Genomic DNA, 72,089 nt, shown 5'->3' on the forward strand with positions numbered 1-72,089 from the left:
TCTTATATTAAATATAAATTAAAATAATAATAATAATAATAATAATAATAATAATTTTATTTTTAGATTGAAAGCCATATTGTCATTCTTAGGATAATAATATTAATATTTTAAAGCATGATACTAAAAGAGAGATATAAAAAATTTATACAAAGAGTGATAAAAAAAATTTAAAAATTAATCAAATAAAATCATATATATATATATATATATATATATATATATGAAAAATTAAGATGGTTTTTGGATGCTTTTAGACTTAAAGCCCACTTTTAAGGTCTCTGGTTTTAAATCCTTATAAAAGTTTTATAATTTTTAAAATAAAATAAATAAATAAATAAATAATTGAGAGCCTCAACCTTTGGAAATAGAATAAGAGGTTATTAAATCATTCTTTTATGACGATTGTAAAAGCAACGCCTTATATTGTGATTTTATTAATCACGAAAAAAATATTAATTCTAATTATATTTTTTATTATTCACATAGAAAAAATTATTAAATTTTTATTTTTTTATAAATACCAACCATTAAATAATTAGCTGATTTAAATATCATGTCAGCTAATAGAAGCTTTTCAATTTCAAGCAATTACAAGTTTTAAAAGTTTAGACTCTTGCCTTCTCTCATAAGAGGCACTTAATACTAAGATTTAATGTTAAAATTGATTGACATTAAAATCAACTATATCAATCCTTTATTATAAGTCAAATATATCTATTCATATTTAATTTCAAAAGGGCACTTTGTAATTAAGAAATCCACTTTTCTAATTGGCTTTTCTTCACAAAGCAAAGGAGCTTAAGATTTGCTAAATACAAAGATTAATATTAAAATCAACTAAATCATTCCGTTATTATAAGTCAAGTATATTTATTCATATCTTCATTCAAATAATTATGAAAATTATTTAAAATATATATATACTATTTTTAAAGATTATTTTAAGCATTTTTTACACAACTTCTTAATTTTTTTAAAAAATCACCTCTTTTACATGGATCGAATCAAAATTTTAAAGAACAATATTATTCATATTAGGTAGGTAAAAAAATAGATAATACCTTATTTTTTCCTCTTAAAATTTTTGGACTTACTCTTATAAACATAAAGCCAACTTGAAGAGACTTCTTGATTTCAACCAATCAAAACATACAAAAATCAAGACGGCTCACATTGTCCCCTAAATATAAAATGTGCCTAAGTATAAAATCATTTCTACACGCTTTTTCCAACTCAACACCGAGAGTAATTGGAGCTTTGCTAAATACAAAGATGCAGCGCAAGGGAAGGGCTCCAACTGAAATTGTAAAGCAAGGACCAAATAGAACTGAAACATCTTCGGCAGTTTCTGCTCCAGCTCAAAAAAATCCAAGAGGAGAATCCAGTCTACTAACAATGCATCACATTTTGTGGAGCCGTCGAGGCGCTTTTCTAAAACTTACTCAAACTCGCCCCCTTATCCTTCAACTTAACCCATCAATCACTTACAATTGATGGACTGTTATCAAAAATAAAATTAAGCCTCCTGTTGGTGCACTTGTGGAACGTCATCGGTGCCCTCATGTGCAAGAACATATTTCATAAGAGGTTCAATTACTAACAAACTGTTACCAAACTGCTATCAATCAAAAGATGCCGAGAGCGGAACAACCCAGCTCGAGATTACTATTCGTTGTTGGGGGTGAGGGTATCACCCTTGGATTGTAAGTTTGGTTGCAGCGTGCACATGTGATGATCGGATCAGTCTAACCCAGCAAGCTGAATTGCATTCCGAGGTCTTGTATGATTATATGCTTGAGTTCTAACTCCAGCAGAGCGACAAAGATGATGTTTAACGGTTGACAGTGTAAAATCATCAGGTGTCTAGACAAGAATCGATCCAATTTTTCAAGGGGAGATCGTCACCTCAGCGGCGTTTCTGGATTCTTTCAGAAATGCATGGAGTTCATAAAAGCTCTTTGGTGCTCTCTATCCTTCATTTGTGCACGTACATCTCTTCCAAAACATCCAGCGTTGGGGAGTAAGGCGCCGTTACCACTAATGACTTCTCTTCAACTTCATGCATCGAAGGCCGCACGTCGGTGTCAACTTGCATGCACCACAGAGCCACGTAATTCATGTCATTGAGCACTGTCTGATGAGTTGCAGGCAGATGCCTGACATCGAGGGCGGGATCAAAGAGGTCGGAAATAGCATCAGAATTGCCATCGCCGTCAGGATAACGGATCAGACAAAATCCTGAGGTAGACAGGAAACACCGGTCCAGACTGGAACCGTATTTCGAGAAACGACTGCCACTGACAAGCTCCAGGGTGACTGCAACAAGGCTGTAAAACGTCCACCATTGTCATGGGAGGAGGTTTCACCCACTCCGGTGCCATGCAGCCTTTACAAGTTACGGATGATGGCCGCGTGCAAGCCTCCGGTTGCGGTTGATCAGGCCCACAGAACCAAAGCCCAGCGGTGGAATGTGCATTTACGTATCAACCATAGTATTCTCCAATTCCATGGTACTCTGGAAAACACCAATGGAGATGCAATATTAGTGCAAGTTAGCAGGGACACAAGAGGTTCCTAACTCAATCAAGAGGCGTGTCTACGAAATCGTGGTTGGAATTGAGTTCGTCATGTTTGAGAGGAACCAGTTTAAAAGGTAGGCCTTCGTTCACAATCTTGTCGACCAGGGAATTGGTGCTGATCTTCCTTGCTGAATTCCCGAGAGAACATCAGGTTCGGATGAAAATCAATCCGTGAATTTGCCGCCACTGGTAGCCAAATCCCCTTTTCTTCCTGCTGGGATAGTACGGCCTCTTATCCGCAATCTCGGTGTTGTCGAGCACCATACTGACCCCAGAAGGAGGAGAATAGCAAAAGCTCCAGCACCGTCTGCTAACACATCATCCGTCTTCTGAAAGAATTGCGTTCCTCCTCCAGCACCATCCTCAGGTTCCCTGTCAGGAACGTTAGATCAATTCACAATTCGCAAGTGATTGTTAAAACCAGAAAGACATCTGCACGAGTTATTTCCCAAGTGGCATAAACCGTAGGGTCTACAGTGGCGAGGAAGTGAGAAACATGAATCAAGAAAGCCACAAGCGAAAACCGAGGCTTACCGCTGTCTGATTATGATCTGCAGTTTGACACTCAATCAAGTTGCTTTAGATGTTGGAGACGCGCATGGTAATATTCAAGGGAACACGTCTCACCACAGCCATACACGAAGACTCTGATCGATCTTTGAGGGTGATCATAAAAAGAAAAAAATTGGTTTTTAAAGAGCAGCTTACGAATCTCGGGTTCCGAGAGAGATAGAGGACATGTTTCGTTTCAGTTCACAACGAAATATCCTTGCATCATAATAGCTGCCAGTGATGATAGTGGTGTGCCAGAAGTGGAAGAATCAGTTCTCTGCGCCGCACCATGTATTGCTGACACCCAAACCTCCAGCAGCAGCAACAGCAGGTCAAAACCATTTTGAACTCTAACCAAACAAAATTGGTGAAAAACTAGTCTTTTCTCATGAGCTGAAAAATCTCACAGCTTGAAAGTGCAATACCCACATTGCTTCGAACGGCGTGCACAACCTGAATGTGATCGCTGCTCGCTTCTCTTCGATGTACGAATCTAATCCAGATTTACGATAGCCTTCAAACCTCCCCTTCCGAGCCAAACAAAACAGAACAGACAGAGTAGATCTCCGGAAATGCCGACACCCAAGGAAATCCAGACACCCAACATACGTCAGGCCCCAAAACTCTTACATGAAAGTGCGCTCTATGTTCCCCTTAGTTTTTTTGTGCGATTCTATGATGTCGCACAGAAACCCTCCCCCCATTACAAGCCATCTAAGTATCTGATCCACAGAAATGTAATCAAAATTACGACAACCTGATCGCTGTAAATCCTTTGCAAGGAAAACCTTGAACACTAAGGCTGTGCTCGAAAATTCTCCCAATCCAGAAATATCGAACCATTAGCATTGGTTTTTTTTTGTGTTTTGTTTTGTTTTTTTTTTTATCACCGCACCGTCGTCCTCCCACCGTTCGCTCTGGTCTTTCTGCAACATCTACTGACTCGATCGGCATCGCCGACGTATTCTGGTCTTCGCAGAATGGATGTCGGTAGAGGAACCTTCCGACCAAGTGTCACCGACGTTGAATGTTGAAGCTTCGTGGAAACTGCCACCAGTCCTTCAAAAAACATCGGTGTCAGCTCAGCCTGAGAACCTTCCTCGAATTATCTTTTTTGTTTCTAATTTTTTTTGTGGCTAGTTTTCCTGCAATTCACAATAATTTGACGACAATAATAAGAAGACGCTTTGGAGTTCTTGTACTTGTAAGTCCACTTTCAAAGGTTGTCCAAAAGTGAACTGGTAAGTTAAATTTTTGGCAGCATAAATATTGGGAGTTGATATACAATTAAAAGGAAGCCATAAATTGGCACAATATTAGGTGAATGTTAAATAGACCCAAGTTTTTATTAAATCAACCCATCCATCCTAACATGGAAGGGAGAAGGGAAGGAAATTCTAGATTCATTTCTCTACTATTGGATTTACAACCATTGAAAATTAACCACATTCATCATGATTACCATATTCTTCATCAAAGGTGGGTCAATTTTATAAATTGATGGATTTATTTAACACCCCCTATTTTTAAGGGATCTTTATATAATAGAAAAAAGGTGATAGATTGCAATTTTTAAAACTTGTGATTGATAAAAATTGAGGTTTTTTTTAATTGGCTTTATACTTAGAATAGTAACCAAAAAAATAAAGAAATAACTATAAAAAGAAAAAACTATAGTTTATTTTATATGATATAAATAGTATATTTTTAAATATATTTGTACTCATTTTATTTTATTAGATTTTTTTTAGTATTTTAATGAAAAGCTATATAACAAGACTTTCCAAGGGAACAATTGTCTTTTAAAAACTAAGACTTTTGAATATAATACAATGTAACAAAAGACCATTAGATGGACCAATTTAAACTTTCGTTGACTTAAATTCTTAATATGATACTTCTTATTGATTTAAAAAAATTGCAAAAATTTGAAGAAATTATGCTTGCTTCCAAAATCTTTATCAAATAACTCACACCTCAATGTTTTGGAATAAATAATTCTAAAAATAAAATCACATTGTTTTGGAGTTTATAAAATATAAAATTGCTTAGAATTGAACATTGTTAAACAAATTACATGACTAACAAGTGTAAGATGCTTATATAAAAGATTGTCTATGTTTATATTAAGAATCAATTAAGATATTTTTTGGTTGCTTGTATTTGTACTGTTTTTTTAGTAATATTTTTTTAATTTTTTTTCTTATATATTTTTGTTCTAATTAAATATCTTTCAACAATGTGATTTTCTTTTGTTTCACTTACATGTACTTTTACATCATACTTGCATGTAATTTTTAGCCTTTATAAATTATTATATTACAAAAAATTCTTTAATTAGAAATAAATTATGTCAGATCTATAAATTATAACTTAAGTTAAAAACAAAGATATTAAGTTCCAAACAAGAGCTTATAGTATTGTCAATTTTTTTTTGTTTATTTATAAATTAGTATGTGGTTTACATGTCTAATGAAAGTTTGGCCAATGACTTGATATTTGAAGAAATACTTATTATAAATGCCAATATAAATTTTTTTAGAAAATGACATGAATTTTTATGGTACTTTTTTGGGGTTTATAATGACATCTTTCTTTAAGTAGATACATGATATTTGTTTTAGATAACATGATTGTTCTATTCTAGATAATATTAGTCTAGTCATACATAATCAAAATCAATCAAGTAATTAAATAAGATAAAATATTTATATTAGTAAAAATGTAATTATAAAAAAAAAAAAAAAACTTAATACAAGTAAATAAATAAGAAAGATTTTAAAATTTTATGGGAATAAATAATTAAATTGGAATAAAAATAAATAAACTAAAGAAATAGATCAAGTGTATGGCAGATTGTGGTGGCAATAACAAAAATTGTAGTGACATAAAAAATATCCTATTTTTATTGACTTTTGTCAAATTCCAAAATGAAAATGTAGTTGGATGTCTCTTTTTTGGAACCATGACATCAAAAAATCTGAAATGCAACGCCGTGCAATGTGACCACTGTTTTTTTAATCCCTTGAATTATTTACTTTCTAGTTGTCAAATATGACCACACAAAGGAGCGATAGAAATCATCACCTCAGTCTCACTCACACACACGCACTTCCATGACCAAATTGAAGGAAGCCAAATCACACCCAAATAGGAATCACAAATAGGTAAAAACGTGGGTAGTAGTATTCTTCGAAACCTAAGTTGCTAGTGAAGATTTAGGGTTTGGGGCATTCTTTGCAACGCGGAGTAGGCTCCCTTCCCCTGTTTTCTCTTACTGGAGGCTTCTGCTGAACGTTGCAAGATAGAATTGTACTGCTCCGCCATAGCCAGCTGCTTAGCAGTCAGCCATGCTTGGGCTGGTCGCGCGGAGGGGCCGCCAAAAATCCTCTCTCGCACGCGCCCTAATCGAACATGGCGGTGCTGTGCCGCGGCTGGTGTCGAATTCGTTCGAAGAAGCTCCAAGAGCTGGTCGACATTGGACGAGCCTCGCGGGGCTGTACGAGATTGTGAAATTGCGAGGGGCTGCGGGCTTTTTGGACGCGCGGAAGGTGAGGGATGGCGCTCGCGAGTTCGTTCATGAGGCGAGGTGCGGTGGACGGAGAACTTTCACAGAGTCTCGCAAGGCTAATGTTGCCGTGGAGGCTGCGGCTGTCCCTGGTGCTTCATCATCGAAGCTGAATTTTGTGGCGTGGTACTTGCGGAACCTTGACCGGCGACCGCTCTTGACCAAGAGCTTGACGGCTGGAACTATCTACACCACCTCTGATCTTTGCTCGCAGGTTTGAGTTCTTGTCCTTTGTTTACGGGGGGAAAATTGTGTGTGGGAATTTTATACTGGTGTTCGATGATACATATTCTCTGAGTATCGCTTTGTTCTTCGTGCATTTCACGTGATAGTGATCAGTGATTGGACTTAAAGTTTCGATGATATCGATTTTTGCTTTTATTTTATTTTACTTTCGTGGGGGGGGGGGGGGTGTCCTTTTCTTCTTGTCATCTTTAAACCTCTGATCCTCAGGTTTCACCATGCGGCGTCTTTAGCCAGCAGTGCCATGGCTTCTTCACCTTCTCGTTTTCTCTTGTCCTCTTTTTAATCAAGATCATTTCTGTCTAGTTGTTTTTGCTAGGAGGTTTTGAGATTTCATTGTTATCGGTGATCTTTGATTAATCCCTTAATTTCTTTAAAAATCTGGTGAATTAAACCACTCGCTTTACTGGAGGTATGTTTGATACATGGCTACTATAGAGATTATTCGAAGACGTTATGAGAAATTTGAGATTTTCATTCGCATTTAGTTTGACGTGGATTTCGTGCAGGGTATCTCTGCACTTACTGCAGGCGATGGAGAGCCAGTAGCTTGGGATGCTATCAGGAGTGCACGAATGCTCGCCGTAGGCTTATTCATGTCTGGGCCTTTGTTGCACTTGTGGTTTGGTCGTATTGGCAAGGTGATTCCTGGTCGCGACATAATTAGCACGCTGAAAAAGCTTGTGCTAGGACAAGTGTTTTTTGGACCTGCTTTCTGTGCTGCATTTTTTGTTATCAACTCATACGCTCAAGGTGATTTACTTCTTTCAAATCTATGCCGTAATGTCATCCATTTCTCTAGCTTTAAGCGCCATGTTTCGTATTGCTACGCACCTCCTTTTTTCTTAGTATTCTGATGGAACTCTATTTTGTGTGATCGAGTAGTATCAGTTGTCTGAATTTGGAGTCATGTCAATTTATGATTAAATTGTCGGTAGTGGCATTTGTGGTGACTATCGTTTTTGCATGCCTTGCTTGTGAGCTCTACTGCACACCGATTCTATGAGAACCTCGTTTTTTCATGTTTCTCCTGCATATCGGTGATATTATCTGCCCTCACTTGTTTTGTTGCTCTCGGTCCTTTCAATTGATTTAATGCCAGGCGAGAGAGGGGCACAAATAACTACTCGGTTGCAGCGAGATTTGATACCCTGTTTAAAAAACGGGTTGATATACTGGCCTGCATGTGACTTCATCACTTATCGATATGTTCCCATCCCTCTTCAGGTGTGTCTCTGTACTGCGTCCTGCCTTTCGCGACTTGTACGATGCTTTAGGTCTTTACATTTGGTGCTGTGTCCATGTCACTGACGAGCTGGATGTAACTTGCTATTCCTGTCTGCTTACTTGCTGTGGAGTTTTCCTCAGTCTTAACTGGTTAGATGTTTTATACTCGGCGCTGTTCATAGGCGCCCGAGATACGCATTTGATTTCTCTGCTCGATATGTAACGCTTGGTGACGGTATTCTGTGCTTATCCGCAGCCACTAGTAAGCAACTCTTTCTCTTTCTTGTGGACCATCTACCTGACCTTCATGGCGGGCAAAAAGGCTGCTAAGGTGCCACTATCAACGACTGAATCGGAAACGAGCGCTATTGTGCCATTATGATGAGGACTATTATTTATATTTTCAGCAACCTTAGTCGATTGACATAAGAATCATAATCTGTTCTCGTAGCTTACATAATCCACCTCAGTGGTGCCTCACAGGAGCCTTCGTGTGCTCGTAGAGACACGAGTATGCAACCATTTTTTTGATTTGTTTTGATTAGTTAGTAAAGCAGAATCAATACAGAGCTGTCCAATGACGACATGAGAGGCAGTAGAATGACTCGAGCAGTCCTGAAGTATTTTACTACTACTGCTCGATTTGCCCCCTCTTGTATTATAGCACAGTTGCATTTTATGTCTATCCGGCTTTCATTGCGACGATTCTCTTAAACCACGTCAGTGATTACCGCCTGTTTTGTTTAACCAGATTTCCTTTCGATGAGCTTGCGGCTGCTCATAACGTGATGTTATGCTCCGATTGTAACATTACGGATTACAATCATTGTCCTCTGCTTGTTCACCCTATTACATCCGGGGCACTCGAGGGTTAAAATGTCATGCATGAAATGTCAGAGGTAAATCTCTTATCGGTCTCATTCTCTTGTTCATTACCGTGAAATTCCGGCCATTGTCAATTCTGTTCACTGTACTGGTGCGAAAAGTCTCGGAATTATTGTACTTCTGCTTCTTCAGCGAAGATTATTGGCATTGTGAATCCTCTTGTTTCAATCTTTGCAACCGCAACTATCGGGATGCTTGGGTTGCCTGACTGACATCTGTATCCCTCCATGTCAACAGTAATAACGTGTACACTATGTCTTACCGAGACGAAAGGCAGACGACGATTGTCGCGAATTACAGATTGCATTAAAGTCGTATGATGGATACGCCTCCTTGCTCTCGAAGTCGCGACTGTTCATAGCTGGCGCTGGTAGCAGTTAGCGACGTGATCCTCGTTCGTCGCGATTTCCGCGCCGCTTGTGATGATCGTATTGGCGATCTCGATGTGACCTTTGCTGGAGGAGGGGGGGTTAATGCTACGGTGTTTGCTCCCCCCCTTCATTTTTCGCTGCTCCTACATCTATGCTGAGTGTCACGAAGACCACATCTGTCTCACGTCCAGTCACAGCAGGAAAGGGCGGCGTCCCGTCTTCCTGGTCACGCACATTAACACCACTTTCTTCGAGTCAATCTTAGTCTGTACGAACCTTCATTACGCCGACGTGCCCTTCCGCAGCAACACTGCCTAACAGCTGATCCATTGCTCTCGTTTCGAAATCCTCCGCGAATCTTCCTATGACAAATTTTCGACTACTAACGTCCTTTGTATTTCTGGACACAGTGCTGCAAATAAAGCGTACGCATTACGAGATCCAGAAACTATGCTTTAATCCTAAAATGGTCGACAACGGCCGTCAGCTACCATGGTCGATGAATGGAAATTATGTATATCTACATCAATTCTTTTACTTATTCATCCATCTATTTCCCCCCTCTAATATGCCTCTTTGGGTGGGTTTCTTGTCCAGTGGGTGTGATGAGGTCTGAAATAGAGCCGAGGAAATGGATGAATGATTTAATGGATGAGATTTGTGGGGTTAATTAGGCTGCATGGAAAATAGTGTGACCGGTCCCATGGATGGGAACTTCGTTGCACACGTTACACGAATAGTTGACGGGCCTCGGCTATCAATAATGTGGTCATTGCTTTTGAATTGATATTTATGTTTGTAATATATATATATATATATATGTATATATATGCCTACGTGTATGTGACTGTAATTAATATTTGATTCATAATTGAAACCACTGTTTTTGTCTTTGAATTTGTTTTTCAAAGTAACATGGATGGACAATAATGGATAGTGTGAACCATAGACTTGAAAAAGTGTTAAATAATAAATCAGTTGTATTTTAGTTATTTGTTTCTTTCAAAGCTATTTTGGATTTGCATTGATTAAAACTTTAATCTTGTTCGTGTTTACAATTATTTTCAATTCATCACTTTCATGTCAAAGTATTGTCTAATTTGTCTAATTTGTCTAAGTAGACACAATGTTAATGTTCAAAATCCATGAAAAAAAAAGGTATGAACTGGGTCTAATTATAAAAGAATAAACACTCAAAAAATGTTAACTATGTTGAGTTACTATGGAATTATATATTCCTCAACATAACAGAATTATAAACGAGTTATCAACTAAAACAAATTGATGCACGAGTGATGCTTGAAACTACAATGATTAATCAAGAAAAATCTTATGAAACCATCATCATTGTTATTATCATTATTAATTTACTACTTTAATTTAGCTTGATTCACGTTCAAAAAGAACCACTTGTGATTTAATGATCAAGATGAAAACAAGCGAGAAAATATGTTGAAGTTGTTTATAAGATGTTTGATATTTAACTATTACAATCAATAATAAAATATAAATAAAAATATAATGTCACAATAAAAACAGAAGATACACATCTATTTTACATGAAAAATAGAAGAAAAAAAAATGGTGTCTATCCTAGACTTTTGCTGATTGGCTAAATGTTTTGTCTGTCCTTGAAGTTCATTAACTATTGATTGATGAAAATTAAATAGTTTGAAAATTTTAAGCAACTTTTTTTTATGGAATTCTTGAAAGGAAGTTTATTCTGAAATGTGTATATTAAGTTTGAATGTGCAAATGCTTGGAGTAATTTTGAATATTAATTTACCAAAAATTGCAAAACTAACTTTCTAAAATAAAGAAAAACAAATATTTTATTCATTACATTAAAATATTTATTTATTTATTGATATTAAAATATCAATATCAAAAGTTCAATACTACCAACTTCTAAAAAAAACATTATATGTTCAAAACCAATATTAATTATACTTCATTAATTTCTAAATAAATAACTGGAAAAAAAAATACATGATGTTTATAGCTGAAGCGTAATGACACTTTGTGTGATTGATTTTTTGAAGTATGAGAAATATTCGATACTTAATAATTTAAACATATAAATCTTTAGTTATGCTTAATCCAAACTACAATATAACAAATAAGTTTGGATTGTATTGGGCAATATCAGATTGCTCGGAAAAGTTTCAAAACTAGGTAGTAATAAGTTTGAATTAGAAATTATTAGATCAATGCCTTATAAATTTAATTTAAAAATAAATAAAGAAAAGGAAAATTGATGAATTGAAGGTTAAGATAAAGAATTTGTATAAAGAATAACTAGCCAAGCCTTGGTAAGCCAAGAATGTTCCCTAAAAGAATATACAAAACTTTAGTTTGATATATTACATGAAACACATTCAAATGAAAAATTTGCACAAACATAAAGCGTATTAAAAGAGTGAAGATTCATTAAAAAAAACAAATATCAAATAAAAGACAAAATTAATCAAACGAAATAAAAAATTATGGCAATTGGGTGGAGGATTACCAGAAATATATAAAATTAAATTAAAAATTAATAAATTATAATAAAATAGAATGATGGCGGCAGTGATGTAAAGGAGAGACAGCAATACTACTGAAAAAGTCTCATATATTAGATTCTTAAGATTTGATTTGTTTGTTGTACAATAACAAAGATAATAAATACTACAGCATGCGAAAATTTTAAATTATATTTATTTCCTTTAGAAGTTTTGCCTAGCTTGTTCTATATTTTAGAATAATTGTAAAGCTACATTCTACTCAGACATTTGTTTGTTTATTTATTTATCTCTCTCTCTATGTATATCCTCACACACCCATTTGAAGCCCACTTTCAATTCTTTACAAGTGGCAGATTTTATTTAAAGATTTACTCATAATTTAATGTTAAAGATGATTTCTGGGGCATGTGAATATGCAATCAATTATAATTGTTTCAAGTCATTATTGTCGTTATCAATCACTCACAGGGTGTCAAAATTTGTTACCGATTAAATATTAATATTTGTGTATGATATCGTAGGATCTTAACCACTTTCTATTTTTTTTGTAGAATGCATGTATTTATTTGGAAGATATCACATCGTTGTAGTTTAAAATACGACGGCATGAAAAAAAAAAAATTATACGATCCTTCAGTTGATAGTTAGTTAGTTAGTTAGTTAGTTAGTTAGTTAGTTTTTTTTTTTTTTTTTTTTTTAATTATCTTTTTTAAAAAAATCTTTTCCAAACACTAAACAATTTTCCTCAATTGTCCGCCTAATATGTAACCTCAAATTGCACTGTACATGTGAACCCAAAAGCATGGATGGTTTTAGAAAGCAGTAGATCCTCACCCACATGCACAAACTATTTCCAAAACCCTCGATTTCTCATACAACCTCATTTTTAAGCACCGAGGAGAATAAAAAAGGGTGATTTCGAGAGCCCACTTGTGCATTGAAGATGGATATTGCTAATACTAAATAACTCCATTGCCACCCAGAAATGACTAAACATGGAGTTGGATAAAATAAAATAGAGGGTGTTCAGCTGACAAATCGAATGATAAACGGTGAAACGGATGACACAGTTTCACACTACTGATGAATGATCCATTACAGATGAACAGTTACCATCATCCGACGACAATGGATGAATGAAGTGAGGACGAATGAAGATGAATGTGAAGAACGCTTCTTGAATGATAGTTGACAAACAGAAACATTGCAGCAAGGACAGTCGAGCAATGGAAGGAGACTGGGCGTTCGTTAGTTCGTTAGTTCGTTCGTTCACCAACGGCACTGGAAAGAGGTGCCAGTTTCTTTTCTTCTGCTTTTGGTGTTTGTGCGAAATGGTTGCGCGCTCGCTCGCTCACCAGGATGCCAAAGAAATGCCGGAGGAGGCACATCCGTGGGGCAGTATCGGCGGCAGCAAGCTAACATGGAAGGCTCCCCGCTCTCTCGCCTTCTTCGCTCAGCGTCTTAGCGAGCGCTGCAAGTGGTGCTTGAAGTGCTTGAAGCGCTGGAACCGACGCGGAAACAGTTAACGAACCTTGAGAGGGCCATGTCATCGCGGAGGAAGGAAATAACGGTAGCGCACGCGGCTGAACGAGATCGAATCGTAATAATGCTAGCTCGTTGAGAAGGCTTGGAAAATCTAAGATGCCGTGGAGGAGGCAGCAGCGTGGAGGACAACCATGGTTGAAGTTTGGAACCGAACCTTTGGTGCGAGTTGCCGGGATTTGAATTAGCGGTTTGGTTACGGTGGTTGGAGTAACAGGGAGTCGTCATCGACGGGAAGGAGTGGCAGAGTGATGATGAGCAGTGTGCGATTCGCTTCGCACTTCGGGACCACTCCCCTCACCTTGTTGCTGCCCGTTCTTTCCTTGTTATTTTTAAGACGACGCGAAGGAGGAGCTTGGTCTTGCCTCGCCTGACCTCACCGTCTTGGCTTGGAAAGGGAGGAACGGTACTGCCAGAGTTTTTCGCTGAGGTGTTGTCGGTTTGTGTCTTTTAGTTCGGTGCTGGCGGAGGTGGTCGAACTTGGCGGAGGTTTGTTGCGTAGTAGGGTTTGGCTTTGTGACACGCATGCGCTGGTGGCCTTGTTTAGCGTTGGTACTGACCTTGGAAGCTGAGTGGTGGAGTCTTGCCGAGGTTATCTTTAAGATTTAAAGATTAAGAGGCTACAAGAGCAGAGTTTAAGCGATACGAGCATTTTGGAAATCGTGGTGCGTAGGTGTTTATTTTCATGCCTCGGAGCTATGTGCGGAATTTGGCTGCGCGATTATTGGTGCCAAAATGGCGAGTGAAGAGAAACAGACATTGATGCCGAAATTGTAGGTTCAACAAGTAGTGAGTTCTTGACGTGGCTGGGCACCGCCGAGTTAAGGAGCAACCGTGCTGATGTGCGTCCGGAAGTCTGGAGGAGGTAGGGCCAGCGTTATGGACATTGTCGTGTCGGTGATAGTGTGCACTTGTTTGTTTTCGTGAGGTTTTACCCGGTGTCAGAACGTACGGTCAGAGCGAAGGGGAATAGACAGATAGACTGAATTAAAGTGCTGGGCTTGTGGAATTGGTCAGTGCATGTGTCCTGAGAGTGTGTTCTATAACAATATTATTCACCTTCTTGTCACGGTTTTTGTCGTGGTTTCTTGGAAGATGCGAGGCTTATGCGAGCGCATCGGATTCCGTTTTTGCTTTTGATTTTGTTTTTTGTTTTTATAATTCGTTATCCGTATTTGTAATTTGATCGCTGGCATGATGGTAGGTGGGAGGTAAAACTTACATGACACCAAACGGGGTTTTGAACGATGATTCGGGTTTTGGAGCAGGCGATTCTTTGCTGAGAGGGCTGGATCATCCAGTAGTTGCGAATTTAGGGAAGGGGGGTTCGGTAGAGGTTAGCGGTGAAGGGACCAAAATTAGCGGGGTTGACGACCATTTGGACACTCGCAAGATTTGCGACGGTGAAGATCGGGAAGCGGAGAATGGTGGCATCAATGTTGGAAATGGGCACGGCATGCAACCGGACGAGAAAAAGCTTGTTGTGCGTAAGCAGACGAGTCTTTTTGGCGTCTTGGAATCCTTGATGAGGTACTAGATCCCTTTTACTGAGCTGTGGTTGATTGTGCTGTCAGTGCTGAATGAGTGCGATGTCGTCGCAGTCTTTCGATCTATTTGGGAGTGCAGATAAAGCATTACGTGCATCGGGCGTTGTTATTGATCAGGGAGTGAGTGTCGACCTTTTCTTGAAGGTTCCTGTGGAATTCGTTTAGATTCGGTGCGGCAAACACCTGAAATGTCCTCCCGGGTTAGTATGTCTTCAGCAGCTGAGTAGTATCGTTAGTTTTGTATCCGTGTGTTGTCTCAATGTGGAAACGCGGCCTGTTAGTCTTTGATTGTTAGTTGTAAGTGGACGCGAATGTGCAACAGAGTTGGTTTATTTACCTTTAAGTCCGATATGGATATGCTGCACGCTTCTTGCATTGAATTCATGTCCGCCTACAGGGCTCTCTTTGGATACTGAAGTATTGTCTACGACGATCTGTTTTGATTTTCCTTTTTTTCTTTTTTTCTTCTTGGCTCGTGAAACTGGTGCTAATCAGGATTTGGCAAGACGATTCTGATATCTTCGTGTGTGGTTGTTTGTAGAGCAGTTTGGATTCTAAAGGAGATTTTATGGGTCCTTTGGATGGGTACTCTGCATCGAATCACTCGAAGGTCATCGAATCCCCGATGTGCTTTGCAATGATGCAAGAGAAGATCCGAACGCACAAGTATTCTACGTGGCGCATGTTCGTGGTATGTTGAGTGAAGGCTGTGTCGTGAAGCAGGATGTCGTCATTGCGGTCTTGGATGTCGTGTTGGAAGTTGGCGGTGGTCACATAGACCCTTTTGTTAGAGTTGTCGATTTGATATGGGAATTGTGAGAATATCAAATATGTCAAGTCGTTTTCAATGCAGGAGTGTTCACCGTTGAATATCTGTGGTCTCTTTAACTTGGCCGGAGGAAATTTGTTGTAGGCTATCCACTTGGATATGTTGGAAGTCCTGGTTAAAACGAGAAACGGTTCATGCGAGCGTGGGCTTGTGTGGGTGTATGTGCCTGTGAACGTGATTTAGAATATCCGTTGCTATGGGGGGTTTTTTCTCGGGTGAGAGGATGATGTGGTTCATTCATGTGTACAGGAAGATTTTGAACGGATATGTTGCAACGCTCTGAAGTGCAATCAGAAGCGGAGCATCATATGGGCTGCTGCCGATGATCTTCTACGACGGGGTAAGAAACGGTTGGAGCAATACGAGGGATACGGGGAGAGCTTAGTGGCATGGAGCCAGATTGACTCTAAAATCGGTGTGTCCGTGAAAGCGAAGTCGGAGAATGTGAAGGCTATGGTCTGCCAGCCCGAGAAGTCTTTGACGTCCAAAGGAGTGAGAATGACCATATCTGGCGCCGCTACTAGGTCTGCTGAAAGTAAATCACCATCTATGTGCAGGAATACCCCAGTTGGGAAGGGGAGTTGTTTGATCCAGCACCTGAAGACAGAGAAACGGGTGGATCAGACGACTGAGAGCACGGAACCTTTCCCAGGTCCAGCGGTGGGTGGTGTTTTTGAAGAGACTTCAATGCAAAAGGATGGTATAAAAGCAGATGTTAGCAGGGTAGTGCGGAACATGGAAAGCAGTGGCAGGGTTTCAGAAGGGGAACCTGGTAACGGTTCATCTGCAGTGGGTCAAACAGACCAAGACGTAGATGTAGAGGGGGGGAGAGACGTGGATTCGGCGGAGCGGCGGTCGGATTCGGTGGGCGAAGCAACGGAATCTTCAAGTTCATATGGGTCAAGTGGCAGTTCGTTGGAAGGTGAAGGGAGCCCCGACAGGGCGCTGTGGATATTCGAGGCCGAGTCAAGTTTACGCGATGGTAACGGAGCAGTCGGGTTGATGGAAGATGATGGTGTTATCACTGGCGAAAGGTACAATTTGACTTCGTGACTGGTGTAAAGTAAGTGAAAGTCTGTTGTTGCAACTTTGATGATCGGATGGTTGTGGTATCGAAATGTAAGCAAAGGAGCAATGTGGTACTGTGAACAGGGGGAAGAAAGCGCTGGACGCAGAGTGGAAGCAGACCAGGCGTGGCATTGAGTGGAGGTGTCATTGGTTGGAGCTGAAAACGCTGGCGATCCAAGCGAAACTAGCCCAATACGAGAATGTGCTGAAGAAAGCACAGAGCGAGAAGGTCTGGAAATGGGACGGAGAGGTCGGTGAAGGGTCATGCTCTCGGACGGTGCCGGTGAAGATTTTGCGAAACCATCCAATCGTTCACCGCAAACATCGGAGGAGGGCCGAGGGTGGACAAGACGTGGATCTGGGAAAGCATCCTGTGTTCTCACGATATGGTACTGGGGAGAGGCTGAGAGTGCATTTACAGTTGGATTGTGTGATTTTGTGAGTGGGCACAGAGGTTAAGCAAGTGTGTCTAGTGTGAGCGTTGTTCATGCTCAGCATGCTGATTTTGTACCATCACAACGAAGAGTTATGAAATACATTTGGACAAGTTCCGGTGCATGTGAAAATTTGTTTCGCTTCACGGGGTGTGGTGTTTGGGTAGTAGTGACACTGCGTCGATGAGGGGATGCGTTTAATTTCATGGCCGGTCCCTGAGCTCACAGCACACGTAGTGCTTGCGGAAGCTAGGGAATTTGAATGTTAGGTTTTGTAGGTGTTGCAGCTCAGTCTTTGTGTGAAGAAGCATTAAGAACTTGATTGTGGTGGGCATGAAAATAAGGTTCGAACTTAATGTAGTTACGTTTACGTTTAAGGCTGAATATTATGAGAGCTAGGAGCGGTTAGCGCATGCACTCATATATTGTGGGATCTTTTGGTGCAGAGAAAAGGAAGACCCAACGAAAATCGGACGATGGCTCAGGTCAAAAAATGGTGCATAGGGATCTAGCACAGCAGACAGACTTTGAGGGTGTGTATCTACCTCCACTTTGCATGCATTTCACATTACACTAGCCTCGTCTAGTTTATGGATATGGGACGTTAATATGATTACAATGGTTTATGCTGAAGTGTTCCATGCTGATGTGCTGCTGTATTCCGAAAGAGTAATAGCCGATAGTCTACATGAATGGCATTTAGGCAGTTGTCGTGTGAAGGTCACTGTTGGAATCTCGTCGGTGATGTTTTTGAGTGGTTTGTGGTGATTGGTGTATTTTGTTCACTGACTTATCTCTAACCTATTACGACGATGAACATGCAGCGTTACTTTGCTGGAATAGTTGGTCGATAGTTGGCTACCCTGAACTGATTTGATGTAGTTTGTTGCACACTGTCTGAACCAGAATCCACGTACGAGAGGGAGGACGTGGAATTGCAACCGGCTGCAGAAAATGCATTTGTGGGGCATGATTCCATGGAGCAGCTTCTGTGGCAAGTGGAAGCTTTGCAGGTACGCGTGAAGAAGCAAAAGCATTTACTGAGGAAAGAAGTAGCTGCACGGAAGAATAGTGCAGTTGATTGTAAGGGAGGTGGTGCCTCGAGCCTCTCACTGCGTGTGCCTCCTCCAGCCACTCAGAAAGGTAATTCGTCTGCTCAAGGACTGCCCGGTCCAAGAGGTGTGACACGTGTAGGGCCCCCATCGTCCTCTAGTGGCAGTTTGGGAAGATCTGGTTCAGGGGCTGGGCTGGCACGACGCAAGGCGGCAGACTATGACATCAGCAACATGGTGATGCCCGTGAACGTGGGTGCTACCTTTGCAGAGCAAGTACGTCACGTGGACATTGAAATACCGTTGTGGAGGGTGGTCGAAGATGCAAACCCAGCAGTGCAGCGCCTAGAAGATTCATCCAGCGATGAGGTAGGTAACGCGCGGAGGTGTTGGTTTGCTCCTACATTTATGAGGATTGTTTGGTGTGTGAACACGCTGTCACCTCTGATAGAATTTGCTGCGCACGGGATGTGTTGATTGGTTCCTTGGGGGGTTCCATGTTTTGCTTTTAGTTGTTTGGGGATGCTATGAGGTGGTGGGTAGAGTAGTGTTGAGTTTTCAGCACGTCGTCTCGTAAGTTTAGCCTTCCCCTAGTCCCATCATAGTTGGGGTAGGCTTTCGCGTGCAGACTGGACCACAGTAGCTTGGGTAAACCATGGAAGGAGTGTGTACAAGTGAATTGGTTCGAGCTCGTGGGTCTTGTGTCACATTTGATGGAAAGAATTGTGGGGATGAGGCAATGTGTAATGTATCGGTAATTTTGGGGCTAGAGTGGTTCCACACCTGTGCTGCCATGGGAGCGGGGCTTCTTGTGATTGTAAATTTGATTTATGTGTAGGTTTTGGAGGTAGAGAGTGACTGTTTGACGACTGTCGGGTTTCATTCTGAACAGGAGACGGAAGACGAGCACTATCAAAGTCGACATGCTGTGATGGAGACGCTGGAAAAGCTGCAACGGTACATGCCCCGTCTGAAGCGAAGCAGTGGCGACATTCATACTGTTGGGAAAGGGAAGTTGAAGGTGGGAAGCGGGAAGAGTGCGGTCCAGCTGGGTGGCGAAGGCGGCTGTGCGGGCTCAGCTCTTCCCATTGGTCCAGGTGGCTTATTAGCACGGTCGGCAGACAATGTCCCCAAAAGGCAGCGTTCGAATCGGAGCGTTGTTCGGAGACCACTGGCATCGTTAGCGAGATCTTCAGCTACGCAGACCAGGTCTCCAGAGAGTATGACTATGAAATCTGAAACTGTTAAGAGTGAGGTTTCAGTGAAGGTTAAGGATGCGGATCCTTCACCGGTTGGTAGTGGGAACGGAACTGTTGGCGCGGAAAGTGCCTGCACCGTGGATCGCATGGAAGAGGATTTGCAGGGAGCGTGATGCTGTGTTAGCGTGTGCTTTATCTGTGACAGAACGAGAGGTTCATCAATTTTTTGGTCAAGTAGGCCATATCACGTTTAGTTGGAGATGGTGGAGGTCGATCACCTGTATCTGTTGAAGCTTTATCTCCCCCGGAGTTTCGGCGTAGTGTACCGTGCACTTCGATACAAATGGTTCTATGCTGGTCTCGGTGCGACAAACTTGGTCGATGATGTACATACCTGTGCTAAGTTTTAGCTGGCATGTGTTGTTCTGAAATTCTTTGGCCACATCTTGCAGGACATGAGGGGCGTGATCTATTCGTAGCTTAATCTTGCATAGTGTGTTAGGATCCTGATTGATTATGTTGTAATATTGCAGCGTTGTTTCGTGGGTCTAATATTTAACCCGTACTCCTTCAGTGGTCTTGGTTTCACGTGGTGGATCTATGACTGCGATGCATCATGATGCGGCTTGTTTGTCACTGATTATATCTCACGATTGAGGAGCGGTGCTTTATGTGAGACATTGGTTCTAGTGACTGTTTCGCCTGTGTATGTAAGTTTGCCTGGAGATAGTACGATGTCGAATTGAATTTCTTCTTGGTCTGCAGCAGAGTTGGATGTGTATAGGCGCTGCCGCACCGCTTCTTGCCATTGCAAGTTATTCAGAACTAGTTCTGAACGACAATCACGTCTTCAGGGTGCAGGTTCCTATAATTGAGTGCAGCTAAAAGGTTTATCGACTTCTGTGTGCAACAGTACACTTCAATTTTGACGTATTTAACGGTACCAGCAACTATTGCATCCACGTGGGTTGCAGCACTGTGATTTTTATTTATATATTTTTTATAGTTTTACAGGTGTCACTATCACATAATTGCATCAAGTGTGATTTGGTTTCATTGCGAGAATGTTGTCAAGTCTTCCATTGCTCTTGCTAACACAAATTAATTTGCGTGTATCTCATTAATGTTAGTTCAGGAGCATCTACAACTATTTTTTTAATTGTTGTATTTCATAAACCTTTGGATGTAAATATGTTCAGTCCTATTGCCAAAAACACTAAGTGTTTTTATCATGAACAAAAAGAATTTCATGCAAAAAATGTAGAAATAATAGTAATGGGAAGTCATATTTTTATATCTAAATGGTTGTTGCTATGGGAAAGCGTTAAACTTTTGGTCTTAGCATCTAGTGCATTTCTATTGAAGAATTTAAGAATGCTTTTTAGAGAAACATTCTAGTTAGACTTTTTAACCAAGTTAGTAAAGAAGTTTCTTAAATCACTCGCAGATGTCTCTAGATTCTATCCGTTGACTTTTAGGTACTATTGTAGATTGTTATATTTTAAAGTCGTATGCATATGTTGATCAAGTCTCAATTAAATTCCCATCAGTTATAGCTTTGTTTAGATTTGGACAATTTCAGTCAATTGTCTTGTGCTAGTCAAATTCAAAATTCTTTGGTATTGTTACAGAAATTATTTTATGCTACTACAAATAAGATTATATTTGTATTGTTTTATACAAACAGTATGATTGTGGCAACGTACTGTAGAATATTCAAAATATCACTTTTAAGTCTGAATTAAAAAATTGTATGCATATTCTATGTGTTCTGAGGGGTAGGAATCCACAGTTGAGAGACAGTGAACGGTATTTTGACTCTGATCTCGAAATGCAAGGATCATGTCCCCACTCAGCAATTACGAAATACGCAAGTGGAGCGATTGTTTTGACTGTATACGATGAAATGATTCTTCATTTCAATTCATACTTCTTTTGCAAAAAAAAAAAGAAAAAATACGAAAAAAGAAAAAAGAAAATGGGACTAAGCACACACTTTTTCCCCTCTCAGCCTTGATTTTGTGACAGTTCTGATGTGGGCGAAGAGAATGTCACGAGCTACACAACTTTAAAAAGTCACAAGCGACACAACTTTACAACCTAGCAGAGTTTGCCGGAAGCAGTCATCTTACCTTTTTACTCACAGAGTACTGAAAAACACAGTGATTTCACCGTGATTTTTGTACAGATAATCAGCGTGGAATCTTAGAACACGAGCTGTGAATAGATTTCGCAAAGTCAACCGCCGATCTATAATCACTTCTTTTCAGTAACAAGACGCGGTGAAAATCGTATAACATTTCTCGCGAGATAACTCAAATTCCTAGCGTTAAGTTTTGTAGAATAGAGGTTGCAAAATGTTGCTAGGGTACAGAAGGGAGCAGTGACATGAACGATAACTCCGGTGAGATACTGCGGGGGTTAAGACATTGAAGTAACATCAGTCTCCACGCAACCAAATTTAGGGGTGATTCATCGAAAGAGGAAGCAATTGGCAGTCCTCACACAGTGATGGCAGACGGGTTCAGAAGTCGGAGCAGGAAAAAAGGGAGCATCCGAATCGAAGAGGATGGCAGAATACACGTCTATGATGGGATGAAGAGGGGAGAGAACGACAGTGCAAGAGTCATGAAGCTGGGAAGGGATCGGAATAAAAACAGACATAGTCCGTCTCCTCGGCGCTCACGGAAAAGGAAGAGAGGCTGCGAGACCCACGCAGGGATAGAGAGGGAGGGGACCGGGAGAGAAGAAAGGGGACCTGGACACACGCAGTCTGAAGGGCAATGAGATCTGGATGAGCCAATGAGAAGCTTTTTGTGTGTGTATAGACATTATGGGTGTGTGCACAGCAACTTGAGGTGTGCTTGTAGCCTCAACCATATGTGTGTATATACATATGGTGTTGGTATATAGATCTATGCAACTTGGTGAGGATTATCTTTAAAAAAGAAACTTTTTCTTTAATTTCTATTATCATATCCAATTATATAAATATTATATATACATATTGTATAAATTATTTTATCAACAACAAAAATGTTATTAGCAAATATTATACTTCTATTGTCCTCAATCTCTATTAGATGTTATAAGAATTTATAAATATTAAGAGCAAAGAATATTATTATCAAAATTTACAAAGATTAAACTTAAACATCACATATTTATTTATTTATTTATTTATTTATTTATGTTATAAAATTGTGCAAGATTTATGAATTCCAATGATAATATGTTATAGGAAGTAAGTGAAAGTACATAAGAATAAATTAAGTAAATAATTTATTTCTTAAAAATTATTTTAAAAAACTTATGAGTAGAATAATTTTTTAGGAGTTATTAGGTATGAAATTTGACTATGAAAATTTCTCTAATTGCATCTAAGGCACTACTTAAGAAACATTCTACAACTTTGATACTTGACTTGCAAGTTTTGTGGTCCATGAGGAGCTACTAAATGGCTTTTTTGATAGCTAGTAATTGTAGAGGTAAAGATAAAAACCGTTCTCAATCTTTTTGACTCTTTTCTTGTATTCTATTCATTATTCTAGACTCTACGACTCTTTGTACTTGATAAAAATGAGGTTTAGGATTTTAAAATTTCTATAAAAATAAATTTATCAAAATAAATATAATTATAAATATATTTTTAATATTATTTTAAAGTTATATATAAATATAGTTTTGTTAAAGAATATTATGTAAATTCATGTCCATGATACAACATAAGAAAAATAACATGCATATTATATATTAAATGAAGTTCTTTTGTATTTTATCAAGTATATTATTATATTAGAATAAATCTTTGAATAATAGTGCTAATACAATCATGAGTCCAAACAATTAATAAAATATAGATAATATTATAATTATTACATTACAACAATAAAACATTCAAAGAAGGAAAGAGGAAAAAAACATATAAACATGAAAATTTAAATTTAATAATCTTATAATATTATAATAATATTCTAAAATTAATTAACTTTTATGATAGTATTATTTATTTTTTATTATTCATTTTTAGTATATATTTATTTTTCTTACACATATTATTATTTATTTTTGTAATATTACAAAAATAATATATGATACATATTTTTTATGTAGAAATTTATGTCTAAAAAATCTTGTAAAAAATTAATATGTATAATATTTGATTCTTGTACAAAATACTTAAAATGTATAGTATTAAATATTGTAAGATGAATTTTAATTGATAATTTCACTTACTAATTATATTTTATGTAAAATACATATGTACATATATTAATTCTAGTGCATACATACATACATACATACATACATACATACATACATATATATATATATATATATATATATATGTGTGTGTGTGTGTATGTGTGTGTCTTATTTTACAACATATACAATAAAAATAATAATTTATTTTTGTTTGAAAATATTTTTTTAAAGTTAAATAAAAAAAAATAATACATACTCTTATTTAATTTTTTGTATAAGATTTTTAATAAAAATAAGTGCATAGGCACTTTTTAGTCTATTTATTATGCATTTAGTTATTTACTTTATGATGGTAAAAACTTCTTCACTACAATCATGAGCTAATATATATTCAAAAATAAATATGAATCATATTTATTATTTTAAAGTATTCATACATAAATAACAAGTAAAAATTATATATATAAATATATGTATATTTATGCTAATTATATTATATTATATTATATTTATACTAATTATATTATATTATATTATATTTATACTAATTATATTATATTATATTATATTTATACTAATTATATTATATTATATTATATTTATACTAATTATATTATATTATATTATATTTATACTAATTATATTATATTATATTATATTTATACTAATTATATTATGTATATATATGTATATTTATACATTATTATATATAAATACTAATTGAATGTGTGCAACTATCACAAAAAATATACGAAAAATTAATTAATTTTTACCAAGATTGAAGAAAAACCAAGAATTGTCAATATTATTAACTTCAAGGAGAAATGTTGGAGTTTTTTTTACATAAGAATAATATCAAGTATTATTATTCTTATTCTTAATAAGTATTAATATTAAGTTTTAATGATACTGTTAATGCTTAATATTAAGTATTGATTAAAAAATATTAAGTATCCGACCCCACCCCACCCGGTCTCGACCCCGCCATCCCATCCCCACCCCATAACCACCCCACCCCACCCGGTCCCCATTCCCACTCCACCCGGTCCCCACCCCATAACCACCCCACCCGGTCCCCATTCCCACTCCACCCGGTCCCCAACCCCCCCCCCCCCGTCCCCACCATCCATAGCATGTCACATTGAATGCATATATAGAAAATGAAAATCTCATGCTTGTACTTTTGAGTGATTTTAAATACATATAATAATCTACATAGTCTATTTAAATAGTACATAATTTTTATTTTTTTTATTTTTTCATTTTGCAATTAACTATACAAAGTATTTTGTGATATATATATATATATATATATATATATAGTTTTTTTCATATATTATTGAAGACCTTCAGATTTAATGTGCATTCTCGTTTAAATATTATACATGTTGCCATTCATAATAAACACACATTTTAAACCTTGAGCTTTTCCATATAATGTATTACTTACCCTAAATCACTCAAATATATGAACTTCATGGATTTATTCTTTATTTATTACTTTATATATTTCAATGAAACAACTAAATTTTCAGATGTATTCTTGTCTTGTAACATGTTGCATAATCAAGAAATTTTAAGAATAATTTGTAAAAAAAATACCATAGAAATTAAACATTACTGTTTAAAATTTTAATGATAATAACTAGTTCTTTTCATAATTACTTGATGAAAGGTTTCATAATGAAAATTAAGTATTGATTGCTTATATTTTTCTAAATTCATATGCTTAATTAAACATAGTAGATGGACAGAATTTCATTTACTTCTTTACCCTAATTTGCTCAAAGGACGCCTCAATTCCAAAATATTGACAATCCTTGTCACTGACAAGCTCTGTCATTGATATCAACACACCTGTGAGAATTGGCGGTGGCCATTGTCGTTTCGGAAAAAGCCCCAGTTCACATGGAGATATATACACTGGCAGGACGGATTGATTCACGCTTGTCTCTCGGGATCCGCCTCGAAGGCAAAGTTGGTCAGAAACTGGATCTGTTGATGCTCTGGTTTCTAGAGAAGTCGATGCAGATGGGGTTGTGTGATGTGGGTTTCACTGTGCTGTGTTCTCAAAGCTCTGAGTTTCACACCCTCCTTGCAGGTCTGAACATGGGGAGTCTCTCCCATCTTGAGACACTAATGTTCGTTTTTGCAGGTGGGTTTGATCAGGACTTGAGGCTGCTGCAGAGTGAGCTGCAGGACTGAAATGGATTGTGTTCTGCTCGGGTACCAGTAAACGGCAACATGCAGCAGGGCTTGATGCGTTTTGAGATCAACATTTCTGTCTGCCCCAAGGGGTCGAAAAATAGTTTGGTACCCAGATGTTTTTCTACGACCCCTGCCCCCGCCCCCGTGTTATGTCTCTTGCTGTTGTGCAGTTCAAGTATCGGTAGGGTTTATGATTGGCTTTAGGTCGGTCTTTCGTGAAGTGCTTATGAAAAGCAACTCGGTTATTCGCAGATCCGAGTGTCAATTTTAAGTAGGGCTAGTGTTTTACACAAGTAGAAATTGACAGCATGAATTCGTCCTCGGTGTTGCAGAATGCCATTGGATTTTAATATGACTCCCAAATTGCTCGCTTGAAGGAAGGTGACTAAATGAAGAAAGAATCGAGGCTTTAGGAAGTTTGTTCTCAGGTCTCCTCTCAATTGCTTTGTCGTTTTTTCGCCGATTTTCTGTTACACATTCTCGCTTGAATATATGGTGAAGTCTACATTATAGGTTACTTAGTTTGAGTGGGGGCTTCATTGTTTCATGCAAGGGTTTATCCTTTTCTTTTTCTTTATTTCTTTTCCTCTTTTCTTTTCTTTTCTTTTCTGTTCTTTTCGTGAATCGAGATGAGAAACAGGAGGAATAAACTACGTCAGTTTTTAGTTTACAAGGCGTTGTTACTAATTTATGTTAATGTGATCCAGAGAGGCTTCGGTATGCATACTGAAGATTACAGAAACTTTCCAAAACCAGTGATTATCTTTTCTCAGAGGTATATGGACACAACTAAGGACAACTCATCCGAGCTTCCTGTCGGGAAACGCCAGCGCTATGAGACCTTGGGCCACTCTTTGCAAGGCAAACTTGTGCTTGCCAACGACGTTGATGTAATTATTTATGAATTTAATAACTCATGCTATTCAAATTCCAAAGTACAGCAGAGGTCATTTTCGATAACCCACCATTTCTGAAATCCGTCATGCCGAAAATAGAATAGATACATAACTTACTCTTCGTCATCCGTGTAGGAAAATAATGTAGGTTTTTAAATGGAATAAAATCTTCTTCAGGTTCTTTACAAGTTTTGGTTTTGGTTTACTGTTCTATACAATATTAATGAACTTCAGATTCTTTTTGATCTCATTTAAGCTATTATTAATCTCGCAGATTACTGTAGTTTGAGCTTCACGACAAGTACTGAAAGCAGCGGCTACCCCGAGAGCGACTCTACGCCACAAGGCTCCGGACAATTCCAGACACGTCATCTTCAAAATGGTACTCTCTTGGGATTCGAGCTACATCGCCACTTCGATTGAGTTACTATGATATGTTGATGTAGAATATTGTGCTTAGTGGAGTGGGAACCACGAGTCGAGTACTAGATATAATCTCTTTGGACTCATTACGTCGTCTCAGCATTTCACAACACAATAGACTGGAAATAAGCCAGGCTGGTAATGCCGAACGCAGCTAAAATCCGCAGTCTTGGCGATAGGAACAGTGGCGGTTTTATGCTGTGGTTGCACTGAGATTGCAAAGTTGTAATTAAGAAGAACGTGGTTCTATTAATACATAATGTACCCAATGTAATACTAGTATTAAAAATAAAATACAAGTAAAATAAAAGAATAAAAAACTAAAAAGATCAAAACTCTTAAGTATATTTGAGAAGGGAGCTAGGAGCTGTGCAACAATCTGTTTTGTAATGGGAGGTACTGGTTAATGCTGAAAAGAAGCCTATCAGATGATGTTAAACTGAGAAATTCATCCTCCTGAATGGATACCAACTGATATTTCTATGTCTAATTGTACAGAACCATTGCGTTCTCTACCATTCTACAAAATTGCCAATCAACCTGCTGTACCTCTAAGATTGCTGAGAATAACATATTGATGCTTGTGAATTAAAATGGACACATGTACTTTCACTGGTCAAGCCGTGTTCTATCCTATGTGGGATACTCCTGCTAGAGTGTATGCATGCATGTGAATCATCGGAAGAAACACAAGACATTGATTAATGGCTAGAGTGAATCATTCGACCACACTCACCCTAAATAATCCAACAACCACCTAGACGAGGGCATTTCAACACTGTAACAGTTGCCGCATCTCATGGTCCGCATTCTCTGTTCCCATTCTTGATAGTATTTATCATTGAAAACAATTCTTTATTCTCAATCAAATTCGAAAATCCAACATCCTGAATCAAAAATAGATCATATTGACCCACATCAAGTTAAATATTGCAATATACTCTTTAGCAGCAGCCATCTAAATTAAAACCAGCATCAAATTCTTTCAGGGAAGTTAATGAGGAGAATAATGAAACTAGTTGTTTATTGCACTAAGCTAAGTTTAGAAATGAATGAGGGCATGCAGCTTTAATTGTTGGCCGACAGAAACACACAAATCAAGCTGAAAAGCGAGCACACTATTTTAAGTCCAGGGAATTCTGCGCCGCTCAAAACCGAGGACATGTAATTTGGGAGTAAAAAAATAGAAGCAGACTCCTTCTGTGAAGTGATGATGATGAGGAGGAGAGCAACTGTAAGTTCTCCTGGTGTTGCTCTATACGTGCACGGGGATCTGCTCAAGCCATGCCGAAAAGCTACAACTTCGAGGCCTTCCTCGATCCCTGGTGAAAGTCAATTCTAACGAGCTGACTGATTTTGGTCGGATACAACCGAATGCAAAGATTGGGAGTGTGTTTATGTAGTGCCGTAGCTCGACTGCCCCGCAACGGATGAGTGGACATGCATATACACTGCAGCAGCAGCTAACCTAGGGACTTTTTTTTTGGTTTTGCCTCATGGGGAGGTCATGACCGATGTGGTGTCCAGTTCATCCCTACGAGAATCTAGAATTCTGAAGAAATTCTGCACCCCAGCACTTGGAAAATCTACACAACCTTTTTCTTCCTGGGGATGCGTCAGAACCTCCTTGTGGTCTGGGAATAAAAAATCTCGTTGAATGAAGCTGCAGAACGATCAGGGAAAGAGTTCTGTTGTCAGCCTGCCTTGACTGCTAAGGGACGAAACGGAAAGTCTGCGAAAGGGTGGATCTCAGGTCGAATTTTGAGAGGGTGAAGCGTTTAGAAGTAGTCGGCTACAAACTGCATTTTGAAGACTCCGGGGAAAGTTTCTTGTGGGGGCAAAAGAAAATCCAAGTTGACTTAGTTTCTTGGCGAGCTACACAGGGCTGGGCAATCCAACCTTCGATTCATTCTGATCGGAGGCTCAAGAAGGCGATCGAGTGCAGATCGCCGAGCGTTAACGGATACGTGTGACTGTATTTTGCAGCACTTCAAGGGGAATTTTTATTACATGAAAGTTGCGGTACGGGACAAAAAAAAAAAAAAAAAAAAAAAAAAAAAAAATCTGCTCGCCGTCGACCGCATCAAACGGCGTCCAGCCTCCGTCTAATGATGTTGTCAACGACGCCAACTATCACACCTGACGCCTCAACCTTTGCGTCAGAGCCTGCGTCAGAGCTTGTCTCTGTCTTTCGCTCTGGAGGCTTATAGTCTCCCCATAGTTTTCCCGTTTAGGCAGAACAGTAGGACGTGAATGCAGGATTTCGAATGAGCCACAATATCTGATGAAAGGAAGGAGCCCCACAATGGCGGTTATGGAGGTTAGTGCCCGTTCAAGTTCTCATCTTCACACTCTGGCTGGCAGCTTTTCGCCAAAGCTTTTCCAGGGTCAGAATCATGTGGTTCCATCGACGCTGACAACCGCACCAAGCGGCAACGTTCTCATTCATCAACATCCGAGCCCAATCGATGGATGGACAAGAGAGAGTGTTGGATCGTTCACCGTAGGTTCAGCTCCTAGTCGGATGCATGAAACGTTGCAAGTGGATAGTTGCACAGATAACCTCGCTGACCTGCAACAGCAGTTAAACAATCCTCTTCCACGCTGTATTTCATTTTACCCCACCAACATGGTTTCGATATTTTCAGCAACCTAGCTAGTGTTGGTTAGCCAATTTGACCTCGCATCAGCGAAGCAGGTAAACAGAAAAAAACCTCAGGAAATGAAAAGACGTCGAACAAGGTGTGTGTGGAGAGGGGCACCTTTACAATGGTGTACAACCTTTGGGGGGGGGGATACTCTATTTTTTTTTCTTTTTCTGATGTCATGGAAGATCGTCTCGATTGCAGTAAAGTATCAGATTCTCGTCGTTCTACAGATCGTTTACTACCATTTGACCGAATCTGATCTCGCGAAGACCTGAACGTAGCATCCTACGAGCCCCCCCCCCTCTTTCGAATTGCATCACTGTGCAGTATTTCCACTGTTGATTCGCAAGGGGGGCTCTAGATCATGTCAGAGGCCTTCAATCTCAGAAGTAAACCAGCTTCCTTGCCGCTTGTTCTTCATCATCGATTGTCCGTCCCCGAGGCCCTTGTGTCACATGGGCTGCTCCAGCTCAGACCTGGTTTAGGGGGATTAATTAGCAGTATCTGATGTTAATCCTTCCAAAAAAACACTGCAATCTTTGGTACAAGTTATGGGGTGTGAAAGGCTGTGGCAGGATCTGAACTACTTGCAGGTGACACCAAACAATCTTTGTTTGGAACTGATTTTTTTCCAGAAAAGTGAGCGTTGTATTCTGCCAACACGGCAGTGAATTGAAGGCCTTATGGGTTTCCATTCGGGGTAATCTCCACTTAGGGAAGCACAACCAGAACCCAAAAAAGAAAAAGAGAAAAAGAAGAAAAAAAAAACCCCAAATCCGTGGACATGTTGGTCAAAAGCAAAGTGGCATTTATACATACATATATATATATATATATATATAATTAGGCTCTTGTTAGTTAAATATGCAATGCGTAGGAAAGGAAACAATATCGGTGAGTTTTTGTGTGTCTAGAGCGCTTTTCTCATGAAGTAATGGGCGGCTTTGAAATCCCTTTCTGTTAATGCTCATGTGTGCCGATTAGCAATAAGTGAAGACATAGAATAAGACTGTGATTAAATGCTTGGATAAAATCAGGAAATGGCAGTCAATATTAGTGTGGTACCAGAACCTAATAACCAACCACTTGTTCTTTTCTGCAACAAATGTGACAAATATTGCCTCTTCAAATGATTATCACTATTATTCATGTTTCAGTGCTGTCGTTTATTTTACTTTTCCTTCATTACTCCTCTTCTTACCGTCTGTGTTTTGGTTCCTACTTTACTTTTTATTGCAATATAACAATTTTAATTGTTTCTTTTAAAATTTTGATTAGTAACAACTTGTTAGAAATAAGAAAGAAATGAAAATCATTGTTTTGAATCTTCATTGACATTTTTATTCATGATTTGGGGGTCGTTGTACTCACGAGTGAAAAGTTACAAGTTTTTAATCTTTCAGTTGGCTAAAATTAAAGGCATTTCAATTTCATCAAATTAAAGGGTTTTAAAAGTTGTGACCTCTTACTTTGTTCATGTTTCCTTAAGCACAAAGATCCTACGGTTGCATGCAAAATATTTCTCTGCTTGTTGTTGTGATATATATTATTCCCTTTTTCAATTCTTTATTTAATGAGTCAAAAAATAAGTTTTTATGAGAAAATAATTGAAAACGATCGTTTCTCTGTGCAATACAGTGAAGCAAATGTATCAGAAAATGCATTAAATGTCAAGCTTTCATTGCAACAATATGTATATATATACATGCATACATATATCGAAGGATGAATTTAATGAAATTCTCATAAATTCAGTAAACGAATTGTATTAGGAAACATATAAGCAACTGCCTCCTGCTTTAAATACCCAGATCTGCATTGTTTAGAGTATTCATTCATTCATCCATTCACGAAATCATTCACAATAATTTAAGACTGCATATATTGCGGCTAAGTGGTGCTTTGATCATTCCTCTCATTTTTTATTCATTCTTCTGTAATATTAAAGTATTTTTAATCTGCTCAAGAATTTTCCTCTGGAATTGTGCCCTATATAGTAGAATTTGTGGGGTTGGGCACCAAAATCTAGTGAATTCCCAAAAGAGATTGCCCTCCTTTTCTCATAGATATATATATATATATATATATATCTATATATATCTACATACGTATATATAGAAAAGTATCACAACAACTCCTGCTCAAATCTCTCCACCAACTCATGCTCGTTGTTTCATGAATTTATCAACACTAATTCAAATAATGATTAAAAAAAATGGAACCCACTTGATACTATACTTTTTGTAGGCAAAAAGCTTTCATTTCTCACATTATCCGGAAACATCACTTCATCAAAAACATCAGATGTCATCATCACCATATTTTTTATATTTTTATATTTTATTCTTCTTCTTCAGATGCTGATGTTAAAAGCCCTTTTGTTTTCAATTCATTCCTATTATTAATAATATTATTATTATTTTAATCCTGTTTATAATTCTACATGATGTACTGATTTAAAAACCACAAGATAAAATTTTGGTAAAATACAAATAGAAATTTTTGCCTTTATTATATATATATATATATATATATATACATATATATACACACACACACACACAAAAGATACTAGATACATATCTTAACTTGTGATTTTATTTTTTTATTTTTATTTCAAAAATAAACTTATTGGTACAGTGCCCATTGTTGGAACAAGATTCTCAGGTCTCTCATACTCTAAAAGATCCCAGGTGAGCAGAAATAGCTTGAAGTTGAGGTGTTACTACAAAGTATTTTGTGCATTATAAGACTTAGTTAAGCCGATTTGAGTACTCAGCAGAGAACAAAGGGATGTAAATCTTCATTTAGATGATAAATGAATATCAATTTATTGTGGTTCTTGTGCACAAAAAGATTGCACAATGTACTTGATTTTGAAGTCATGTCAATGATTTTAAACATGTAAGGCACAGATACAATTGAAGATATTTTGGTCAAATAGACTAAGAAAGACTGTTGCAGGTGAATATGCCTTAAGCATGATCATTGACTCCATTCAGAGTTTAAAAATAAGAAAGACTTGTTTGACAAACCATTACAGTAACAATAATAATGAAATACTTGACACTAGTTTTATTTATTTTTTTAATTCTAAAGAACCATGTTAATTCATATATAGACCCAGCAAGTCATTGGATTGATGCCAGTCCTTTCTGAACAATAAGATTAACACACTCTTCCCCATTCATGCAATGTCCATTATTGTACATGCCTTTTCCTTTAAAGTTGTTTACATATATATATATCTCTCTCTCTATATATATAGAGAGATATACACACACATTGATAATCATTCTCTTGTTCTTGTTCACATAAAATCTCTTGGAGTAGTAATGGGCATTTGAGAGCCAAAATTCCCAATACATGACTAAATCCTGCCATTTCACTTCAATAGGGAAATCCACTAGATTGCAATGCATGCACATTCCACATCATAATGTGGAGCCATGCTGCAAATGATGAATGAGTGGATAGATGGAATGGGTAATGGATGGATGGATGGAATGATGGATGGTACTCAAAAGAGTATGTTTTATTTAATTTTAAATTTTAAATTTAATTTGATAGAAGGCGTGGTTCATCGAATGATGTCATTAAAACCCTGCATTTCTCTCTCTTTTTTCTCTCTCTAACTCCCTTTGTACCAACCCATTGGCCCCAATCATTTGGCCACCACTCCCCAAGCACTAGATCCATTCTGAAGGTGAGGGCAAACAGAAAATTTTAATTTAATTTAATTTTTAAAAAACAATCATGTGGAGTTGTGGGCCATACAATAAAAAACGATTATAGGTATTAAAAAAACGAAAAACACACACACATACACATATAGAACCCCACACACAACAGTGTTTACATATTCATTTTTTGATCTTCTAGTGCACAAGGCAACACTGAAACATCAACATAAGTCACTTACCAAATCACACCAAGGGTCAATGGATGCCATTCATGTAATAAAAACACAAACAAACCAACATAGTAGTAGTGGGTGCCAAAAATAATGACAATTCCTGGACCAGACCCAAAAGTACAAAACAAAACAAATCAAAAAGAGAGAAAAGGGTGGTTAAGGTTAAATCCCACGTTACATGCCAGATTCCCATAAGCCTGTGCCTATGTTCTACTTCCCCCCGAAACCCTAATTCCCAACCATCGTTGTAAAACAAACCCACAGACACGAAACTCGCCAGTGGGAATGGGAGTATGTAACTTTCTTTTTCATTTATTTATATTTTTTATACATGAAGTGGGGGATGGGCAGTGTGGTTAATATCTGCTGTGGTGGATTGTAGTAGCAGTAGCAATGGAGCTAAAACCTCGGTGATTGTAAAGGAAAGAGGGCTGGTTGTTTTTGTTGGAGTGGGGTGGGGGAATATATGTGGGCCATTACCGCTTGTCCGACATTATTCTCTGGCAGGGACCGGAGGAGCAGGTCACAGACCAATTCTCATCTTCGTCTGCTTCTACTGCGTCTGCTTCGTGTCAGACCCCGAATTTAAGTCTCCGTTTTCCCGATTGAGGAGGATGAGGAGGGTCTCTCTCACTTTGCCGCACAGAACAGAATCTTCTGTTCTCTTCCCAAAGTCGCTCTATTGCGGGTGGTGAGGGGGGGAGGACCCGGGGTGGGGGAGAAACGCGCCTTCGACTTCCATCGCATGTTGTCTCCCACATAAATGCTCGGGGGGCATCATTTCTGATTACACGTCTTCTCGCATGCACGTGTTGTATGGGCTTGTTGCACAGCTCCAAAGCAGCTCACCCTGTTCGGCAATCAGTTCCAAGTGCCTTCACTTCACTTCACTTCGCTGCTGGGAATCGGGTCGCGTTTGGGGCGGTTACAGAAACAGGGTCTCTGATCATCGATCGATCTCCTGTAAGGCTGTGGTGGTTGTTTTGGGTTCGGTTGAAGGCTGGGTGGGTGGGTCTCCGAGCTTTGTGTCAAGTCATGTGCTGCGAGCTTCGATTGATCGCTGATAAGGGGAAGGTTCTGCGGTTGAAGAATTGAAGCGCTCGGTTTCGCGTGGTCGTGAGTGCACCTCCCGTGTCTGCGCCTGGAAATTACCCTTTCTCCTTATCGAGGTTTACATTCGGCGAACACACACACACACACTTGAGCCCACAAGTTGGAGATACCTGCTGCGATGTGGTTACCCGTGCATCACTGACAAACAGACGGGTTTCCTTTTTCTTTTCCTTTTTTCGCTGTGGAGGTTGGTGAGGCTTGGTAGCTGAGTTAGTGTTTTTATTTGAGTTGGAGTGATGGGTGTGCGAGCGCTGGAGCGGAAGGGCGGGTCGAAGAAGGTTAAAAAACCGCAAGAGGGGAAGTACAGGGGAGTCAGGAGAAGGCCCTGGGGTCGGTATGCTGCGGAGATCAGAGACCCGCATACGAGGGAGAGGAGATGGCTGGGGACGTTCGACACTGCCGAGCAAGCTGCAGTGGCATACGATTTGGCCGCCAGATCCATGCGCGGGTTGAAAGCAAGGACCAACTTTGTGTACCCAACGCACCAGACCTGTTTGATGTCAGCCGCGCTCGCAGCTTCGCGAGCCTCCGGGCAATCGAAGGGAGAAGGTTTCTTCGGGGGTGTGCATGGTGGTAAATCAGGTCGGAATTTGGACTGGAGCATGACCTTGATGCCTGATGGGAAAAATGACGGTGCTGCTCTCTCCAGCCGCAACTTCATGCTGGGTTCGATGGATACGTTGCTGGACCCTTCCAGTGAACCAGCTTTCAGGCACATGTATGAAACAGTGGAGAGGCTAGCGAGCGCCATCAGTGATCCTCGACCAAGGAAATCGTTGCATGAGGATGGCGATCTGCTGAACCAACATGCCTGCGGCAAGGTGACGGATGTCCGAAGAAGCTCTGGGAGAAGAGACCAGTGGGCGGTTCTCGATGTCAGAGAATCTGCCCTCAGTCAAAGCTTGGAGCAGAATACTGGTGGAAAATCTGTGTTGTGTGAAGGACGTGAATGTGCCATAGTTGAAGTATCACATCCCGAGGTAATCACCTGGTCCCTTAAGCCAATTCGATCATTGTGGAACTGTACCTTGGGGCGAGAATTACTAGGAACTCGATTAGCCACCGAGGTCGATGTCCGCGAATTGGTTGACATAGTTGCACGCTCTTGGTTTTCGATCCCTAATTCCCTGCTCGTGCTTGCAGGTTACTTGCATCGGAAGCCAACCAAGTTTTTATCACGAGATATCGGCATCCAATGAGTCATCCTTGACTGAGAGCGGTGGTCCTCTGCGTAGCCGCGAGAGTGGTCAAATCTCCCGAGCCTCCAGCTCGTCGAAGTTTTATGAGCATGGGCCGGGTACCCTCTCTCAAGTGGTCTCAAAATACGTCACAGTTGATAAGGAAACTCTCACAGTTAGTTCAAGTTCCCCGGACAACCGCCTCGTTGACTCGAGCCAGTGTTTCTTATCAACCCAAGTCTCCTACTCCGAAGACTCATCCAGTAATTTGGTAGTGTCCTCCTACATTGACACTGCCACTTCACCAGACTCCGCACGCTTCATCCCCTCCTCAGTCGAGTCTTCAGAGCCAGGCTCTGCAGCTGGAGTGACATTTTGCAACACCTCCAGCTCCAATCGAAACCCGGATAATTTGCAGAGCATCTTACCACCCAATGTCAGCTCTGCGATGCACAACGCTCCGCGACCAGTATATGCACAGCCGTGCTTGGATGAACCCCGGCCTGGCTTGACACAGAACGCTACATGGAGCGACGTCACTCATGATCGAGCGGAAAGCTGGAGGAATCTGTGCGAGCCTCCAGCCGCATGGCAATACTACACTGATCCAGGGATGGTAGCGAATGATATGGAGGATGAACTGGTGGACGTGACGCGTGAGCTTGCCATGAGGACGTCAACTGCCTGCCAAGGCACCCAAGATGGTGGGTGTGGTGAGTGCTTCATGAGCGGAGATTGGCTGTTTCCTCATTGCGACGCTGCTGATTCCTCCTTCTCATGTATGTCTGATATCAGTGGCGACGAGTATCTATGCAACGATGGGTATTCCAGTGCTGGGGTTCACGTTAGTTCTCTACTTCATCATGCATTTTATGATGCACATCAGTCCCTTCCGGTTCTGTTGGAGGCGTCGATGGACTACAACGCTCTGGGGATGTGATCTTGAATCAAGCCAGGCCTTAGCTTCCGACATCACTGAACAGGCCTTCCCTTTCCGCTACGGTAACAATTCGAGCTCCAGTATCTCCGTAGATTTGTTGAAGCTCTTCACGGATACGTCAGTGTACACATGAGATTAGGAAGAGCATCCAGAGAAGCTGTTGTGACATTGTCATTGTGCATAATGTATATAACTATATCCTTCCGTCACTTTCTCTTGTAAGCAATCAAATATGTTTCAGACGATCGAAATCGTTGAAAGACAAAAACTCAATAGTGCAAGGGGCGTTTTCGACAGAGTAGAATCGAGAGCAAATAGTATCATTTTTTTTGCTCTCCTGTTGCAGTATTACGCTACACACAACCTTTGTACAAAGCTTTGATCAGTCACCATTTTTGCTAAGCCGAGATTGAACTCTGAATATGCACATAGTGCTGAACTCGTGGACATCGTCGTAACTGCGTGAATGTTATCGGTATCCAAGCCTGAAAACTTGCAAGTTCATGCGTTGACTAGGGTCCTGGAGCGACCACCAGGATGTCAACTGGAGTCGGATTAGGTTTCAATCTTTTGAGCTCTCGAAAGTTAATTATCGACGTTTGTATAAGTCTGCACATAAGTGGGAAGGGCAGTCGGTAAGGAATATAATTCATGAATCGATGACTTGATGGAATTAGGAGTTGTCTCCAGCGCATGATTGTGATAAGTGGAGTGTATCAAGTTTTGTGAAGTCAAGGGCCTTGAAAATGTTGCATTCTTTGGCGAGGATTAAAAGCAAGATGAATGTCGAACTGTTCAAACTATAGCATACTGGCATCGGTGCAAGCTGCTCTTACAAAAGCAAACTCAACATGTCATGTGTGGCTCTCCTCATAGAAAGAGAAGTCTATCATGTATAACCATAATCAACAATACATGTCACAACTGCGTGTTCACTGTATCGTTTAAAACGGTAACTAATTTTTTAGTATTCCGAAGTGTAGGTTTCGATCACTTTAAATCTAAAAGGAAATTACTGTATGAATTAGTTTTTTGAATGGCCCAAAAATTCCACATGCATGAATATATTTGGCAATTGGCAAATATATGGGTATGAGGGAAAACCAGTAAAACAAAGCATGGAATGTGGATTCCATAAATTAATTTTCTGCCATTTGTATGCAAAAGAATTGTCATAGTTGCACCAAAGAAATCGTTTAAAAAATTGCAAGTATTGTATGTACACATAGAATGACAATACACTAATATTGAATTTTATATTTAACTTTGTGTTGTTAAATTTGAATGACAACGTGGCCTTTGAGTATATGATCATTATGAAAACCTTTTTTTTCCTTGAGAAAATTACTACAACAGAAACATCTTTTTGGTACAAAGACTTTATATCTCTCTATATATATGAATATATACTTTTTACTGCTGATGTAATCTTTTTCAGTTTCCAAAGTGATGACTTAAAAATCCAATGCATTGTGATATATTTTTATGGCGTAAATGGTTTATTATCATATAAATTTTAATGTTACTTGAATATGTTCAGATTAAAATACATGTTGCATGTTTTGAAAAAAATTGATTCATATCTGATCAAACTAAGAATAAATGGAGAGTTGATTGCAAATTGTTAAATTAACCTATGCATAAATGCTTTTTTTTACAACATTTATTTATTTATTTTTAAATACGTATATATATATACACACACACACACACACACACACACACATATATATATATATATATATAAGCACATTAGCATTCAAACCCTTTGTCTTAGGAATAACATGTTAAAACATATTATTAATGTAATAAAATAAAATAAAATAGTCTTATCAAAATTTAAATACTGTATTAAAAGTTTTAAATATAAAGTATATTGTTATATTAAGAAATATTAAAAAATTGGTAAATTTAAAATTCTGGTTTTTCTATCAAAGTGGAGCCAAGTACAATTTTTATTTGCAATTGGTACCTCATGAGGTTATTTTATTCAATTATATGAAGGCATGTGAAATAGTCAGGAACTGTAAATTTCCTAGAAAATTTTAACTGTATGACACAACCCAACATACCATATTGAAGAAGAACTTAAATTAATTTGACTTATTTTTATATATTTAGAAGAAATAAAACTGTAAACACTTTCTGTATGTATATATGTATGTAAGTATGTGTATCTATGATTTTCATACATTAAAATACTACTTAATTATCAAAAAACTTTACTCAATTTGATTTAAAAAAAAATTCACCTGAAAATAATGAATTTTTTTCTATTGTTACCTTTTGGTAAGTGTAACTTCATTGTGTAATATATTGTGTAATATATTGTGTAATTTTTATATACACCAATGGTATACAAATGGTTTTGATTTTATAAATATTTTTTTTCAAATAATTTTATGGTTTCTAGAGACATAGATATTTTAAGAAAATAAGTTGAAGTGATAGGATTTTTTATACACATACATACATACATACATACATACATACATACATACATAATCAAACTAAAAAACACTAAAGAATTAAAAATAAATATAAATATATAAAAAATCATAGATTTAATATGTATATATATATATATATATATATATAGTTGTAAATAAAACATCCAAGTCAGATAGAACTGTGAAAAATTGAATTATTTAGATCATTTCTTATAGTACCTATGCATTTAATAATATCATCGTTTTTATTGTAATTATTATTATTTTTAATTATTATCTTCTCTCCAATTAATTACATGTAAATAATCAAGAATTTATTTCATACATATATATATATATGATTTTTTTGATTTGTTACACTATATATATATATATGATATGATATTTTATATGTTATATAAAATTATAAAAGAATATAAATATAAATATAAATAAATGAATATAAATATCTTTTTTCAAATTTTAATCTACAAGAAAAATAAAGAAGCAATATAAAAATATAAAGCATCATATTGGATGCATGTTGATACTTTGAGTTTTACAATAGTATGAAGGTTGTTCATGTCATACAAAAAATAGCATGGCTATGGATGTACTTGCAACTAACAAGGTTAAGGAATAAAAGTTAGTAGTTTATTTATTTATTTTACTTTTTAAATTTTTTATGATAGCATATTTAACAAATGTTAACGTAATCAACAATTCGCATTTTGAGTGATGGATTTTTCATTTTACTTTATTTTAAAATTCCTGACACATCAAGAGTATGTCAGGGTTTGACAATAACAGCCCATGAAAATCAAGTAAAAAAAGGTGTCTTTTGCAGAGACAAAAATCACATGGTGAAATAACATGCTCAAGCTAAGGATTCACATACAACAGTCCTAGATGATCCTAAACTACCAGATGACAGCATAAGATACCCAAAGAAAATGCAGAGGTTGGGGATTTGATCCCTAGTTGTAAACATCTCCTTCATGGCTGACGGAAACCTATGCTCAAGAGGTTAACTCCTTGATGTTTCAAAAATAAAATAAAATAAAATAAAAATACAGCCAACTATTTGTTCTTAAATAGTGAAATATTGGAATTACTTAATTTGCATTAAAGAAGCAGTTGGCCACACTTAACAAATACTAGATAAATCTCCTCCTAAGTTTTTAATGCATTTATGTTGGTTTCTTGCTGTGAACAAAATCTTCCAAAGTAAAGGTTGGTAATTAGATTTTTTGAGCCAAAATAGATTAATTTATGAAGCTAGGATGTTGTAGCACAATTTGTGGGAGAAGTATACTCGTTAATTTATAGTTTTTTTTATTTTTTAAAAAATATAAACTTATATTTTATCATAGTGTGGTGGTTAAGATATATTTTTAAAAAATAAAGAAAAAAATTGATCTAAAAACCAATTTTTAATAGACTATATATATTAAAGTTTATATATATATATATATATATATGTACATATAATTTAGATTTTTTTTACTTTTTATTGTATAATTATTACGATGTGTACCTTTTAAGCATTGAAATCTATCTTTGATTTTAGAGTTATATAAATTATAAAAGAATGTGAGGGACATAAAAGCAATTAATGTTATTACTTGAATAATGCTACAAAGAAGCCATAATGGATTTTTTTAAGTAGCCCTAAATTAAAAGAAAAAAATATCAAATAAAATTTAAAAGATCTTAAGACAATATTAGCTTTTATAAGTATAAAATTTTCTTAGCTTAAATTTAAAGAATATGGTAGAAGATTAAACTATAAGTTACTAATTATTTAGAAATCATTAGATTTATCATTTTTTTTAAAGCATATTACAAAATCAAAGATTATAAGAGCTTTGCACAAAACTAAATTTATACAAATTAAGTCACATAGTAAAGAAATTTTGATTCTAGATACAAAGAATGGAAGGATCCTATAAGAATAGATATTCAAAATATAAAAAAATATCCAAAAAAATAACTATAGTTTAAAATATATAATCATTATTAAATAATAAATTTAAATAGATTAAATTTTTTTAAAAAAATATAAAAAATTAATTTAATTTTTAAAAATATATTTATATAAAAAATCTCAAATTAGTAAATATATCAAAATTCTATATAATAGCTAATGATAACAATCATAATATAAAGAAGTAGATTACTAATTTAATACAAAAATCTACAAAGTCTTATGGCAAAGTATCTTAAAAGCTTTATAGATGCATATTTGATTTTAAACATGTTTATAGTTGATTGGTAAATTAGAAACTTGGCCAACAAGTTAGCCATGTCTTAGACATATAAGCAGCTTGTGGTACAAGTTAACAATGTGATGTACATATAGAAAACTTGGCTTGTAAGTTAAGACATGTGTCTGAAAAGTTGAACATATATTGGAGGTTCTATAGAACATTGCTACATAGTTTCTAGTTAGATAGTATATATGGAGGCAAGATTAAAGCCTTTTTTACTCTTATCAACATCTTTTTAGTTCTTAGTCTTGTTTCAAGGCTTCTTAGTTTTCTTGTCTTTAGAAATAACAATTCTAGTTTAATATTATACTATCTTTGAATGATTTACTAGTCTTTATAAGTAACTTAAGAATTTATTGATCTTTTAGTTCTTTGAAATTTATATTCTTGATAATTTGATAAGAATATTCTTTTATTATTCTTATTTTATTTTAAAAGTAAATGAATTATTTTACTTCTATTGATATATTTTGAAAGTTGCAGACTATCCATTTTAAAACTAATTTTTAGTTTTTTAAATCCTATTTTTTTTTAAAGAGAGTAAATTAGTTTTCTTTGTAGAAATTTTACTTTGATATTAGAAGTTGCAGATTATCCTCTTTTAGGTTACTTGTGAGTTTATTTGAATTATCTATAAAAAATATAAAATAATGGATGTCATTTATGGAAAAAGTGGAAATAGATTTGTAATTATTATAGATCTTTACAAACTTGTCAGTACTTTTAGAATTGAAATTTCATGTATTTTTAATGTGAATTATAGAAGTATTATTTCTACACCTATAGAAGACGTTAATAATGAGGTTTTGATTCTATATCAAGAAATTTTGCAATTAAGAAAAGAAAATAGAATAAATTTATAATTGAATGCAAAAACCTTGTTTCTATAAATATGAAGGAAGCAAGGATAAGTATGCCAGAGAAGTTTGATGGAAAAACATCAAAGTTTCAAGGATTTCTATAACAAGTTAAGGTCTTTCTAAATTTGTATTTTTTCCAATACTTTGATGGATTTACTTAAGTTGGATTCATAGGTATACTTCTATTTGGGAGTGCTCTCTCTTGATTTGTATCTTTGATAGAAAAAGATTCACAATTCTTTTATGATTTGAATTCATTCTTAAAAGTCATTATATTATATTTAGAAAAAATAATTAAAAAAGATAGAAAAAATCAAATTCCTATCTTTACAATAAGAATTATATTTAGTCACCATATGTATTGCAGAATTCTAAAATCTTGCTTGTGACATGAATTAGAATGATAAAGTCTACATCAATCAATTTTATATGGATTCAAAGATAATATTAGAGATTTATTATTGACAATGCTAAGAATAAATGCATTAAAGAAATTTATTAGTCAAGCCATTGCATACAATAATGAATTCTTTGAAAGATGCTAAGAACAAAGATTTGGTTGAAGAGGTATAAGTCAAGTCATGGCAACAACTTCTAAGTTTTCAGAAGCTTATTTATGAAGGCCAGAATCCTTGAAAATTGACACAATATATTCCAAATCTCTTATTGAATAAGAAAAGATTTAACATTGTCAAGAAGGAATGTATTTATATTGTTGAGAATCTAAACACACTACTCAACATTGTCGAAAAAAAACAACATAACCATAGAATAAAGAGCATAGTTATCAAAGAAGATATACTATTAGAAAACAAGTTTTTCTAACTATAATAGGGGCTTTGCAATTAGAATTTTATGTAATAACTAATAATAAAGGTCTTATTTCTTTTTGAGATCTTTCAACTTGTTTTACAATAGAAATTTATTTAAGACCAAAAAATTAAAAAATCTTTGCCTTATTAGTTTCATGAGTCTTAACTTATTTTATAAACAAAGCCTTTATTAGAAAATAAAAAATATATTTTCTTAAAAAATAAAATTTATAAATATAGAAATAATAGATAGTTTTTTATTATCTTTTAGAGATGTTCTTAATGAAATTATTTATTTAGGTATTAATAGTCATAATAGCTTAGTAATATTTAATGTCATTAGATCTCCTTTAAATCCAATTATTTTAGCATTATTGTGACTAAAGAAAAATAATCTTCAAATAAATTAGATTTCTTGTATTTTTTTTTTTTTTTTTTATAGTTTAATTTAGAATTTTATAAGTTAAGTAAAAATTCATAAGTCCAATACTACCAAATCTTTATTGGTAGGTGCAAAAGCTTTCATGCATATTGCAAAAGAAAGGTCAACTTTTGATTTATATGCCATACTTATTTTTGATCAACAAAAGATTTCAAGTGACATTTTAAGCTACTACCAAGATTATTAAGATATTTTTGACAAGAAGAATGCAGATATTCTTTCAAAGTATTGTTTCTATGACTATTCCATCGATTTTCAAGAAAGAGCTCAACCACCATTTAAACCAATCTATAACTTATCATTAAATATGTTGGTTGTAGTAAAAAAATACATTAATGAGAATTTGGCTAAGAATTTTATTTGCCATTCTAAATCTCTAGAAAGAGCTCTTATTTTATTTGTAAAGAAGAAAGATAAATTTTTATGGATGTGTGGACTATTAAAGATTCAATAAGATCACCTTTAAAAATATTTATCCTCTATGTTTGATTTCAAGACTTTTTGATCAAGTCAATCAAGTAAAGATATATACTAAATTAGATCTATAAAGAGTATATAACTTGGTATGTATTAAAAAAAAGAGATGAATAAAAAACTATGTTTTGAACTAGGTAAGGGCATTTTAAATATAATGTTATATCTTTTGGACTCTCAAATGTACAAGCTACTTTTCAACATCTAATGAATGATGTCTTTTATGAATTACTTAATGACTTTATTTTGTTTTATCTAAATGAAATTTTAATCTACTCTACAAACACAAAAACATATGAACTTCATATTTGTTGTGTATTACAAAAACTAAGAGATATAGAATTATATGTCAAGATAGAAAAGTATATATTTTATATTACTTAAGTTGTCTTGCTATGATATATCATTTTAAATAATGGCCTTATGATAGATATTAGGAAGGTTTAGACTATTATGGATTCAAAGATTTCAAAAATAGTTAGAGATGTGAATATTTTTTGAGATTTGCCAATTATTATCAAATCTTTATGAAAGAATTTTCTTAAGTTATGGCTTCTCTTATATATTTAACCTGTAAAGAAAAATTTGAGTGGAGCAAAGAAATTGAACCATATTTTGAAGCTTTAAAGATAAAATTTATTTTTGCACCAATCTTATATTATATTGACTTTTTTAAAGCATTCTTTATAAAAAAGAATACATCAAAATTTTCTATAGATAGGATGTTACAAATGAAAGTAGATAATAAGCTCCACTTGATAGCTTTCTATTCTATAAAATTTTCAACAACCAAATTCAACTATAAAATCCATGACAAAGAGCTTTTAATAATTATAGAGTCATTTCAAGAATAGGATTATTATTCAAAAGATATTATAGATATTTAGTAAGAAGATTTTAAAAATATTTTTAGAACATTTTATTAAAATTTAAAATATTATTTTTTTTTAAAAAACATTCTTATAAGAGATTTTAAAAATATTCTTAAAAAATATTAAAAGAATTTAGAAAGATTTAAAAATATTCTAATAGATTTTAAAAAATTCTAAGAAAATTAAAGAAGTTATTCAAGAAGAATCCTAAAATTGCTTCATTTCTAAGCAACATAGAAACTTCTCAAGAAGCTTCTTAATATCTAATATATATTGAAATTGAGATTGAGAAAATTCTCTGTTTTGATAATACATCTCTTGGAGCTCTAGATCATCTCTCTTGATGTTGATCTTGTATTTATTTAGTTTAATCAAGTTTGTACTAGCTTTTTTGTTGAAACTCTTCTATTCAACTTCTTGTTTGATCTTTTATATAGTGTATTTTAGTGACAATTTATCAAAATTACCTTCTTATCAATACTAAAGCTTAATCTTTCTTGATAGAAAGTGAATTTCTATTATAGATATATATATTTATTTTAATATTTATCTATGTAATTAAATAGAAGTAGGTAAAAATAGATTTATTTCATAATATTTTCTAAAGAAGCTTCCTAAAAGCTTTATAGATGCTGCTTTAACTTTACATGTATTTATAATTGATTGATAGGTTAGAAACTGTCACGGACATACTCATGTAAGCCAGTAATTAGATATACAAATAGGTAGAAGTAAGTAAAAGTAGATAAAAGTAAGTTAATTCTATAGTATTTAATATGGAAGCTTCTTAGAAGCTGCTTTGACTTCATAGGTGTCTTTAATTGACTTTTTGGATTAAAAACGTGGTCAACAAGTTGGCCATGTACCACACATGTTGTTAGCTTGAAGATCAAGCTAACTATGTGGCCCACACATAGAAAAACTTGCCTTGTAAGTCAAGGCATGTGTCCTACAAAGTCAACACATATTGGAGGTCCTATAGAACGTCGCCACGAAGCTCTTAGTTAGATAGTATATATAGAGACAAGAGTGAAGGCTTCTTCACTCTTGTCAACTCCTTTCTTGCTTCTAGTCTAGTTTCAAGGGTCTCTAGTTTTCTTGTCTTTTGGCAATAGCCATTCTAGTTTCTCTTTCAATATATATATTTATTTATTTATATTTTGTTACCTTTCTTTGAGTAAAGGCTCACTTATCTGGATGGTTTTTTCATCGAGTTTTTGTCCTTGACAGATTGACAAGAGTACACTTACAATATCAGAGCTTTGTCTAATCTTGAGTGAGAGTGGATTATCCTTTTTTCTTGATAAGATATAAGCATATTAGAAGTTACGGATTACCCTCTTCTAAACTGATATTATCCTTAGTATTTTCTTTGTTCTCAAGTCCTCTCTTCTATTTGTCTTGAGCGATATTAGACATCTTCTCTTTTCTAAGTGTTATCATGGCAGAACTTGTTGAAATGAAGAATGCAATGGCACAAATATAAGAATAATTGAGGGAGTTAATGCTTGCGATGCATCAACTCAATTTACTACCACAAGGATCAACAAGATTGGTAGGAAGTGAAGATATAGAAATGGTTGGAGCTGCTTCAACATCTGTACCAAACTATAATCTTTCTCCTATGGTAGAACGCCCTTCCAGTGTTAGAGAATCAAGAATTACCCTATCTGAGAAGTTTGATGGCACTAGATCCAAGTTTCGAGGATTTATCAATTAAGTGTAACTTGTGATTGAACTTCAACCCCAAAGCTATCCAACTCCAGGATCGCAAGTTAGATTCATTGGTATGCTTCTTTCAGGTTCAGTACTATCGTGGTTTTCATCTTTTCTTGAATGACGAGATCCAATATTGGATAAAGTAGAGGCTTTTTTGGTGGAGTTTTGATCCATGTATGGAGAACATGATGTAATTCGTGTAGCAACCAATAAGATCTGTATTTTACGACAAAGCAATCGATCAGTAATGTTGTATGCTTCACAATTTCGACAACTTACAATTGATATCAAGTAGGATGATGCTGCACTTATTAGCCAATTTTTCTATGGATTACAATATGAGGTAAAAAAATTAATGCTCAAATTACCTGATCCTCAAACATTGAGTTAAGCAATTAACTTTGCTGTGAAGTGCGACAATCGCCTTTTTGAATTTCGATCTGAGAACCATACAAGTGGACCTCAACGTTACTATAATTCAATGGCAATACCAACACCTCTTCAACATATATATTTGGAAGTAGAGGATATACAAATTGATGCACTACGTTTCAAACCTCTTACTGAGCAAGAAAAGACTCGTTGTTGTCAAGAAGGATAATGTTTATATTGTGGAGAACCAAAGCACACTACTCAACATTGTCCAAAGAAATGATGCAATCACAAAATGAGGAGTATAGCTATGAAAGAAGACAATATGTCGGAAAACGAGTTTGTCCAACTACAATAGGGACCGTGCGGCTGGAACCTTGCACAACATCTAGTAAAGGTCATATTCTCTCCTTAGAGCCCTCTCCTTGTTTTACATTAAATGTTATTTTAGAACCTAAATATTACAAAGCCTCTACCTTCTTAGATTCAAGAGCCTCGGCGTATTTTTTAGATGAAGAATTTACTAAAAGACATAGCATATCTTTAGTAAAGAAAACTCAACCTGTTTATGTAGAAGTCATAGATGGTCGTCCATTATCTTCTGGAGATATTACTCACAAAACCCTTCCTATAGAAGTAATAATCAATGGTCATAATAGTTTTGTAGTATTTAATATCATTAGATCTCCCTCTAATCCAATCATTTTAGGTTTATCGTGGTTAGAAAAATACAACCCTCAAATAGATTGGATTTCTCGAACTCTTACTTTCTCTAAAAGTATAGCTAATAGTGTAGTTAATCAAGTAGAGAGTCATAAGTCCAGTTCAATTAAACCTATATTTATAGGTGTAAAAGCTTTCTTGCATGCTGCTATGAAAGAATCACCATATATTATTTATGCCACACCTGTTCCTACTGGTGAAAAGACTTCAAGTGGCATTCCAAGCCAATATCAAGAATTTCAAGATGTATTCGAAAAAAAGAATGTGGATACACTCCCGGAACATTGTCCCTATGATTGCTCAATTGATCTTCAAGAAGGAGCACAACTGCCATTCGGACCAATCTACAATTTATCACAAAATGAGTTGACTGAACTCAAGGAGTATATTGAAGAAAATCTAGCTAAGAATTTCATACGCCATTTTAAATCTTCGACAGGAGCTCCAATTCTATTTGTGAAGAAAAAAGATGGATCATTGCGGATGTGTGTTGATTATCGAGGACTCAACAAGATTACCATAAAGAACAGGTATCCACTACCTTTAATATCTAGACTTCTTGATTAACTGAATCAAGCTAAGATCTATACAAAAATAGATCTTCGGGGAGCATACAATCTAGTACGCATCAAAGAAGGAGATGAATGGAAGACTGCATTTCGAACTAGGTATGGACATTTTGAATACAACGTCATGCCTTTTGGACTTACAAATGCACAAGCAGCTTTTCAACATCTAATGAATGATATTTTTCGAGAGTTTTTGGACGATTTTGTAGTTTGTTATCTAGACGACATCTTGATCTATTCTAAGAATCCTGAAGAATATGAACTTCATGTTTGTCGTGTGTTACAAAAATTAAGAGATGCAGGACTCTATGCCAAGATAGAAAAGTATCTATTCCACACTACTCAAGTCGATTTCTTAGGTTACATCATTTCAAATGATGGACTTATGATGGATCCTAAGAAAGTTCAAACTATTATAGATTGGAAGATCCCAAAAACGGTAAGAGATGTCCAATATTTTTTGGGATTTACCAACTACTATCGGATCTTCATTAAAGACTTCTCTCGAGTTGCAGCTCCACTTACACGTTTGACTTATAAAGACAAACTCCAACGGAATCAAGAAGCAGAAGTTGCTTTTGAATCTTTGAAGATAACGTTTATTTTTGCACCAATCTTGTATCGTGTTGATTTTTCCAAAGCATTCTTTATGGAAATAGATACATCAGACTTTGCTCTAGGTGCGGTTTTATCACAAATGGGAATAGATGATAAACTTCATCCAGTAGCCTTTCATTCAAGAAAATTCTCAGCAGCAGAAATCAATTATGAGATCCACGACAAAGAACTTCTTGCAATTGTGGATTATTTTCAAGAATGGCATCATTATCTAGAAGGCGCTTCCAGTCCAGTCACTGTGTATATGGATTACAAGAACCTCGAATATTTTATGTCAGCACGTATATTAAATCGTCATCAAGCTCGTTGGAGCATGTCTTTATCAAGATTCGAATTCATCATCACTTATCGGCTAGGAAAACAACAAGGTTTGTCCGATGTCTTGTCTAGACGTTCTTATCTTACACCAAAAGAAAGAGATGCAGCTTTTGAGTAACAAAGAACGGTTCTCTTGAAGCCGGAGTAATTTCATCTTCGAGCAATAAAATCAACAATGACTGTTGATTTAACTTTTCTTAAGCAAGTCTAGTTAAGTATGTCTTCAGACCCTCTTGTTCATGATATGAAGAATAATTCTTCTAAATTTCATCATCCTTCTAAATTTGAATTCAAGAACAACCTACTCTATTTCGAAGGACGCCTATATGTTCCAGAAGGAGAAGCACATTTACATATTTTTCAAGTTCGTCACAACTTCCCAACAACAGGGCATTTTGGATATAATAAGACTTTAGAGCTGATATCTAGGGATTTTTGGTGGCCTCAAATGTGAAAGGCAGTCAAAGATTTTGTAGAATCATGTGATATTTGCTCAAGATCAAAAACTCCTCGTCATCGACCTTTTGGACTTCTTCAGCCATTACCCATTCCAGAACAACCATGGTCTTCTGTTTCTATGGACTTCATCATGGATATTCCAATCTCAGGTTTTTATGATTTTATATTCATGATAGTAGATCGTTTTACCAAGATGGCATATTTTGTACCATGTACAAAATCTATCACAGGTGAAGAAACAACTAAGTTCTTTCTTGACAATATCTATTACTATCATGGATTACTCAAGGATATTATATCAGATAGGAAAACTCAATTTGTATCAAGATTTTAGCGGACTCTTTTCAAGATTCTAAAAGTAGATATAAAACTATCTTTGGCATTCCATCCTCAAATTAATGGAGAAACGGAGCATGTTAATCAAGTTTTGGAGCAATATTTAAGATGTACCATTAATTACCAACAAGATGATTGGACAACTCTTTTGCGATTGGCAGAGTTTGCTTACAATAACATGGTGTCGTGTTGTAACACGAGTATACAGTGAAAATAAAAAGAAAGGGGAATTTTATTAATATTCAGTTACCTCGAATATTGGGAGCATCGACCAACTCCAGTGCAAATACTGAGTGGTCAGGTTCAGTCGCTCTATTACAGTCAGCCGGGGCATACTGAAATGCTCCGTTCGATTCCAATAACGGGAGTCAGCAGGAAGAGAAGGGCCAATTCACACGACGGGTTTGAAGAGCCAATTGGATCCAATTTCAAGAATCCAATCCAGGTCCTCTTATCTAATATGAGACCTGAATTGGCCGGTCAACCCAATGCAGTTTAATTACGGGAAATCCAGGTCTTACTACGGGTCTTAACTAATCTGACGCGAGGACCAATTTGACCCAATTATGTAAACATATAGGTTACTACGTGCATCTTTCCCAATATGGGACCTGAATTGGTCGGGCGACTCAATGTGGACCCGAGTACGGGGTTTCGATTTTGTTTCAGGCTGTCCTGTTCTCTGTGCCGTTTCAGGGAACGTTGTTTGCAGTAAATGGATCTCTTAAAGGTAAAAACGGAGGAGAAGGCCTTGATGACGTGAACCAATTTCGGATCTAAGCTCTGACGGCGGGAGCCAATTTCGGATCCAAGACGGAAGATTGAAGGAATTCAAGAGGATAAGGTTAGGGGGAGAATAAGTTTGAAGGGAGAATCGGGGGAGCGGCAGAAAGCTTTTGCAAGGTTACTAGTTCGGTTTTCATTGGAGGTTTTTTGGAGATCAAGGGAATTAGAGAGAGGAGCTTCATGCTTCGGGTCGGGGAAGGAAAGACATAGAATTTGGATTTTTTTCTTCGTAGAGTTTTGGGAAGACTGAGGCAATCGCTGCTGAAGTCAGTATTGTAATGGTGAATCGGGATTTTCAATGAAGTGGGTTTGAATACTCTTGACTGTTTTGTGAAATTGAGTTACGTCTGTGATTGAAGGATTAAAAGGGTGTCTATAGGATTGAGTATGCGGAGTGAATGAAATTTATTGGGTTAATCTAACAAGACAGTCAGTGGATACAAGATCGTAAGTACAAAGCGGTATTGAAGATTAAGAGTTTGGGTTGTTCGGGGTTCTCTGTAACGTCTAGAGACCTACCGATTGGGGCAAAAAGGACTTCGACAAGCAGTCGAAGAGCACCCGTATAGATTTACAGTACATTGTTGCAGTCGTTTATATTCCAGCAGTCAAAAACTGATAGACTCCTTGACTATCGGCGAATCTCCATACTACCTTCTACAGCCAGACGCCCGGCGCGTTCTCGAGCAGGAAAGCATGTAATACGACAAAAAGTGGTGAACCCGACGTGAAAGCTTGAGGTGGAAGGTATTGGATTTCGGTTGATTTTATCTTTATTTTTATGGAAAATGAAAATAAAAATTTTGAAGGATTTTTGGGAGGAGTTTCTGGTGGGGAGTCTTCTAAAGGACAAGGTATACACATGGATCCGTCTATTGCTAGTTTGTTTCAAGCCTTCTCATTGTCAATGCAGCAACAGTAAAGTAATGATTGAAAGGAAGCTTTGGCAACCAAAGCATTGCAAGCAGTGGTCAATAAAATTGATCAATTTGATGGGAGGAATATTTCAAGGTATTTAAGATGTTATGTTCGTGAAATGGAATTAAATCGGGTTTCTGAGAAGAAAATGGTTGCACTATTTGGACTTGCCACGATACCAGAGATAAGGGACCACATTACATCGATTACGGATCGTTATGGGAATTCATAGGAGGATTTTTTACATGCATTGAAAGACGAATATTTCTTGGAAGATGCTGATCGCGTTAATAAGAAGTTGTTTCTGGGATGGATTGAACGGCCCAATAAGAATTTGCAAGCAACAGAGCTACTAAGGGAATTTGAGAGGTAGTACTCTCAATTATCAAAGGTAGAAAAATTGACATTGGAGCCGAACAAAGTTGAACTATTTCTTCAAGCTGCTGATGGAGAATTGCAAGAGAAATTAGAACCCCTTCTTGAAGACAAAGAAGAAGATGAAGGATTGACAACGAAGTGGAAGAACGTTGAAGATGCGGTGGGGTTGGTTACAAAAAAAGAAAGGAGGAAGGATAGGAGCAATATCTCGAAAACAGTACAAGCACCCAAAGCTCAAGTACGTACAATACCACCAACAATGCCTACAGTTCAACCTTCGACATCCTTGTCAAAGAAAGCAGATATGGGTATGGAAGAAATTATACGAGGAATGCGAGATCTTCAAATCAAATTGGCAAGACTTGAAGAGAATACTTCTATAAACAATTCGAAGAATGTTTCAAAACAAGGATATGTACAAAGATGCATTTGGTGTGATGATGCTTCACACACTAAAAAAGATTGCAATGAATTTAATAATATGATACGACAGGGAATTATTTGCTGGAAAGATGGGAAGATAGCATTGAAAGATAGGAAGGATCTTCTTCAAACCAATTTTGGCAAGGGAAGAATGAGAGCATTGGTTCAAGATTACTTAAAAGGGCATGAAACAGTAGCACGAGAAAGTGCAAGTTATGGTGCTAGAGTAGATGATGAAATTGGTGGAAGTACGGAAACTAGTGAGTTTTGGGCTTCTGCCGTTTCTACAATGCAAGAAAGAAAATTACCTCGAGAAGCGTTATTGAGAACTGCAGCTACAATACGAGGTAGAACAGGTTGGGAGGATCCTGTTGAGTCTCTTCCAGTTCATGCATATATTGCTAAGAGCCAACATGAAGCTTTGATGGAAGAAAAAAGACGAGGAAATTTTGATGATACTAGAGAAGGAAATTCTTTTAAGAGGCAAACTCGAGGAGACAAGGCTCGGGAGGCAGCTTCACAAGAATTGCCTATAAAGGATACCTCAGCATCATTGGGAGAAAAAACAATGGAGACAAAAGATAAGGGCAAATCAATTGCTTATAAGCTACTTTTTGACATTGAAGCGGCAACAAATTTGAAAGGGGTGTTGGAAGAACGTATATTAAATGCTAAGGTGGAATTCACATTGAAAGAAGTCTTGGGAATTGCAAAGGAGTTTCATGATGTCATCATTGACAGCATTAAGCGAAAGAGGCAATTAATGGGCGAAACTGGAATGAGTCATGCTATTGATGCAAGAATATGTAGAGATGAAGAAGAGGTTGATATTGGTTATAAGCAACCAACAAATGAAAAGAATGGATATAATCAACGAGTACGTTTCGAAGATTCTAGTGACAAGGAAATGGAAACTTTGAGCCATTATACTCGAAAGCTTTGGGCAAGGGCAACTACTGAGGTATTGGTGAAGGTAGGAGATATAGAAGAACCAATAGTTGCTTTGGTCGACCATGGTTCTGAAATAAATCTCATGTCTAAAGATCTTTATAAGAAGCAAAAATGGCCAATTGATATGGAACATGGATGGGCAATACGAGCAGCTAATAACACACGGGGCGAATTATATGGAGCTTGTCCAGATGTCAAAATTCGGATTGGGGATGTTGCGACGGAGCAACATTTCTTCGTTCAAGATACAACGTCTTATCCGGTTATTTTAGGACAACCTTATATCACGGCAACACGGATGGAAACAAAAGTACTTGACGATGGTTCTGCTTATGCAAGGGTACGGAGCGAAGATGGGAGGAAAGCTGTACAATTTCTAACAGTACCTCCTAACCATGAACGGAATCGAGATAGGTTGAGGGAGAAACCATTGCCAAAGATTGTTGAAGGATTTAAGGATTTTGGAGAGGTACCACTGTAAAGCGAGATTATTGAGTTACAAAAGAGGAGGTACTCTCGCGAGATGAAGGTGCCTTTGATGCGAGTTTTATTGGTATATTGGAGGATGGAAATATTATGTATAAGGGAGTTGATGATTTTAAAAGAAAAGAAAGAAAAAGATTATATAATATTGAAGGACAATTACGCAAGATAGGTACATTGCAAGATGATGAGAGGATTTTTGGTGTTTATGAAGAAAATGGACTGGAAGATTCATTGGAATTGATTACATCTATTGGGTTAGTGGATAATGATAAGATTGTTGAGATTCATTCGAGAGAGGTTTATACCATGCTTGAATCTTTTCAAGCACAAGAAGTCATAGTAGAGACGAGATATAAAATGGCAGATAAGAAGGTAAAGCCTGTTGCCGGACCATTACCAGAGGATTCTAAAGAACAAATGGGAGAAGCATCAAAAGAAGCAAGTTTAAGAGATCCAATGAGTATTGGACATCAGTTTACTGAAGAGACTTTTGAAGAATTGAAGATTAGTTCTGATGGTTCTTTATTGCCGGAGGAAATTACTTGCTTCAAAAAGATGTTGGCTAAATAAGGTAGATCGTTTGCCTTCGAATCTCATGAAATTGGGTGTGTGGATCCAAATATTATAACACCTATGGTTATCTTCACTGTACCACATGTACCTTGGAATCTAAGACCGATTCCAGTACCGAGGGCATATTTACCTAAATTGATGGAACTATTGAAAGAAAAGATAAAGATGAAATTATTGGAACCTTCATTTGCACCGTATTCTAGTCGATGGTTTACAGTACCTAAGAAGAATGGGTCACTACGGTTTATTCAAGATATGCAGCCGGTGAATGCAGTAACTGTGAGAAATGCAGGAATTGGACCTATTGTGGATGAATTTGCTGAGGCGTTTGCTGGAAGGGCGATCTATTCAATGGGTGATTTTTATTCAGGTTATGATCAATTTCAACTTGCCGAAGGAAGTAGAGATATGACAATGATGAGGACACCGCTTGGATTGGTTAGAATGTGCACTCTTCCTCAAGGCGCGACCAACTCAGTTGCGCATATGATGAATGGGATGAATAAGGTATTGAGAGATTTTATTCCAAAAAAGACTATGCCTTTTCTGAATGATGTTCCTATAAAAGGGTGCAGAGAAGGAGACAAGGATGAAACTTTAGATACGAGGGGATGTCGCAGATATGTTGTTGATCATATACAAGATTGTGAAAAGATTTTAACTCGGCTTGGAGAAGTTCATCTTACATTATCGGGTATGAAGTCCGTATTTGGAATACGAGAGGTTGTGATTGTTGGACATTTATGTGGATTTTACGGAAGAAAACCAGATCCGACTAAAATTGATGCAATTGGAAGGATGAAAGAGGATTGTGATTCTTTAATAGAAGTTCGTAGGTTTTTAGGTACATGTGTATTTTATCGAATCTAGATCCCTCATTATGCTTACATAGCGGATCCATTATATGAACTGTTACGCAAGGGTTACCGTTTTAAATGGAAAAAAAGGCATATTCAGGCAATGCAAAGATTGAAGAAATTATTGATGTGACTACCAATATTGAGGAAGGTTGATTATAAGTGCAATAGACCAGTGATTCTTACTGTAGACGCTAGTCCAATTGCCGTTGGATGGGCTGTGGGTCAAGATGATTCACATGGGAGTAGATTTGCAGTTCGATTTGGGGCTAAAGTTTTAAGTATTCATCACCGTGCATATTCACAAGTCAAAAGAGAACTTTGAGGAGTCGTTTCGGCTATGAAAGCTGAAAAGGACTACTTGATTGGGGCAGTAGTAGTAATTGAAACAGATTGCTTGCCATTGCTTGAAATGATTATTAACTGTTCAACGCCAGATATTGCAATGTTGAGATGGATTGCTTATATTAAGTCACTAAATCTAGAATTTAAGCATATCACTGGGAAGGACAATTTAGTAGCAGACATGCTATTTTGAGTAAGATACGAGAGGGAGGACGAAATGGTTGAAGACATTGATGATGTTGGATTGAAATTCTATTCAATATCAAATCTCAACAAAGAAGACAAGCTATTTCTTGAAGAATCTTATGAAGGAGAATTATTGGATATTGGTCATTATTTGAATACCTTGACTAAGCAGGGGAATTGGTCTACAGAAAAATTCAAACAAATAAGAAAAAAAGCATATGGATTTTTACTTCGAGATGGATTCTTATGGAAGAGACCGAAGAAAGGAATTGGGATGCCACAACGAGTGATAGGCAAAAGGGAAGAAAAACTAAAATTATTAAAGGAGTTTCATGATAGTTTATGGGCAGGGCATAGAGGAATCTGGGCTACTTTTGCTAAACTCAAGGAACGATATTGGTGGAAAAATATGTATCGAGATGTGCTCTCATTTGTAGAGTCATGTGAAATCTGTCAATCGTATTCTAATATCCGACATCGAGATGGTCTTCATCCTACGTATTCTCTGGCTATTCATTTTAAATGGGTTGTTGATTTGGTTATTATGCCGGTTGGGTTATGGCAGATGAGATATTTGGTTTTAGCTCGTGAAGATTTATCAAATCAAGTAGAAGGAAGAGCATTGAGGACAAAATCTACAAAGGGAATTTGTAGGTTTTTGCTTGAAGATGTCATTTGCCGTTACGGGTGCGTAGGAAAAATTACTACAGATCATGGAGAATTAAATGCACAAGAAGCTCGTAAATTCTTTGAAAGATGTAGAGTTAAACTATCACTGACTACTGCTTATAATCCAGAAGGGAATGCAAAAAGCGAACGTGGTCACCCACCGATTGTGAAAGCATTGATGAAAGCTTGTAATGGGAAAGTTAAAGAGTGGCTACGGCTTTTGTCATTTGCATTATGGGCTGATCGAACAACACATATCTCGGTGACAGGATATATGCCAGTAGAACTTATGACAAGTCAAAAACCAATTATGCCGATTGAAGAAAAGGTACTTACTTGGAGTATGCTACTATGGGAAGATGGATTGACAAGAAAAGAACTTCTGGCTATTAGGATTCGACAATTGGAGCAAAGAATGGAAGATGTCCACATAGCATTGGGAAGGTTAAAAAGAGCAAGGTTACAAAACAAGGCGCGATTCGATAAGCAACATCAATTGAGACCAAAAGCAGTCGAGGAAGGTCACTGGGTATTTGTTTATGACAATAGTCTGGATAATCAACATAGTACTTTGCGGAAATTCTCAAAACATTGGTTTGGACCATATGTGGTAACAACTGTTCATGATAATGCGACTTACTCATTACGGGAGTTAGATGGTACAAAATTGAAAATACCAATTGCAGAGAAGCGAGTAAAAATATTTAAACAAAGACACGCAGAGATGAATATGGAAGACCTTAATGAAGGTATAGAGATTCCGCAGCAAGAAGATGAAAGTGATTTGGATAATGAAGGTGACGAAGACGAACATGACAAAGACGTAGAGGATATATACTGAATCAAACAGCAATTGGATAAATTGGTGCATACCGGAGGATGCACAAGTTCAGAGGGGGTGGATGTCGTATTGTAACACGAGTATACAGTGAAAATAAAAAGAAAGGGGAATTTTATTAATATTCAGTTACCTCGAATATTGGGAGCATCGACCAACTCCAGTGCAAATATTGAGTGGTCAGATTCAGTCGCTCCGTTACAGTCAGCCGGGGCATACTGAAATGCTCCATTCGATTCCAATAACGGGAGTGAGCAGGAAGAGAAGGGCCAATTTACATGACGGGTTCGAAGAACCAATTGGATCCAATTTCGATAATCCAATCCGGGTCCTCTTATCCAATATGAGACCTGAATTGGCCGGTCAACCCAATGCAGTCTAATTACGGGAAATCTAGGTCTTACTACAGGTCTTAGCCAATCTGACGCGAGGACCAATTTGACCCAATTATGCAAACATCTAGGTTACTACGGGCATCTTTCCCAATATGGGACCTGAATTGGTCGGGCGACTTAATATGGACCTGAGTACGGGGTTTCGATTTTGTTTCAGGCTGTCCTGTTCTCTGTGCCATTTCAGGGAACGTTGTTTGCAGTAAATGGATCTCTTAAAGGTAAAAACGGAGGAGAAGGCCTTGATGACGTGAACCAATTTCGGATCTAAGCTCTGACGGCGGGAGCCAATTTCGGATCCAAGACGGAAGATTGAAGGAATTCAAGAGGATAAGGTTAGGGGGAGAATAAGTTTGAAGGGAGAATCGGGGGAGCGGCAGAAAGCTTTTGCAAGGTTACTAGTTCGGTTTTCATTGGAGGTTTTTTGGAGATCAAGGGAATTAGAGAGAGGAGCTTCATGCTTCGGGTCGGGGAAGGAAAGACATAGAATTTGGATTTTTTTCTTCGTAGAGTTTTGGGAAGACTGAGGCAATCGCTGCTGAAGTCAGTATTGTAATGGTGAATCGAGATTTTCAATGAAGTGGGTTTGAATACTCTTGACTGTTTTGTGAAATTGAGTTACGTCTGTGATTGAAGGATTAAAAAGGTGTCTATAGGATTGAGTATGCGGAGTGAATGAAATTTATTGGGTTAATCTAACAAGACAGTCAGTGGATACAAGATCGTAAGTACAAAGCGGTATTGAAGATTAAGAGTTTGGGTTGTTCGGGGTTCTCTGTAACGTCTAGAGACCTACCGACTGGGACAAAAAGGACTTCGACAAGCAGTCGAAGAGCACCCATATAGATTTACGGTACATTGTTGCAGTCGTTTATATTCCAGCAGTCAAAAACTGATAGACTCCTTGACTATCGGCGAATCTCCATACTACCTTCTACAGCCAGACGCCCGACGCGTTCTCAAGCAAGAAAGCACGTAATATGATAACGGTACATTCTTGTATAAAACAAACACCTTTCTTTGCTAATTATGGTTATCATCCACGACTTGATATTTTTTACTTTTCAAAAGTTGATAATTCTGCTGCGAAAGATTTAGCGATTCATTTATTAGAGCTACATGCAACGATGAAGGGGCAGATATGGTATTAGTGAATGCACATGGGAGCCAATAAAGAATCTTGCAAATGTAGCAAAGGCGGTGGAGGCTTTTCATCGACGACATCCATCAAAATCAAGATGAAAACCTTTTTTATAAAAGAAACAACATCTAGGCAAGATAACCTTCTACTTTCAATCCTTGTTTGTAGCTTCTTTGCAGTTGTGACATTCAAAAGATGGAGAACCAACAACCAATGGATTCGACTCAAGAGCCTTCATTTGCTGACCTGTCGGACGAGATATTACGATTGTCACAACCTTCAAGATAATGCAATCGAGATGAAGATCTTCAAGAACGATATGTTCTTCTTTGAATAGATGGCGAGATACAATGCGTTTGATATCACGATTTGGGAAGGAACTTCCGATGTTTGGTGATTTTGCTAGAGGTAGGAACAACTTCTAATGGTGTTCCAAATATTCTATTCAAAGGAAGTTATAAAGGCCTCATCAATGATCAAATAATTGGGTGGTCTTTCCACCCTGGTATGGAACACTATCGATGGTTGAGAGGCCCTATCAATCATCTTCGAAGAGAACAAAGATCAAAGTATGTGGCAAATACAATTTGTCGCATCATAGATTTTCTCAACATATGATGACCGCTCCTCATGGAACTCGTTCCTAGAAGGGGGGATAATATCACAGACATACTCATGTAAGCCAGTAATTACATATATAAATAGGTAGAATTAAGTAAAATTAGGTAAAAGTAAGTTAATTCTATAGTATTTCATATGGAAGCTTCTTAGAAGCTTCATAGATACTGCTTTGATTTCATAGGTGTCTTTAATTGACTTTTTGGATTAGAAAAGTGGTCAACAAGTTGGCCATGTACCACACATGTTGTTAGCTTGAAGATCAAGCTAACTATGTGGTCCACACGTAGAAAAACTTGCCTTGTAAGTCAAGGCATGTGTCCTACAAAATCAACACATATTGGAGGTCCTATAGAACATAGCCATGAATCCCGTAGTTAGATAGTATATATAGAGACAAGAGTGAAGCCTTCTTCACTCTTATCAACTCCTTTCTTGCTTCTAGTCTAGTTTCAAGGGTCTCTAGTTTTCTTGTCTTTTGGCAATAGCCATTCTAGTTTCTCTTTCAATATATATATTTATTTATTTATATTTTGTTACCTTTCTTTGAGTGAAGGCTCACTTGTCTGGATGGTTTTTTCATCGAGTTCTTGTCCTTGACAGAAACTAGATCAACAAATTAACCATATATTGCTAGCTTGTGGAATAAGTTAATTATATAGCGTATATATAGAAAACTTGCCTTGTAAGTTAAGATACATGTCTTACAAAGTCAACACATTTTGGAGGTCCTATGGGATATTTCTATATAGCTCCTAATTAAGAATATTTATGGAGACAAAAGTGAAGCCTTCTTTACTCTAGTCAATGCTTTTTTAGTCTTAAGTCTTATTTCAAGACTTTCTAGTTTTCTTGTCTTTAGGAAAAGCCATTCTTGTTTAATACCATATCATCTTTGACTGACTTTCTAATTCTTTTGAGTAATACAAGAGTGTATTAAAGATTTCTTTCTTCAAGTTTCATATCCTTCAAAATTTGATAAGAATATTAATTAATTATTTTTATCTTTTTTTTAAAAGTGAGTGGATTATCCCACTTCTATTATTTTATTTTGAAGGTTGTAGATTATCCACCTTTAAATAAATAATCTTATTTTTTAATATTGATTTTTTTAAAAAAAAAGTGGATTATCCTTCTTTATAAATTTTTATATTTGATATTAGAGGTTGCGGATTATTCTCCTCTAATTTAATTTTTAAATTTTTTTGAATTATTTATGGAAGAAAAGATTATGGATGCTATTCTCAACAGAAGTGAGAATAGATTTATATCTATTGCAGATCTTCATGAGCTTGTCAATACTCTAAGAATAGAAATCTCATATATTTCTAACATAAATTATGAAAATTTTATTTCTATGCATATGGAAGAAGTCTAAAATTTACATGAAGAAGTTGTGCAGTTGAAGAAAGCAATTAGATGAGGTTCACAACCAAATCTTAGAAATTTTGCTTCTATTAATATGACGGAGACATGAATTAATATGCTTGAAAATTTTGATGGAACAAGATTAAAATTTTGAAGATTTTTGCAACAAAACAAGCTCTATCTATGCTTGCGTCTCTTCTAATATCCTAATTGATTTATTCAAGTTGGATTCATAAGTGCACTTCTATCAAGAAGTGTTCTCTCTTGATTTGTATCTTTAATAAAAAAAGATTTATGACTCTTTTATGATTTAAATTCATTCCTAGAAATATTTACAATCACATTTGGAGAAAGTAATTAAAAAAGAGTAGCAAAGACCAAGATCTTATCTTTATGGCAAAGATCACGGTTAACCACATTATATGCTGCTGAATTTCAAAACCTCACTTGCGATGTGGATTGAAATGAGAAGCCCTTATCAATCAATTTTGATATGGATTCAAAGATGATATCATAGATTTGTTATTAATAATGTCAAAGGCAAAATCTTTGAAATAATTTATTGTTCAAGCTATTGTATATAATAATTGATTAATTGAAAGATCTCAAGAATAAAGACTTGGCTAAAGAAGAAAAAGTCAAATAATGGTGTTAACTCTCAAGTTTTAGAAACTTATTCAACAAAGCTAGAACTAATGCAAGTTCATACAATATGCTTTAAATTCCTCATAGAATAGGAAAAAATTCAACAACATCAAGAGGGCTTATTCTTACATTGTGGAGAAACTAAGTACATTGTCCAACATTACCCAAAAAAATAACGCAATCATAAAATGAAAAGCATAATTGCTAAAGAAGATAATGTGTCAGAAAACAAGTTTCTCCAGCTATAATAGGGACTATGCGGCTGAAATCTTGCATATTTCATAGTAAAGGTCTTATTTCCTCCTCAAATGCCTTAGCTTGTTTTATAATAGAATTTTTTTAATACCAAAAAATCACAAAGTCTTAGCTTTGTTAGATTCAAGAGCCTCTGCCTCTTTTATAAACAAAGATTTTGTCAAAAAATAAGAGATATTATTAATCAAAGAAATTAAATCCATACATATAGAAGTCATAGATGGTTGTTTGCTATCTTTTGGAGATGTTACCCATGATATTATTTCTTTAGATGTAAAAATTAAAGATCATAATAGTATAGTAATATTTAATATAATAATAAAATAAGACTAATCTATCTTAAGAGTCTAAGACTTTTTTAATCCACAACTACATAAAACTTCATCACAAAGTAGGATAAAATAGACTAGAACAAAATTGAGCAAAATTAAATAGAATAAGACACAAAAAACAAAATTATGCAAATAAAAATAAAATAAAACAAAATTGAATAAAAAGGTGGAAAATCAAACTTTAATAAGAAAAAAATTCTAAAGTTATACTTGACCAGATGCCTAAAATGCCTTGGCTAGTCCTATTTATACTTTGTTCTAGTATCATAGATTTTTTAGAATGTTCCTAGATAATGGATCACATTTAAATAACTGTCATAAATTCCTTTTAGAAGATTCTATGGTATTTTCCACCTAGATAACCGCCTTAAGCTCTTTCTAGAATGTTTTATGGTAGATCCTATATGGTTTAATAATCTAACTTCAATTCTAAAAACTTCCATAATTTCTTAAGCATGGTTTCAATTATCTATCCTTGTATATCAATAATAAAAATATCTTATCTATACCCTATTATAAATAAGATCTCCATCTAATTTTATTATTTTAAAATTATAATCCTCAAATAGATTTGATTTTTTATAATCTTAATTTTTTTAGTACTTTAACCAAAATCCTATTAGTCAAATAAAAATATATAAGTCTAATATATCTAAATCTTTATTGGTAGGTGTAATATCTTTTATGTATGCTGCAAAAGAAGGATCATCTTTTATTATATTTTCCATGCCTAATTTTGATGGTAGAAAGATGTCAAGAAATATTCCTAGTCAATATTAAGATATGCAAAATATTTTTGAAAAGAAGAATGTACATATTCTTCTAAAGCACAGTCCTTATGATTGTTCTATCGATCTTCAAGCATAAGCTCAACCACCATTTGGACCAATCTATAATCTATCATAAAACAAGTTGGTTATACTTAAAGAATACATTGATGAAAATTTGGCTAAGAATTTCATATGCCATTCTAAATCTCTAACTGAGGCTTTTATCTTATTTGTGAAGAAAAAAGATAGATCTTTGTAAATATGTGTAGAATATCAAAGACTCAAAAAAATCAACATCAAGAATAAGTATCTTCTATCTTTGATTTGAAGACTTCTTTATCAATTCAATGAAGCAAAGATCTATACAAAAATAGATCTACGAGAAGCATATAATTTGGTACATATTAAAGAAAGAAATGAATGGAAAACTATGTTTCAAACCAAATATGGCCATTTTGAATATAATGTCATGCCTTTTGGTCTCATGAATGTATTAGCTACTTTTCAACATCTAATAAATGATATTTTTCTTGAATTTCTTGATGATTTTATCATCTATTATTTAGACGACATCTTAATCTACTCTAAGAACACAAAAAAATATGAAGTTTATGTTTGTCATGTATTAAAAAAACTTAGAGATTTAGGATTATATGCCAAGTTAGAAAAGTGAGTATTCTACACTACTTAAGTTGACTTCTTAGGATACATCATTTCAAACAAAAGACTAATGATGGATCCAAAGAACGTTTAGAATATCATGGATTGAAAGATTTCAAGAATAGTAAGAGATGTGTAATGCTTTTTGAGCTTTGCTAATTACTTTTGGATCTTTATGAAGAATTTTTTTCAAGTTGTAACTCTACTTACATGTTTGACTTGTAAAGACAAATTTAAGTGGAGTAAAGAAGCCAAAGCATTGTTTGATGCTTTAAAAAAAGAATTTATTTTTGTACCAATATTATATTCTATTATCTTTACCAAGGTATTTTTCATGGAAATAGATGCATTAGAATTTGCCTTAGATGTAATATTGTGATAAATAGGAGCAGATAACAAACTCCATTTAATAGCTTTTTATTTCAAAATATTTTTAGTAGTTGAGATTAATTATAAGATCCTTGACAAAAAGCTCTTCATAATTGTGGTTTCATTTTAAAAATGGTATCATTATCTAGAAGGCACTTTTATTCCAATCATTGTGTATACAGACTACATGAACTTCTAGTATTTCATGTCAACACATATTTTAAATTGTCACTAAGCTTGTTGGAATATTTCTTTATCGAGATTTGATTTTAAGATTATTTATCGACTTAAAAAATAATAAGGTTTATTGGATGCCTTTTTTAGATATTCTTATCTTGCACCAACTAGAGTATTTTCACTTTTGAACAATAAAATCAACATTGATTGTTGATTCAACCTTTGTCATGTAAATTCAATTAAGTATGTCTTTTGATCGTCTTATCTACGATATCAAGAATAATTCTTTCAAGTCTCATGATACTTTCAAATTTGTGTTCAAGAACAATCTATTCTATTTCAAGGGACAATTATATATTTCAAATGGTAGGACATGATTATGTGTTCTTTAAATTCGTAATGACTTTCTAACAGTCAGATATTTTGGATACAATAAGACTTTGGAGCTAATATCAAGAGATTTTTGGTGGCTTTAAATATGGAAGGCAATCATAGGCTTTATACAATCATATAATATTTATTCAAGATCCAAAACTCCTCACCATCGATCTTATGGAATTCTTTAGCTATTATCTATTCCAGAATAACTATAGACTTTGATTTCTATGGATTTGTTATCACGAATCTTCTAATTTCAAGTTTATAAGATTCTATATTTGTGATAGTAGATCATTTTATCAAGATAGAATATTTTTTATTATGTTCAAAATCTATCGAAAGTAAAGAAACGACTAAGCTTTTTTTTGACAACATCTATCACTATCATGGATTGTCCAAGGATATTATATCAAATAAGGCAACTCAATTTATATCAAGATTTTGGAGAATCCTTTTCAAGATTTTAAAAGTGGATATAAAGCTTTTTTTAATTGTTCATCCTCAAAGTGATGGACAAACAAAATAAGTGAATTAAGTTCTATAATAGTATTTGAGATGTATCATCAATTATCATTAAGATAATCAACCAATTCTTTTTTTATTAGTAGAGTTTACATACAATAATTCAATACATTCTTTTATTGAATATATATATATATATATATATATATATATATATTTCAATTATGGTTATCATCCATGACTTGATACTTTTGACCTTTCAAAAAGTGATAATCTTGCGACAGAAGATTTGACAAATCATTTGTCAGAGTTACATGCAACAGTAAAGGCATAATTAAACGAAGCTCAAGAACGATGAAAGATCAATGTGGATGCCTATTGTAAAGAACAACAATTCAAAGTAAAAAATAAAGTATGGTTATTCCATCGTAATATCAAGATTACTTGTCCTTCTGAGAAATTGGACTATTATAGGCTTGGACATTTTCCTATTTGTAGACAAGTCAATCCTATTGCTTATCAATTACATCTATCAAAGTTTTATGCTAAAAAAAAGTTGTTAAGTATGATTTTTAAAAAGTATAAATTACAAAAATAAATTCAAATTCAATATGATTAAAGTTAAAATATGACATTTATGTAATGGCTTTATAGATCTATATTAAAATATATAATATTCTATTATTTTTATAATTTTTACTTTATTCAAATTTTTACAAATTTATAAAATAAATAAATATATATATATATATATATATGAAGAATCAAGATCAATTTTTATGTCATGATATAAAAATGTCATGTCTATTATGATAGATATTTTATGACAATATAATACCAAAATATTAAAAAAAAGTTTTACTATTTATTAAACTTCATATTAATATGCCATAGTTTCACATTTAATTGACAATGATAATACATTAATATTGAATACGATGGTTATTTTGTGGTTCTATTAATACATAGAATTTAAATGTTCATAGTGGGAAAGATATTTAAATTCAGATCTCTTAACAAAATTTGATTGAACCATGTTGTTAAATCCTCATGTATTATTAAATATACATCTTTCATGAAATTAATAATATATTTTTACAAGTGCGATATTTTAATTTACAGGTATATACAAAACTATAAAAAAATTAAACCATGGTTATGTTTTTTACAATAAAGTTTTGAAGTTCTTTATACTTGTCAACTCAAAAAATAGTTTTATATTTTTAAAGATTATAAAATTATTTGAATGAAATCTTCAAATTATAATTTCATTCTTTTAATTAATTTTAATTTTGAAGATCTCTACGTGAAAAATTCTAAATTTGATATTCAAAATAATGAAAATATTATAGTAATATTATTAAAATATTTTTTTTACTATTTATTTCTGTAGTCTTTTTATTATTCCATATTAATACAAAATTTATTTGGAAAATTAAGATAAAGAACCGTCTGATATCTCACATGTGAGATGCTAGATACACCTACCAAGGATTAAGACCAGGTTGCTATGAGATCAGTGAAAATACTTGGCACTTCGTTCCAGGGAATCCAATCCCAACTCAACGTCTTCGTCTTGAGATCGTTCAAACTCCTGTTGAGTAGAATTTCCGTTTGGTATGGATGCAACATGCTGTGATGGATCTGCTGACCTCCGTGAGGAGCTCAAAGAATTTTTCATATTGGAAGAAGGCCGTGAAAATTCCAGCTGGAGCAGCAATGAATTTGCCATGACACCCAAAGAGCTTATACCCATGAGTGCACCCGCAATTGATGGAGTAAGCATTATATTGGCTGAAGGCAGCAGAGCACCTGCAGCGAGTGGTAGTCCCACCTGGTATAAAAGAAAACACGGAAATTAGAGTTGCTTAAACTCGTGTTTAAATCAATTGTTTTCGAGGCCGACCATTCTATGAAGCACGCCAAGTCAGAATTAAATATTCGGTTTGTCCTTGGATCATATGCGGAAGCCCAAAAGAACACAAACAGAACTCCATGCAGTCTTTAAGAATCAAACGAAATTTCCATACCAACTGCCATACTTACATCCTTGTGGATAGGAATGACCAACAATGTATAGAATTGCAGATGTATTGACTTACAATGTTGTATATGAATGCCCACCAAAGATTCTGCTTGATTTTCTTAAGCGTTAACCGGCTCAATTCGATAGCATCAACAACCTGCACAATCTCATAGTTGTAACCTGGGAAGGCATTTTTTAAGCATTGCATAAAAAGAGAACTGACAGCAACAAGATCAGACCTGGATACAGAACGCAATGTAAGATTTCACTAAGAGCATGTAAAAGACGCCAATTTTGCAGACACTCAAAGTAGACGTTGGAGACGAAGTAAAACCTCACAAACTATTTCACAAACCTGACTCAGTTTGTCTCCCATAAGAACTATTGATGCAACTTCACTAGCTGCTCCAACTCCACCTGCCATAGCAATACCAACTTGAGCTTGAGCTAATGCTGCAGCATCATTCACACCATCCCCAACCATTGCCACGAATCTTTTCTCCGATTGTAATTGTCTTATAAAGTCTTCTTTTTCAGACGGCTTCACTCCAGCATAGACCTAAAACATTGCATTCAGAATTAATAATAACAACTACAATATCGAGCACACATATTAGGCGGGAGATTTATCTGGAGAGGCAAGATGAGAATGCAACCTTAATCATTAAATCAATACTGAAGATGCTGGAGGTCAATGCAGTGGCAAACCTTATTCCAATCGATGCCCACTTTCGCAGCTACAGCTTTAGCAGCCTCCAGTTTGTCCCCGGACAGTATAGACGTTTTAATGCCCATCCAATGAAGGGTTTCAATGGTAGCCTTTGCATCGTCCCTCACTTCATCGATCATTGTGATAGCTCCCACGACCTTATCATCCACACCTATCAGAAAGAACATAATAAGCCAAGTAGGACTGCCCATACATATATTGCCGAACTCATTTCAAAGATTCAAGAACCAATTCTTGGGCCAGTCATTTACAAACCCTACAAGACAAAATAAAAAATTGAGCCACTTAGAGCACTGGTACAGACTAAAAGGACTCAAATCTTCGAATTAGAATTAATGTGAACTCACCCACATAGACAACAGTCTGCCCTTGCGTCGCAGCCCCTGTAAATTCCGGAGGTACTCTTTCCACTCCAGATCTATAGAAAGCAAAGTCAACCAATGAGTTGGCACTCTACTTTCCTCGGTTCGAATTGAGATAAAAGGCAGTAAGAAAGGATTGTAGATTCAATCGGTAAGTAACAAATCTCAGGCTTCAAGACCGTTCGCAACGGAAACGCAACTGTGACATACCTTTGTAGCCATTCTAACGTGCCTACAGATACAAGCTTTCCTTCAATAATAGCTTTTGCTCCACTGCCTGGTTCCTGCTCAAACGTAGACTCTTCGGCCTGCACAATGTACAAATAACTGAGTAAAGCAATAAGAGATATCGGATCAAAGAAACAGAGAAGTATAGAAGCAGCGCTTCACTCGAAGTCAAATACATGCCACCATATATGCACATACCACTGCTTGACGGCAACCATAACTTGTAGCTGCCTGCACTAGTGCTTTAGCAATGGGGTGAGATGTTGCTCTCTCCACACCAGCAGCAAATGCCAGTAACTCTTTTTCAGACCACGTGCTACTGTTGCAAATCACGTTCTTGACAACAGGCCGACCAACTGTAAGCGTCCCCGTCTTGTCAAACACAATAGTATCAATAGATGACACTTTTTCCAAAACGTCTCCGCCCCTTATAAGCAGACCTCTCCGTGCCCCCAGGGATGTACCAACCTGGTGAAAAAACATGACTGCCATCAACAATGCATGCAACATACACGCAATAGAATTTTCATAAGCGATATAAACATAATATGCTTTCTCACACTTCGACCTTATAAATTCTTGTCTGCGCTTTTCAGATTATGTTCTTCGTAAGTCGCTCATTGTAATTCATGGTCCATGATCCAGCCATAGCCCAAGAATACTAGGATTGTTAAGACTTGGACGTTTCAATTACATAAAATTTCACGCACAGGATCAAATGCATATCCCTGCTAATTGCATACCAGAACGGCTGTTGGAGTCGCAAGTCCAAGGGCACAAGGGCAGGCAATGACCTGAAAATCGACGGCACAAAATATGATCAAATGAAAACCCTGCTCATTTAATGTGACTCAAATCAAACAATAAGAAATCATAACGCTCCAAACAGCCTGAACGGTGATCTATCAACAATATCGTCAAAAAGTGCAATTAACAATCTCGTCAAAAGGATTTTCATTCCAATCCAGTGCATTGGATTGCTAGCTTCAATTACTAAAACACTACCCGGAATAAGAATGGTTTTAAACATTTCTACACAGTTCTCAGAACAACTGTGTAGAGATGTTAGCAATTTTTAGCCAAGGTCAGCAAAGGTTGGCGAGCTTCAATACCAAAACATTACACGCCAACTGAAAGCCAAGCAATAATGGCCCACCAGTTGGCACAACTGCTGGGAATAACACAGGTCCAAACATGGTCCAAAAGACAAATGTAGCTCCGGAGAGTGCCATGACCCCATAACAAAATCGACCTGCAACCTGCACGCGGTACATGTTATCAATAAAACTAATTTCAAATGACTACCTCATGCAAAAATAAGAGCCAGAAATGCGAAGAAATACCACACAACCTATAAGAAAAAGAGAGACCCTTGTAAGCTGCGCAAAGCATTTAAGGTAACTATCATGGTTTGATGTCACACGAACAGCCCACTTCAAGAGAAAATAAGAGGGAATGCATCATTATACGATTAGTACTACAGCTAAAGAGGTTTGAAACGATAACCATCTTGAAAAACCTTCTTCACAACTCATGTGACTTGTACCTCACTTCTTCATTTGGTCAAAGGATGAAATGCTCCAGTGATTGAGTTGGCTTGAACTAAGTTCAATCAATCAAGTAATCAGATTTACCTTGTCAGCAAGCCGTTGCACAGGAGCTTCTCTTGTCTGAGCGTCCTCCACCATACGAATAATATCATTCATAACGGTATCACCACCGGCTCTTTTTGCTTGAACTGTAATAGTGCCATTATGATTGACAGTTCCAGCTGTGACTTCATCCTTAAGGAGCAAAACATACAGAATAAGCTCTATTGGACCTTAGATATACATGTTCTATATTTAGCGGAGACTTCTGAATAAACGCACAGCGTAAAATTAAATGATTTTGATTGTAGCAAGAACATGAGGTTCAACATTGCCCTTCATAAAGGAGAGGATACACTACAGTCCAAAGAACAAGTAACACAAACAGGCCAAAGACAGTTATGAATTCTTTATTATTATTATTATTATTATTATTATTCTTATTAAAAAGGAAAACAAAAAGGAAAATTACTTACTCTAAATTGTTTCAAAACAGGCAGGGGCTCTCCTGTAAGACTGGACTCGTCGACGGTGCTCTTTCCTGACTTGACCACACCATCAACTGGAATTCGATCCTGTTATGACACACTTGTGAGTACCACATGTAGCAATTCTGTCCTACGAAAAGCACAACACTATCGTAGATGCGAAACTGCCACTACCTGTAAGTGAACACTACAAGCAATACCTCTAAGGAGCATAAAAGATTAAATCGCTAAATGATAAAATAGGATAAAACCACAGTATAAAATCACCATTAAAAACTTCACTCTCTTCAGTGCTTAGAAAAGCATACCCCAGGCAACACAACAACTGCGTCTCCAATTGATAGACTATCACAGGGAACATTCATAGTAGTTGGATGGCCATCGTTGTCTTGCCCTATGAGTAGGCGTGCTTCTGAGGGCAACACGTTAAGAAGGACAGTCATATCACTACTAGACTGAAGCTTTGCTCTCTCCTCCACTGCTCTTCCCAGTAGCACAAATGCTAGGAGCATCACTGGCTCCTCAAAAAATGCTTGCCATCCCTGAATGAACATTGACCAAACAGCAATGCTTCGATTAAGTCGCAATGCAAAATACAAACAAATTCTGAACTGGCATTTTGAAACATCTGCTTAGGTTCTCGGAAATAGCAGATAGTGCAAGCACATACGATATGCACTACTACAAAAGATGACTAAATTAAAGTGTTAATCAAACGGTTAGAAAGCGTGAGCTACAGCACAAGAATTATACCAATTTGGGTAATAGAGTTGCAGCAGTGCTAACAGCGAATGATGACACTGCTCCCAGTCCAACAAGGGTATTCATATTGGGCGATCCCCTCCAAAGGCTCTTCCACCCATCCACTAATAGCTTGCGTCCAGGTCCAATCAAAGCAACCAGTGACAAAGCTGCGTGGAATCCAGTGGAGTGTAACATATGAAGCCATGATGGATCTAATTGCCCAATAAAATGATGACTGTGGCCCACCAAGCAAAATGCAGCAAGAGTCCATGCAACTGCTAGCCTTCGTCCTGTACCAATATTCACCCAACAAGCTTATGAAGCCAAACAGGTAAAAACCAGGTGCAGATAGTTAACAACAATGCAACCATTGGAAACAAGCACACTAATTCAGTTGGGAAACCACTCCTACTAAAGAAAAATATAGCGCAAATAATTTGGTCCACAAGAATGTCCCAACTCCAACTATACGATGGAATACAAAAAATAGATAGGAAGTCCTACACATACAGAGAATATACAACTCTTACAGAACATA

At 36.1% G+C, this 72,089-nt stretch overlaps 5 protein-coding genes across 12 annotated transcripts in view; 4 read left to right on the forward strand and 1 right to left on the reverse strand.

Annotated features, from left to right (window-relative positions):
- The first annotated feature begins 6,281 nt into the window (after positions 1-6,281).
- Positions 6,282-8,887, forward strand: LOC112294943 (uncharacterized). The gene is made up of 4 exons (XM_024545956.3): positions 6,282-6,916; positions 7,455-7,698; positions 8,048-8,172; positions 8,429-8,887. The coding sequence occupies exons 1-4, from the start codon at positions 6,485-6,487 to the stop codon at positions 8,552-8,554; spliced, it is 927 nt and encodes a 308-aa protein (XP_024401724.1). The 5' UTR covers positions 6,282-6,484; the 3' UTR covers positions 8,555-8,887.
- Positions 8,888-13,258: 4,371 nt separating this feature from the next.
- On the forward strand, positions 13,259-20,194 carry LOC112295372 (uncharacterized). 5 transcript variants are annotated; one of them, XM_090244228.1, is made up of 9 exons: positions 13,262-13,883; positions 14,151-14,342; positions 14,682-15,007; positions 15,571-15,715; positions 16,103-16,887; positions 17,006-17,310; positions 17,802-17,888; positions 18,262-18,776; positions 19,300-20,194. In XM_090244228.1, exons 3-9 carry the CDS (start codon positions 14,700-14,702, stop codon positions 19,777-19,779), a joined length of 2,625 nt encoding a protein of 874 aa, XP_090100354.1. In that variant the 5' UTR covers positions 13,262-13,883; positions 14,151-14,342; positions 14,682-14,699; the 3' UTR covers positions 19,780-20,194. The 5 variants fall into 5 exon arrangements, with proteins under 5 accessions (XP_024402644.1, XP_090100354.1, XP_024402641.1 ...); XM_024546876.3 differs by having other exon boundaries at positions 13,259-14,342; positions 14,746-15,007; XM_024546873.3 differs by having other exon boundaries at positions 13,287-14,342.
- A 5,155-nt stretch (positions 20,195-25,349) lies between these two features.
- Positions 25,350-27,709, forward strand: LOC112295150 (glutamyl-tRNA(Gln) amidotransferase subunit B, chloroplastic/mitochondrial-like). Of its 4 annotated transcripts, none has more exons than XR_016498285.1 (5): positions 25,350-25,789; positions 25,968-26,125; positions 26,353-26,448; positions 26,728-26,966; positions 27,191-27,709. XR_016498285.1 is itself a non-coding variant. In XM_073540592.2 (4 exons), exons 3-4 carry the CDS (start codon positions 26,740-26,742, stop codon positions 27,203-27,205), a joined length of 186 nt encoding a protein of 61 aa, XP_073396693.1. In that variant the 5' UTR covers positions 25,800-26,125; positions 26,353-26,448; positions 26,728-26,739; the 3' UTR covers positions 27,206-27,709. The 4 variants fall into 4 exon arrangements, 1 of the variants encoding a protein (XP_073396693.1); XR_016498284.1 differs by having other exon boundaries at positions 25,351-25,793; XR_016498283.1 differs by lacking the exon at positions 25,350-25,789 and having other exon boundaries at positions 25,800-26,125.
- A 7,005-nt stretch (positions 27,710-34,714) lies between these two features.
- On the forward strand, positions 34,715-37,555 carry LOC112295005 (uncharacterized). Its single transcript, XM_024546086.3, has 2 exons — positions 34,715-35,996; positions 36,160-37,555. Exons 1-2 carry the CDS (start codon positions 35,253-35,255, stop codon positions 37,132-37,134), a joined length of 1,719 nt encoding a protein of 572 aa, XP_024401854.1. The 5' UTR covers positions 34,715-35,252; the 3' UTR covers positions 37,135-37,555.
- A 29,186-nt stretch (positions 37,556-66,741) lies between these two features.
- LOC112295386 (copper-transporting ATPase PAA1, chloroplastic) overlaps positions 66,742-72,089 on the reverse strand; it is a 10,406-nt gene continuing 5,058 nt past the window's right edge. The window contains exons 12-24 of the mRNA XM_024546900.3: positions 71,561-71,841; positions 71,116-71,349; positions 70,796-70,894; positions 70,365-70,514; positions 69,843-69,989; positions 69,474-69,524; positions 68,929-69,198; positions 68,713-68,810; positions 68,488-68,558; positions 68,119-68,291; positions 67,766-67,969; positions 67,487-67,567; positions 66,742-67,218 (exon numbers count right to left, since the gene is read on the reverse strand). Coding sequence (XP_024402668.2) covers positions 66,901-67,218; positions 67,487-67,567; positions 67,766-67,969; positions 68,119-68,291; positions 68,488-68,558; positions 68,713-68,810; positions 68,929-69,198; positions 69,474-69,524; positions 69,843-69,989; positions 70,365-70,514; positions 70,796-70,894; positions 71,116-71,349; positions 71,561-71,841 — 2,177 coding nt within the window. The 3' untranslated portion in view covers positions 66,742-66,900. The remainder of the gene's footprint in view (positions 67,219-67,486; positions 67,568-67,765; positions 67,970-68,118; positions 68,292-68,487; positions 68,559-68,712; positions 68,811-68,928; positions 69,199-69,473; positions 69,525-69,842; positions 69,990-70,364; positions 70,515-70,795; positions 70,895-71,115; positions 71,350-71,560; positions 71,842-72,089) is intronic.

This window comes from Physcomitrium patens, chromosome 18 (genome assembly GCF_059467195.1).
Source record: "Physcomitrium patens ecotype Gransden chromosome 18, ASM5946719v1, whole genome shotgun sequence".
Lineage (NCBI taxonomy): Eukaryota > Viridiplantae > Streptophyta > Bryopsida > Funariales > Funariaceae > Physcomitrium > Physcomitrium patens.

Bases quoted from the DNA above. Each gene is read 5' to 3' on its own strand.
- LOC112294943 (XM_024545956.3), top strand. From the start codon at position 6,485: ATGCTTGGGCTGGTCGCGCGGAGGGGCCGCCAAAAATCCTCTCTCGCA. The intron at 7,699-8,047 runs GTGATTTACTTC...ATTTAATGCCAG, and splicing joins TATCAACTCATACGCTCAAG to GCGAGAGAGGGGCACAAATA. The intron at 8,173-8,428 runs GTGTGTCTCTGT...GCTTATCCGCAG, and splicing joins ATGTTCCCATCCCTCTTCAG to CCACTAGTAAGCAACTCTTT.
- LOC112295372 (XM_090244228.1), top strand. From the start codon at position 14,700: ATGACACCAAACGGGGTTTTGAACGATGATTCGGGTTTTGGAGCAGGC. The intron at 15,716-16,102 runs GTATGTTGAGTG...TCATGTGTACAG, and splicing joins CTACGTGGCGCATGTTCGTG to GAAGATTTTGAACGGATATG. The intron at 16,888-17,005 runs GTACAATTTGAC...TACTGTGAACAG, and splicing joins GGTGTTATCACTGGCGAAAG to GGGGAAGAAAGCGCTGGACG.
- LOC112295150 (XM_073540592.2), top strand. From the start codon at position 26,740: ATGCATACTGAAGATTACAGAAACTTTCCAAAACCAGTGATTATCTTT.
- LOC112295005 (XM_024546086.3), top strand. From the start codon at position 35,253: ATGGGTGTGCGAGCGCTGGAGCGGAAGGGCGGGTCGAAGAAGGTTAAA. The intron at 35,997-36,159 runs GTAATCACCTGG...TCGTGCTTGCAG, and splicing joins TTGAAGTATCACATCCCGAG to GTTACTTGCATCGGAAGCCA.